The 72,089-nt window shown below is 44.2% G+C and overlaps 2 protein-coding genes across 8 annotated transcripts in view; one reads left to right on the plus strand and one right to left on the minus strand.

Annotated features, from left to right (window-relative positions):
- Nucleotides 1-30,747: 30,747 nt before the first annotated feature.
- LOC118944839 (1-acylglycerol-3-phosphate O-acyltransferase ABHD5-like) lies at nt 30,748-44,736 on the minus strand. Of its 4 annotated transcripts, none has more exons than XM_036966364.1 (10): nt 44,583-44,729; nt 41,294-41,392; nt 40,851-40,948; nt 40,592-40,761; nt 39,838-40,040; nt 33,392-33,546; nt 33,125-33,236; nt 32,552-32,738; nt 32,277-32,345; nt 30,748-32,101 (listed from the first exon to the last, which is right to left on the minus strand). In XM_036966364.1, the coding sequence occupies exons 1-10, from the start codon at nt 44,612-44,614 to the stop codon at nt 32,003-32,005; spliced, it is 1,224 nt and encodes a 407-aa protein (XP_036822259.1). In that variant the 5' UTR covers nt 44,615-44,729; the 3' UTR covers nt 30,748-32,002. The 4 variants fall into 4 exon arrangements, with proteins under 4 accessions (XP_036822259.1, XP_036822266.1, XP_036822268.1 ...); XM_036966371.1 differs by having other exon boundaries at nt 41,294-41,374; nt 44,583-44,646; XM_036966373.1 differs by lacking the exon at nt 44,583-44,729 and adding an exon at nt 43,848-43,867.
- Nucleotides 44,737-46,989: 2,253 nt separating this feature from the next.
- Nucleotides 46,990-72,089, plus strand: part of ano10a (anoctamin 10a) — a 45,856-nt gene continuing 20,756 nt past the window's right edge. The window contains exons 1-13 of one of the 4 annotated variants that reach the window (XM_036966385.1): nt 46,999-47,134; nt 48,002-48,223; nt 49,345-49,504; nt 50,141-50,338; nt 50,635-50,769; nt 52,365-52,484; nt 52,702-53,271; nt 53,515-53,570; nt 53,674-53,748; nt 58,901-59,083; nt 59,519-59,710; nt 59,935-60,063; nt 72,083-72,089. The exon at nt 72,083-72,089 is cut by the window's right edge and continues 110 nt beyond it. In XM_036966385.1, coding sequence (XP_036822280.1) covers nt 49,366-49,504; nt 50,141-50,338; nt 50,635-50,769; nt 52,365-52,484; nt 52,702-53,271; nt 53,515-53,570; nt 53,674-53,748; nt 58,901-59,083; nt 59,519-59,710; nt 59,935-60,063; nt 72,083-72,089 — 1,804 coding nt within the window. In that variant the 5' untranslated portion in view covers nt 46,999-47,134; nt 48,002-48,223; nt 49,345-49,365. Of the gene's footprint in view, nt 47,135-48,001; nt 48,224-48,448; nt 48,713-49,344; nt 49,505-50,140; nt 50,339-50,634; nt 50,770-52,364; nt 52,485-52,701; nt 53,272-53,514; nt 53,571-53,673; nt 53,749-58,900; nt 59,084-59,518; nt 59,711-59,934; nt 60,064-72,082 lie in introns of those variants that run through there. The other 3 variants (XM_036966399.1, XM_036966393.1, XM_036966388.1) reach the window with 3 other exon arrangements.

Consider the following 72,089-nt stretch of genomic DNA (forward strand, 5'->3'; position numbering starts at 1 on the left):
GGGTGATTGTTTTCTGTTGTGTGTCTGCACCAGCCAGAACTGTTTCGGTCGTTCTCTTTGTTATTCCCGTGTTCATTTATGGACACATACCACGCTGCACCTTGGTCCTCTCCTTCCAACAGCCGTTACAGAGCCATATAACCAAGAACAAAGAGCCAAGGACAAAGACAATATTCCTTTTCAAATAAAATAAAATTGTATTAGTCACAAGTGCCGAATACAAAAGTTGTAGACCTTACAGTGAAATGCTTACTTACGAACCCCTAACCAACAATGCAGTTAAAGAGATACGGATAAGAACAAGAAATAAAGGAACAAGTCATTAAAGAACAGCACTAAATACAGGGGGGTACCGGTACAGAGTCAATGTGCAGGGGCACCGGTTAGTTGAGGTAATATGTACATGTAGGTAGAGTTAAGTGACTACGCATAGATAATAACAACAGCGAGTAGCAGTGTTGTAAAAGAGGGGGGGGGGGTCCTAAACTTGGCGCTCCGGTACTGCTTTCCGTGTGGTAGAAAGAACAGTCTATGACTAGGGTGGCTGGAGTCTGACAATTATTAGGGCCTTCCTCTGACATCGCCTGGTATAGAGGTCCTGGGTGGCAGGAAGCTTGGCCCCAGGGATGTACTGGGCCGTTCGCACTACCCTCTGTAGTGCCTTGCGGTCGGAGGCCGAGCAGTTACCATATCAGGCAGTGATGCAACTAGCTGCTCTCGATGGTGCAGCTGTAGAACCTTTTGATGATCTGAGGACCATTGCCAAATCTTTTGTCTCCTGAGGGGGAATAGGCTTTGCCATGCCCTCTTCACGACTGTCTTGGTGTGCTTGGACCATGTTAGTTTGTTGGTGACGTGGACACCAAGGAACTTGAATCTCTCAACCTGCTCCACTGCAGCCCTGTCGATGAGAATGGGCCCCCCTAGGTCCTCTTTTTCCTGTAGTCCACAATCATCTCCATTGTCTTGATCATGTTGAGTGAGAGGATGTTGTCCTGGCACCACTTGGCCAGGTCTCTGACCTCCTCCCTACAGCCTATAGGCTGTCTCATCGTTGTCGTTGTTGTTACCACTGTTGTGTCATCGGCTAACTTAATGATGGTTTGGAGTTGTGCCTGGCCGTGCAGTCATGAGTGAACAGGGAGTACAGGAGGGAACTGAGCACGCACCCCTGAGGTGCCCCCGTGTTGAGGATCAGCGTGGCGGATGTGTTGTTACCTACCCTTACCACCTGGGGGCGGTCAGTCAGGAAGTCCGGGATCCAGTTGCAGAGGGAGGTGTTTAGTCCCAGGGTCCTTAGCTTATTGATGAGCTTTGAGGGCATTATGGTGTTGAATGCTGAGCTGTAGTCAATGAACAGCATTCTCACGTAGGTGTTCCTTTTGTCCAGGTTGGAAAGTGCAGTGTAGAGTGCAATAGAGATTTGATCTGTGGATCTGTTGGGGCGGTATGCAAATTGGGTGGGTCTAGGGTTTCTGGGATAATGGTGTTGATGTGATTAATGACCAGCCTTTCAAAGCACTTCATGGCTACAGACGTGAGTGCTCCGGGTCGGTAGTCATTTAGGCAGGTTACCTTTGTGTTCTTGGGCACAGGCACTATGGTGGTCTGCTTAAACATGTTTGTATTACAGACTTGGAGAGGGAGAGGTTGAAAATGTCAGTGAAGACACTTGCCAGTTGGTCAGCGAATGCTCACAGTACACATCCTGGTAATCCGTCTGGCCCTGCGGCCTTGTGAATGTTGACCTGTTTAAAGGTCTTACTCACATCGGCTGTAGAGAGAGTGATCACACAGTCTTCTGGATTAGTTGATGCTCTCATGCATGTTTCAGTGTTATTTGCCTCGAAGTGAGCATAGAAGTAGTTTAGCTCGTCTGGTAGGCTCGTGTCACTGGGCAGCTCTCGGCTGTGCTTCCCTTTGTAGTCTGTAATGGTTTGCAAGCCCTGCCACATCAGACACATCAGACGAGACAGTGTTTTAGATACACTACGTTTTACTATGTTGTGTTGCAAAGCATCAAACAATTATGTTGCTTTCAAGTTTAAACTTCAAAATAAACAACCTGTCAATCAAAGATGCACTGTTGGTTTGAATTATTGGAAGTCTACTTAATTAGTCAGACATTTTAAATGGATATGGACTCAGTGACCTGATTTGGTTTAGCGAATGAGAAATCTTGTTAAGTGCGGGCCAAATGCGTGAACTCTGGTTTAGCTGTTACACAGGGACACTTTGAGGACACTCTGAGGACACTCTGCTCAAGAGTCATTGGGTTGAAAAGAGACACTATCTGTTGTTGGGCATCTACATCTGTTGCCTATTCTTACTTACCTGTTACCTGTCTAGAGAAAGTCTAGTTGAACACCTATTGAACTGCCTACTGAGTGGCGCAGTGGTCTAAGGCACTGCATCACAGTGCTAGCTGTGCCACTAGAGATTCTGGGTTTGACCCATGGGGCGGAGCACAATTCGCCCAGCGTTGTCTGTCCGGGTTTGGCCGGCAGGGATGTCCTTGTCCCATCGCGCACTAGCGACTCCTGTGGCGGGCCGGGTGCAGTGCACACTGACACAGTCGCCAGGTGTACGGTGTTTCCTCCAACACATTGGTTTAGTGGGCATTGTGTCAAGAAGCAGTGCGGCTTGGTTGGGTTGTGTTTCGGAGGACACACGGCTCTCGACCGTCGAGTCTCCCGAGTCCGTACGGGATTTGCAGCGATGAGACAAGACTGTAACTACCAATTGGATATCACGAAATTGGGGAGAAAAAGGGTCTAAATTCTCTATATTTTTAAATAAACATCTAATGAACTTACCTGAATTCGCCTGCTATGTGGAGGATCAGCCATCGTCGATTCAACAAGCGTTAGCCTGGCGTCGTTTGATCTTGAGCTGGGGAGGACGGCTGTTCTTAGTGAGCTGTGGACTTCAAGCAGGGCATTTTCTGCCAAGGATAAAAAATAGGCATCGGTCTTGGAATGATTGTTTCAGGGAGTTTGGTCCAGTACCATGAGCATCATTGGGTTTCAATGAATTTCGCTGTATCATTCACCTTCAATGAGCTCCAATGACCGCCAACTTTAGCTTACAAGCTTGTTAGTTGAACAGTGTCAGTGAGTTTTATAAGAGTACAATGTAATACCCAGGATTATATTTTTACTTCTCTACACTATAATACCCAGGATTATATTTTTACTTCTCTACACTGTAATACCCAGGATTATATTTTTACTTCTCTACACTGTAATGACCAGGATTATATTTTTACTTCTCTATACTGTAATACCCAGGATTATATTTTTACTTCTCTATTCTGTAATACCCAGGATTATATTTTTACTTCTCTATGCTGTAATACCCAGGATTATATTTTTACTTCTCTATTCTGTAATACCCAGGATTATATTTTTACTTCTCCACACTGTATTGATTACAGTGCAGCTGATCATTTTTGTTTAGCTAATATATTCAAGTCAAATTGCTTTCCCTGTGTGGTTGTATTTTCAATGAGTCATACTGCAGTTATTCTTGTTGCATGATGGGAGAACATTCTGTAAACAGTAATCTAAGCCTTTATAAATCTCTTAGTAATATCCCTAGCCTCTTGTTTTTCTCCTAGTGAGTCATTGTCAGGTCATTTACTGTCCTTTCACCATTATTCCCATGCTGGCCAATCTGAGTCTTGTGATGAGATGGTTACATGAGGAGTACGGTAAGAGGAGGTAGTTACAGTACATAAAGGTTTGGATGGCTATATATGTCCTATGCTAGATATAGCCATTCTATTGACCTTCATCAACATGTTGTTGAGGGCCTTGCACTCTTGCAGCCAATATAATATAACCAGTCCACTTCCTGTAGGCTACCATACCACCCCAGCCAATATAATATAACCAGTCCACTTCCTGTAGGCTACCACACCACCCCAGCCAATATAATATAACTAGTCCACTTCCTGTAGGCTACCACACCACCCCAGCCAATATAATATAACCAGTCCACTTCCTGTAGGCTACCACACCACCCCAGCCAATATAATATAACCAGTCCACTTCCTGTAGGCTACCACACCACCCCAGCCAATATAATATAATCAGTCCACTTCCTGTAGGCTACCAAACCACCCCAGCCAATATAATATAACCAGTCCACTTCCTGTAGCCTTGTCCTCTTCCTGTTGCCAGTCCACTTGTCATCTCAAATCCCCATGCGCCAGCACCTCCACTGACCCTAGTTCTGCTCCCTCCCTCAATCCTTCCCTACCTCTCCCTTCCTCAATCCCTCCCTCTCCCTTCCTCAATCCCTCCCTATCTACATCCCTCGCTCTTATACATCCCTGTCTCTGTCCGCCCCCCCTCCATCAATCCATCCGTTCCTTCTATCCATCCCTCAGACTCTCCTCCCTCCATCCTTCCCTCTCCAGACACGCTCATCCGTTCCCGGACAGAGACAGATCAAACCAGGTCCTTAGAGGTGCAATGAGGCAACAGCAGCCTGACACATAGCTGCCTGTCATTATACACTAGTCACCATTATACAGTAGTCACCTCACCTCTACTGGCAACACGAATCAATATCATACATCATCAATGACTAAGAGCCACTGTGTCACGACTGCTACATCTCTGCTGCCCTGTTTCCATTAGAATCTGTGTCTGCTATGAGAAAGCCAGGTTCTAGGTTTAGGGTCAATTAAATGGCACATGACTGTTTCAATCCAAACGTTAACACAGACTAATGCACTATTGTATCATTTATAAAGGCTTAGCAAATATTTGATCTTGACAAGCAATTACTTCAATGTGGCTTTACCCAGTGACAACTGTTATGTGTCTTAACAATGTAAATTAAGTCTTGAATTAAACACACTGGAACTGATATGTATAATGTGAATTAGAAAACCCCAAAATGAACTTTCATTATATGTCTGCTATGAGAAAGAGAGGTACCAGGATTATGGTAAATTGTCAAATAGCTGTTTCACTCCAGACTGAGATGAACACTACTGTAATGGTTGAGCAAATATTTAAGCTGGACAAGCAATTCATTCACTCATCGTGGCTTTACCCAGTGGCTAGTACTATTAAATGCCTTGACTGATTGTCTGAATAATCAGCCTATGAAGCCATGCACTAAACACACACACACACACACACACACACTTAAATGTGTGAATTACAAACAAATTCCAAAAATGTGGTTGCAACAACAATGGGGTTGAAATATTGGAAAACCGTACAACAGGAAAATGCTGTGGGGATGTAACCAGAAGGAGTGTTGTCTAATTGTCTTTCATCTGAAAGGCAGAACGTCTGTGAGCCTCCAGTGTCTTTGTGTTGTGTGGAGCGAGCCGGGCAGCCGAGCACATTGCTGCACTGTGGGGATGGCACTGAGAAAAGACTGAATCACCCGAGCCTGTCGCGGTGCCTAGGAAGCACGTGGCTGACTGGCAGAGACCAGAACACTCAGCTTTACTAGAACAGAGAGACCAGAACACTCAGCTTTACTAGAACACAGAGACCAGAACACTCAGTTTTACTAGAACACAGAGACCAGAACACTCAGCTTTACTAGAACATAGAGACCAGAACACTCAGTTTTACTAGAACACAGAGACCAGAACACAGAGACCAGAACACTCAGCTTTACTAGAACACAGAGACCAGAACACTCAGCTTTACTAGAACACAGAGACCAGAACACTCAGCTTTACTAGAACAGAGAGACCAGAACACTCAGCTTTACTAGAACACAGAGACCAGAACACTCAGCTTTACTAGAACACAGAGACCAGAACACAGAGACCAGAACACTCAGTTTTACTAGAACACAGAGACCAGAACACAGAGACCAGAACACTCAGCTTTACTAGAACACAGAGACCAGAACACTCAGCTTTACTAGAACACAGAGACCAGAACACTCAGCTTTACTAGAACACAGAGACCAGAACACTCAGCTTTACTAGAACATAGAGACCAGAACACTCAGCTTTACTAGAACACAGAGACCAGAACACTCAGCTTTACTAGAACACAGAGACCAGAACACAGAGACCAGAACACAGAGACCAGAACACTCAGCTTTACTAGAACACAGAGACCAGAACACTCAGCTTTACTAGAACACAGAGACCAGAACACAGAGACCAGAACACTCAGCTTTACTAGAACACAGAGACCAGAACACTCAGCTTTACTAGAACACAGAGACCAGAACACTCAGTTTTACTAGAACACAGAGACCAGAACACTCAGCTTTACTAGAACACAGAGACCAGAACACTCAGCTTTACTAGAACACAGAGACCAGAACACAGAGACCAGAACACTCAGTTTTACTAGAACACAGAGACCAGAACACAGAGACCAGAACACTCAGTTTTACTAGAACACAGAGACCAGAACACTCAGCTTTACTAGAACACAGAGACCAGAACACTCAGCTTTACTAGAACAGAGAGACTAGAACACAGAGACCAGAACACAGAGACCAGAACACTCAGCTTTACTAAAAAACAGATAGGAAACACAACAGAGGAGAGAGTGGACCCAGCTATCTGATTTAATATAGGATTTAGTGAGCTAAGAAATTCCAAAAACCACATACGCAGACACGCATGCACGAGGATGCATGCACACACACACGTATGTACACACAGGCACACATGCATGAGGATTCATGTACGCACGCTTGCACACAAACACACACACACACACACACACACACACAGAGTGGATTTCCTCTAATTCGTTAATGTTTTCAATTGCTCAGAATTTGCATTTAAGTAGTGTTTCATTATTCCACATGTTAATTTCAAAATAAGTGTTTTAAAATAACATCGGGTATGATAATCAAATGTGTGTTTAAATGGGCACAGTGCTACAATGATGGAAATGGAATCTGAGTATCCCCCCCAAAAAATATATTTTTAAGTTTAGTTTTTAGAATTTATTTCAATACACTGTTCTTTAGTTTTCATCTCCTGCAGGAGAATTCATTTCCTGTAATATTTATCCAGGAATGACAAGCTATTTTAAGCATGAATCTCATCACTGTCACAAAAATACAGAATTTATCAATACTATTTAGGCCCTTTAATGTCTGACAGAAACAACAACAAAACACAATTCATAGTTTAGATTTAGTAGTTAGAATGAAATGAAAGAAAGTAAGAAAAGCTAAATTAACAGCAATACTGTGATGATTTTAGAATATCAAGCGCAATATATATTTTTTATATTCATGTATATTTACACTTATGAAATGATACAAATACTTATTGTTTATGCTCTATGTCTAATCTCAGCACCCAGAACCAAGGCCATGTTCAGTTGCCAAACGTTATTGAACAATGCAGATAGAAATGCCATGAATAGAGTTGATAGGATTCCTTATTCTACATGTCAGAGAGTCATGTTTGTTCTACCTATTTCTAACTGAACGCTCCAAATCAATGTGTCGTGCTGAGCACGCCCCAAATCAGCTATGTTCAAGCTGACACAAGAGACCAACAAAATGTTGCCCTTTCCCCCAATTTTAGATTCATCAAATTGGATAATTAATTGTGATTCATGTAAAAAGCAAGTTAACAATGGAATTAATCCAGATCTGTATAATTTATGGAAATCAAAACAATACTAATTTGGTTAACATGACACCAAAGAACTTGAATCTCTCAACCTGCTCTACTGCAGCACCGTCGTTGAGAATGGGGGCGTGCTCGGTCCTCCTTTTCCTGTTGTCCACAATCATCTCCTTTGTCTTGATCACGTTGAGGGAGAGGTTGTTGTCCTGGCACGGCCAGGTCTCTTCTGTTAGGGTAGTCAACATGCTGTTAGTCTCTTCTGTTAGGGTGGTCAACATGTTGTTAGTCTTCTCCTCCCTGGCCCCTGTAGATGGATTAATAGCCTGACAGCTTGGAACTCCCTCTGACACTCCCAGTGTCCTTAGTAAGAGGGCCGCTGCTGTTACAGAACAAAGCATCCACCACCCATACCACACCCAGTACTGCACCACCTGTACTGCACACACTATATCACACACTATACCACACCCTGTACTGCACCACCTGTACTGCACACACTATATCACACACTATACCACACCCAGTACTGCACCACCTGTACTGCACACACTATATCGCACACTATACCACACCCTGTACTGCACCACCTGTACTGCACACACTATATCACACACTATACCACACCCAGTACTGCACCACCTGTACTGCACACACTATATCACACACTATACCACACCCAGTACTGCACCACCTGTACTGCACACACTATATCACACACTATACCACACCCTGTACTGCACCACCTGTACTGCACACACTATATCACACACTATACCACACCCAGTACTGCACCACCTGTACTGCACACACTATACCACAACCAGTACTGCACCACCTGTACTGCACACACTATATCACACACTATACCACACCCAGTACTGCACCACCTGTACTGCACACACTATACCACACACAGTACCACACACCTTACCGCAGCATGCTATCTCTGTTCGGTTCTGAAAGAACTGACCAGAAGAAAAGAGAGAGAATTTTAAGCAATTGAGATAGAGCCTCTCTCTCTCCTCAGGTTCCCTCCTCACCACCCATGCTGGGTTAAACGACCCCATCCTCAACACAACAAAGACAGAAACAACCTCCATCCTCAACACAACAAAGACAGAAACAACCTCCATCCTCAACACAACAAAGACAGAAACAACCTCCATCCTCAACACAACAAAGACAGAAACAGCATGTTAAACAACCTCCATCCTCAACACAACAAAGACAGAAACAGCATGTTAAACAACCTCCATCCTCAACACAACAAAGACAGAAACAACCTCCATCCTCATCACAACAAAGACAGAAACAGCCTCCATCCTCATCACAACAAAGACAGAAACAGCATGTTAAACAACCCCATCCTCAACACAACAAAGACAGAAACAGCCTCCATCCTCAACACAACAAAGACAGAAACAGCCTCCATCCTCATCACAACAAAGACAGAAATAGCCTCCATCCTCATCACAACAAAGACAGAAACAGCCTCCATCCTCATCACAACAAAGACAGAAACAGCATGTTAAACAACCCCATCCTCAACACAACAAAGACAGAAACAGCCTCCATCCTTAACACAACAAAGGCAGAAACAGCATGTGAAACAACCTCCATCCTCAACACAACAAAGACAGAAACAGCATGTTAAACAACCCCATCCTCAACACAACAAAGACAAAAACAGCATGTTAAACAACCTCCATCCTCAGCACAACAAAGACAGAAACAGCATGTTAAACAACCTCCATCCTCAACACAACAAAGACAGAAACAGCATGTTAAACAACCTCCATCCTCAACACAACAAAGACAGAAACAACCTCCATCCTCAACACAACAAAGACAGAAACAGCATGTTAAACAACCCCATCCTCATCACAACAAAGACAGAAACAACCTCCATCCTCAACACAACAAAGACAGAAACAACCTTCATCCTCAACACAACAAAGACAGAAACAGCATGTTAAACAACCCCATCCTCAACACAACAAAGACCGAAACAGCCTCCATCCTCATCACAACAAAGACAGAAACAGCATGTAAAACAACCTCCATCCTCAACACAACAAAGACAGAAACATCATGTTAAACAACCTCCATCCTCAACACAACAAAGACAGAAACAGCATGTTAAACAACCTCCATCCTCAACACAACAAAGACAGAAACAGCCTCCATCCTCATCACAACAAAGACAGAAACAGCCTCCATCCTCAACACAACAAAGACAGAAACAGCATGTTAAACAACCTCATCCTCAACACAACAAAGACCGAAACAGCCTCCATCCTCATCACAACAAAGACAGAAACAGCATGTGAAACAACCTCCATCCTCAACACAACAAAGACCGAAACAGCATGTTAAACAACCTCCATCCTCAACACAACAAAGAAAGAAACAACCTCCATCCTCAACACAACAAAGACAGAAACAACCTCCATCCTCAACACAACAAAGACAGAAACAGCATGTTAAACAACCTCCATCCTCAGCACAACAAAGACAGAAACAACCTCCATCCTCAACACAACGAAGACAGAAACAACCTCCATCCTCAACACAACAAAGACAGAAACAACCTCCATCCTCAACACAACAAAGACCGAAACAGCATGTTAAACAACCTCCATCCTCAACACAACAAAGACAGAAACAACCTCCATCCTCAACACAACAAAGACAGAAACAACCTCCATCCTCAACACAACAAAGACAGAAACAACCTCCATCCTCAACACAACAAAGACAGAAAGAACCTCCATCCTCAACAAAACAAAGACAGAAACAGCATGTTAAACAACCTCCATCCTCAACACAACAAAGACAGAAACAGCCTCCATCCTCATCACAACAAAGACAGAAACAGCCTCCATCCTCAACACAACAAAGACAGAAACAGCATGTTAAACAACCTCATCCTCAACACAACAAAGACCGAAACAGCCTCCATCCTCATCACAACAAAGACAGAAACAGCATGTGAAACAGCCTCCATCCTCATCACAACAAAGACAGAAACAGCATGTGAAACAACCTCCATCCTCAACACAACAAAGACCGAAACAGCATGTTAAACAACCTCCATCCTCAACACAACAAAGAAAGAAACAACCTCCATCCTCAACACAACAAAGACAGAAACAACCTCCATCCTCAACACAACAAAGACAGAAACAGCATGTTAAACAACCTCCATCCTCAGCACAACAAAGACAGAAACAACCTCCATCCTCAACACAACGAAGACAGAAACAACCTCCATCCTCAACACAACAAAGACAGAAACAACCTCCATCCTCAACACAACAAAGACCGAAACAGCATGTTAAACAACCTCCATCCTCAACACAACAAAGACAGAAACAACCTCCATCCTCAACACAACAAAGACAGAAACAACCTCCATCCTCAACACAACAAAGACAGAAACAACCTCCATCCTCAACACAACAAAGACAGAAAGAACCTCCATCCTCAACAAAACAAAGACAGAAACAGCATGTTAAACAACCTCCATCCTCAACACAACAAAGACAGAAACAGCCTCCATCCTCATCACAACAAAGACAGAAACAGCCTCCATCCTCAACACAACAAAGACAGAAACAGCATGTTAAACAACCTCATCCTCAACACAACAAAGACCGAAACAGCCTCCATCCTCATCACAACAAAGACAGAAACAGCATGTGAAACAGCCTCCATCCTCATCACAACAAAGACAGAAACAGCATGTGAAACAACCTCCATCCTCAACACAACAAAGACCGAAACAGCATGTTAAACAACCTCCATCCTCAACACAACAAAGAAAGAAACAACCTCCATCCTCAACACAACAAAGACAGAAACAACCTCCATCCTCAACACAACAAAGACAGAAACAGCATGTTAAACAACCTCCATCCTCAGCACAACAAAGACAGAAACAACCTCCATCCTCAACACAACGAAGACAGAAACAACCTCCATCCTCAACACAACAAAGACAGAAACAACCTCCATCCTCAACACAACAAAGACCGAAACAGCATGTTAAACAACCTCCATCCTCAACACAACAAAGACAGAAACAACCTCCATCCTCAACACAACAAAGACAGAAAGAACCTCCATCCTCAACAAAACAAAGACAGAAACAGCATGTCAAACAACCTCCATCCTCAACACAACAAAGACAGGAACAGCATGTTAAACAACCTCCATCCTCAACACAACAAAGACAGGAACAGCATGTTAAACAACCTCCATCCTCAACACAACAAAGACAGAAACAACCTCCATCCTCAACACAACAAAGATAGAAACAACCTAAATCCTCAACACAACAAAGACAGAAACAGCATGTTAAACAACCTCCATCCTCAACACAACAAAGACAGAAACAGCATGTTAAACAACCCCATCCTCAACACAACAAAGACAGAAACAGCCTCCATCCTCAACACAACAAAGACAGAAACAGCATGTGAAACAACCCCATCCTCAACACAACACAACAAAGACAGAAACAGCATGTTAAACAACCCCATCCTCAACACAACACAACAAAGACAGAAACAGCATGTTAAACAACCCCATCCTCAACACAACAAAGACAGAAACAGCCTCCATCCTCAACACAACAAAGACAGAAACAGCATGTGAAACAACCCCATCCTCAACACAACACAACAAAGACAGAAACAGCATGTTAAACAACCTCCATCCTCAACACAACAAAGACAGAAACAGCATGTTAAACAACCCCATCCTCAACACAACAAAGACAGAAACAGCCTCCATCCTCATCACAACAAAGACAGAAACAGCATGTGAAACAACCCCATCCTCAACACAAGACAGAAACAGCATGTTAAACAACCTCCATCCTCAACACAACAAAGACCGAAACAGCATGTTAAACAACCCCATCCTCAACACAACAAAGACAGAAACAGCATGTTAAACAACCTCCATCCTCAACACAACAAAGACAGAAACAGCATGTTAAACAACCCCATCCTCAACACAACAAAGACAGAAACAGCATGTTAAACAACCTCCATCCTCAAAACAAAAAAGACAGAAACAGCATGTTAAACAACCCCATCCTCAACACAACAAAGACAGAAACAGCCTCCATCCTCAACACAACAAAGACAGAAACAGCATGTTAAACAACCCCATCCTCAACACAACAAAGACAGAAACAGCCTCCATCCTCAACACAACAAAGACAGAAACAGCATGTGAAACAACCCCATCCTCAACACAACACAACAAAGACAGAAACAGCATGTTAAACAACCTCCATCCTCAACACAACAAAGACAGAAACAGCATGTTAAACAACCCCATCCTCAACACAACAAAGACAGAAACAGCCTCCATCCTCAACACAACAAAGACAGAAACAGCATGTTAAACAACCCCATCCTCAACACAACAAAGACAGAAACAGCCTCCATCCTCAACACAACAAAGACAAGCTAAGAGGATGCTGGCTAGTGATGCAGGCATCATAACTTGCACCACACCATAGCTGTCCTGTATCATCTGAAACGTAGTGATTGATGAGCTACTTTTGCTACATTGATTGTCAGAAATGCAAGTAACTGGGACATACAGTGCCTTGCGAAAGTATTTGGCCCCCTTGAACTTTGCGACCTTTTGCCACATTTCAGGCTTCAAACAAAGATATAAAACTGTATTTTTTTGTGAAGAATCAACAACAAGTGGGACACAATCATGAAGTGGAACAACATTTATTGGATATTTCGAACTTTTTTAACAAATCAAAAACTGAAAAATTGGGCGTGCAAAATTATTCAGCCCCCTTAAGTTAATACTTTGTAGCGTCACCTTTTGCTGCGATTACAGCTGTAAGTCGCTTGGGGTATGTCTCTATCAGTTTTGCACATCGAGAGACTGACATTTTTTCCCATTCCTCCTTGCAAAACAGCTCGAGCTCAGTGAGGTTGGATGGAGAGCATTTGTGAACAGCAGTTTTCAGTTCTTTCCACAGATTCTCGATTGGATTCAGGTCTGGACTTTGACCTGGCCATTCTAACACCTGGATATGTTTATTTTTGAACTATTCCATTGTAGATTTTGCTTTATGTTTTGGATCATTGTCTTGTTGGAAGACAAATCTCCGTCCCAGTCTCAGGTCTTTTGCAGAAACAGCATGTTAAACAACCCCATCCTCAACACAACAAAGACCGAAACAGCCTCCATCCTCATCACAACAGGTTTTCAGGTTTTCTTCCAGAATGGTCCTGTATTTGGCTCCATCCATCTTCCCATCAATTTTAACCATCTTCCCTGTCCCTGCTGAAGAAAAGCAGGCCCAAACCATGATGCTGCCACCACCATGTTTGACAGTGGGGATGGTGTGTTCAGGGTGATGAGCTGTGTTGCTTTTACGCCAAACATAACGTTTTGCATTGTTGCCAAAAAGTTCAATTTTGGTTTCATCTGACCAGAGCACCTTCTTCCACATGTTTGGTGTGTCTCCCAGGTGGCTTGTGGCAAACTTTAAACAACACTTTTTATGGATATCTTTAAGAAATGGCTTTCTTCTTGCCACTCTTCCATAAAGGCCAGATTTGTGCAATATACGACTGATTGTTGTCCTATGGACAGAGTCTCCCACCTCAGCTGTAGATCTCTGCAGTTCATCCAGAGTGATCATGGGCCTCTTGGCTGCATCTCTGATCAGTCTTCTCCTTGTATGAGCTGAAAGTTTAGAGGGACGGCCAGGTCTTGGTAGATTTGCAGTGGTCTGATACTCCTTCCATTTCAATATTATCGCTTGCACAGTGCTCCTTGGGATGTTTAAAGCTTGGGAAATCTTTTTGTATCCAAATCCGGCTTTAAACTTCTTCACAACAGTATCTCGGACCTGCCTGGTGTGTTCCTTGTTCTTCATGATGCTCTCTGCGCTTTTAACGGACCTCTGAGACTATCACAGTGCAGGTGCATTTATACGGAGACTTGATTACACACAGGTGGATTGTATTTATCATCATTAGTCATTTAGGTCAACATTGGATCATTCAGAGATCCTCACTGAACTTCTGGAGAGAGTTTGCTGCACTGAAAGTAAAGGGGCTGAATAATTTTGCACGCCCAATTTTTCAGTTTTTGATTTGTTAAAAAAGTTTGAAATATCCAATAAATGTCGTTCCACTTCATGATTGTGTCCCACTTGTTGTTGATTCTTCACAAAAAAATACAGTTTTATATCTTTATGTTTGAAGCCTGAAATGTGGCAAAAGGTCGCAAAGTTCAAGGGGGCCGAATACTTTCGCAAGGCACTGTATTAAGATATTATAGCCCTCGTTTTAAAGAGAAAATTCTTAATTGTACATGACGGCCAAATGACATACTGTGATATTTCACAGAATTTATTAATTTATTTATTACAAATCATGCACCTCCGCAATGCACTGCTCTGTATCACTTCAACATTATTTTGCTGACCCAGCAGAGAGTGTGAGAAGATAGAGAGTGTGTGTGAAAGACAACATGCTTAGCTGTGTGTGTGTGTGTGTGTGTGTGTGTGTGTGTGTGTGTCTATGTTCCTGCATGGCTGTGTGTATCTGTGTGTTCCAGAGAGAAAGAAGGGGAGAGAACCCCCTGCCATTGTAATGTGCTTTTTTGACACCTCATCATAACCTGAGCTAAACCCCAGCACCTGTATTGTATTCATTATCCCCTGGCTCCATCCTTAACAGCCCAGCCTCAGCCTTCCAGCCTTCAATCACACACTCATCGTGAGAGGAAAAAGCCCTTCTTAATGTTGCTTTTTCAGATTTCAATTCCTGCCTTTAGCACGTCTCTCCTGAGGGAGAGAGCTCATTGTAAAACAAACTGTCTGGCTGTCACCAGCTCTGTGTAGGTGTAAACGCTCACATAGAGCTTGGCTGAATACATGAATATTTCAATAGGTCATTTAACCCAGTGTACATTACTTTGGAATGCAAAAAGTCATGAGATGGGAGGCGGCTCTTACATTCTCAATACCTCCACAGAGTTGTTTGGGAACGATCAAAATGGACCCCTGCTCTGTCATGGGGAAAATTGGTTGAATTAGAGAGAAAAAAAATCCAACTGACATCTTTGGTAATGCAAATATTAATTTGCCCCCCCCCCCCCCCCCTGAAAGAACGCAATAATGGTCAACTGCAATGCGATGGTATTAAAGATTATAATCACCATCACTGTGGTGTCTGGGGACAATGTATTGAGGCTGGCTGTGCAGTGCGTAGGCTGGCTGTCTGCAAATTGCAGGTTTTCCTCAGAGAAAAAGCCAAACAGCTCAGAAACTGTCTGTGACAGCTGAGTCCCACAAGCTTGTCAGACAGTATGTAACAAACAAAATGTTGTATCACAGAGTAGGCTACATCTGTATGTTTGTCATTTACATACAGTATGTTCCATCTTTTTATCATGTGTGTGTCTATGTTTACACATCAGGACTGAGACAAAGTAAGGACAGTGAACATGAAAGTGAACATGAAGAGCTCTCTTTAGATATGAAGAGTACCACTATAGAGAGTAATGACACTCTGAAAAACTCCTCCTCTCTTTAGATATGAACAGTACCACTACAGAGAGTAATGACACTCTGAAAAACCCCTCTCTTTAGATATGAACCGTACCACTACAGAGAGTAATGACACTCTGAAAAACTCCTCCTCTCTTTAGATATGAACCGTACCACTACAGAGAGTAATGACACTCTGAAAAACTCCTCTCTTTAGATATGAACCGTACCACTACAGAGAGTAATGACACTCTGAAAAACTCCTCTCTTTAGATATGAACCGTACCACTACAGAGTAATGACACTCTGAAAAACTCCTCTCTTTAGATATGAACCGTACCACTACAGAGAGTAATGACACTCTGAAAAACCCCTCTCTTTAGATATGAACCGTACCACTACAGAGAGTAATGACACTCTGAAAAACTCCTCCTCTCTTTAGATATGAACCGTACCACTACAGAGAGTAATGACACTCTGAAAAACTCCTCTCTTTAGATATGAACCGTACCACTACAGAGAGTAATGACACTCTGAAAAACTCCTCTCTTTAGATATGAACCGTACCACTACAGAGTAATGACACTCTGAAAAACTCCTCTCTTTAGATATGAACCGTACCACTACAGAGAGTAATGACACTCTGAAAAACTCCTCTCTTTAGATATGAACCGTACCACCACAGAGAGTAATGACACTCTGAAAAACTCCTCTCTTTAGATATGAACCGTACCACTACAGAGAGTAATGACACTCTGAAAAACTCCTCCTCTCTTTAGATATGAACAGTACCACTACAGAGAGTAATGACACTCTGAAAAACTCCTCTCTTTAGATATGAACCGTACCACTACAGAGAGTAATGACACTCTGAAAAACTCCTCCTCTCTTTAGATATGAACCGTACCACTACAGAGAGTAATGACACTCTGAAAAACTCCTCTCTTTAGATATGAACAGTACCACTACAGAGAGTAATGACACTCTGAAAAACTCCTCTCTTTAGATATGAACCGTACCACTACAGAGAGTAATGACACTCTGAAAAACTCCTCTCTTTAGATATGAACCGTACCACTACAGAGAGTAATGACACTCTGAAAAACTCCTCTCTTTAGATATGAACCGTACCACCACAGAGAGTAATGACACTCTGAAAAACTCCTCTCTTTAGATATGAACCGTACCACCACAGAGAGTAATGACACTCTGAAAAACTCCTCCTCTCTTTAGATATGAACCGTACCACCACAGAGAGTAATGACACTCTGAAAAACTCCTCCTCTGCTCTAGCACTCTTCCATATAGAGCACACACACACACACACCACTGTGGCATTTATAGTTGTGATTTCCACCTGATGCATACCCAGTAGTGCACTATCTAGGGAATAGGGTGTCATTTGGGACACAATCTTTTCCTGCATGCATATGGATCCACTCTCTCACAACCCAACATAGCAGACTGGGTTGATGGGATTCTTCTTCAAGGCTTGTCATGTTAGCTCGTGACACAGTGGGGTTTTATTTAAACTCCTGCATAAGGCTTTTGATTCTGAACATACCAGGGTATTGGAGATGAACAAATACATGTCCTGTTCACACACTACCCAGGCCTTTATCAAACACACAATAGATACCTTTGTTGCAAACTAACAAATCTCCAGTACGTAGGCATCAAATAAAGCCTCATTTATTTTAAGGACCATTTTTACTCGCAGTTAGTCTATTGCTTCATTGCCTTGTCCTGTGTACTCAGTCAGATGCCTGCACTCCTGTGTACTCAGTCAGATGCCTGCACTCCTGTGTAGTCAGTCAGATTCCTGCACTCCTGTTTACTCAGTCAGATTCCTGCACTCCTGTGTACTCAGTCAGATTCCTGCACTCCTGTGTACTCAGTCAGATTCCTGCACTCTTCGCTTACTTCCCTCAGAATCCCATTGACACTTCGTAATAACTGATCTTGATAAAGATAAATTTAATATTTGTCTCGTCGTCAAGCTTAACAGACCAAGTTTTATGTCGGCTGCGGTGCCAGTGATTTGTTGCCATTTCACAACAACGGTAAGCCCAGTGATTTGTTGCCATTTCACAACAACGGTAAGCCCAGTGATTTGGGTGAAGTTATGAGGCTGTTGATGAAGAAACGGTGGAGTTGTACTGGATGCAGCTGAGCACAACAGCAGCAGTCTGCAGCCCTCGTGATGCCTCTCTGTCTCCTTCCCCCTCTCTCTCCCCATCCATCCATCCATCCACTCTCTCTCTCTCTCCCCATCCCTCCCTCCCCATCCACCCTCTCTCTCTCTCCATCCACTCTCTCTCTCTATCTCCCCATCCCTCTCTCTCACTCTCTCTCTCCCCATCCCCTCTCTCCCTCCCCATCCACCCTCTCTCTCTCTCCATCCACTCTCTCTCTCTCTCCCGATCCCTCTCTCTCACTCTCTCTCTCCCCATCCCCTCTCTCACTCTCTCTCCCCATCCCCTCTCTCTTCCCATCCCCTTTCCCCATCCCTCTCTCTCCCCATATCCCCATCTCTCTCACCCCATCCCCATCTCTCTCTCGATCCCTATCTCTCCCCCACCCCTCTCTCTCTTCATTATTTTAGTGCGTTAACTTCCATCTCCTCCCATCCTCCTCTCCTCTCTATTTTATTCCCAACCACTCTTATACAAATCTCCCTTTTTCTTGTCTCTTTATATGAAAAAGCCATTATGATTAATTTGGGCCTTAGGGCATCAGACCGCTCTCTCTCTCTCCTTCTTTCTTCCGCTCGCTCTTTAGCTCTCACGTACATACACACACACTCTTTCTCTCTCGCCCTCTCTCGCATATACACAATAATAATACTCTACATTTAGTGCAGACTTCCACAGAATGTAGGACAGCTTGCTTTAAAATCCAATAAATGTACTATAGCTAATGCAACAACATCAAAACACAATCTACATGGTTCACATTCCTGGGTAAATAAAAAATGGAATTACAAGTATCCATGATAAAACTTTGCATTACAGACAAATGCCAGTATGTTATTATGTGCTGTGGAGGTACTTAGGGCAGCGAGGTCGGGACCATCACACATTTTCCCTGAGTGTCCAATGACGAAACTCAATTGTCTGCATCCAGTCAGAATTGCATAAGGCCCAGCATACACAGCGAGACGAAGAACAGCTGACATAATTACCCCATTAAACACTAATGTTCCCACATCCTCTGAGTATGACTTTCCCTGGGGGTGTCCCAAATGGCACCCTATTTCCTGTACAGTGCACTACTATTGACCAGAGCCCTGTGTTTATAGTGCACAACTATTGACCAGAGCCCTGTGTTTATAGTGCACTACTATTGACCAGAGCCCTGTGTGTATAGTGCACTACTATTGAACAGAGCCCTGTGTGTATAGTGCACTACTATTGACCAGAGCCCTGTGTGTATAGTGCACTACTATTGAACAGAGCCCTGTGTGTATAGTGCACTACTATTGAACAGAGCCCTGTGTGTATAGTGCACTACTATTGACCAGAGCCCTGTGTTTATAGTGCACTACTATTGACCAGAGCCCTGTGTTTATAGTGCACTACTATTGAACAGAGCCCTGTGTGTATAGTGCACTACTATTGACAAGAGCCCTGTGTTTATAGTGCACTATAAAGGGAAAAAGGTGCCATTTGGGACACAGACACTATGTTGGTCACTGGGGCTACAAAACATTACTCTGTTCCTCTCCCTGAGACATCCATTCAGAGCTGCACCTTCTGGTGATATTACATATCATAGCCAGGGTTCCTTTCATTTCCTCACTTGAGCCGTTCCCTCCCGGCTAGTGCGCGGCTGGGGGAGGGCTGGAGCCCTACACCCACCCACTCAGCATAGGATCGGCCCGGTCCAGCCTGCCTCTCCCTCATTACTCCCAGTGTCTTCCTGAAAAAGCACTTTTAAGCGTCTTAATTGCATTTGGGAGATAACCCTGTGGGTCAGTGACTGGAAGCCGGCCCATATAGAGCAGCAGGCGGCAGGGCAGGGCCGGCCTCTTTGCTTTAAATCAATGGACCATCCAGGCCTAATGCAGCTCCGGGCAGCTCCTCAGGAACCATTAGGACTATTAGTGCAGAGCTGGCAGGATATTTATGGGCCACGGCTGCAGGGTGGTGGTGGTGGTGGTGTGCAGCATGTCTGCTAGCCCAGTGAGAGGAAGAAGTGGGGGCCAAGGCCTCCTCATGCTGTGGGGTCAGCACTCCAAGCAGGGGTGATACATACAGCAGGGTGGGCTAACGGGAGCTACGACGCTGGAAAAACAGCCGACTGCAGCCCCCCGTCCGCACAACTGATGGGCCAGCCTCTGGCAATTAACTCACGCCTGACAGGTTGTGGGAATTGAGTGTTTGTGTGTTTGACTGACTGACTGGCTGACTGACTAACTGACTGACTGTGAGATGAGTCAACCACAGGGTCAAGCTGTTTAGATGCATCAGTTCAACTTCTTCATGTAGACTTGAGATTCACTTATTATTATGGCTGTGTGCCCCTCCAGTCTAATGGCTGATTCCTCTTTCATTTCCCTGTGAAGGTGCAGCAGCCGAGTCAGCGTTTGGTAGCTGGGGGTTATGGCAGGCTATAGAAGAGAGGAGAAAGTAGCAATATGAAGTGTTGAATAGAGTTATTCAAGTCAGTAAAAACCACTTTTACCTGAGCTCCTTTCTCTATCTCTTTCCCTCTGCAGATACACTACATGGCCAAAAGTATGTGGACACGGCCTGTCAAACAACTCATTCCAAAATCATGGGCATTAATATGTAGATGGTCCCCCCGTTGCTGCTATAACAGTGTGTGTTAGGCTTCCCACAAGATGTTGAAACATTGCTGCAGGGACTTGCTTCCATTCAGCCACAAGAGCTTGAGGTCGGGCACTGATGTTGGACGATTAGGCCTGGCTCGCAGTTGGCGTTCCAATTCATCCCAAAAGGTGTTTGATGAGGTTGATCTCGACAAACCATTTCAGAATAGACCTCGCTTGGTGCATGGGGGCATTGTCATATGGAAACAGGAAAGGGCCTTCCCCAAACTGTTGCCACAAAGTTTGAAGCACAGAATTGTCTAAAATGTAATTTTATAATGTAGCCTTAAGATTTCCTGAACTATGAAAAACAGCCCCAGACCATTATTTCTTCTCCACCAAACTTTAGATTTGGGACTATGTACTGGGGCAGATAGTGTTCTCCTGGCATCTGCCAAACCCAGATTGGTCCGTCGGACTGCCAGATGGTGAAGCGTGATTCATTACTCCAGAAAATGCATTTCCACTGCTCCAGACTCCAATGGCGGCGAGCTTTACACCACTCCAGCTGACGCTTGGCATTACGCATGGTGATCTTAGGCTTGTGTGTGGCTGCTCGGCCATGGAAACCCATATCATTAAAGCTCCCGACAAACAGTTCTTGTGCTGACGTTGTTTCCAGAGACAGATTGGAACTTGGTAGTAAGTGCTGCAACCGAGGACAGACAATTTTTTACACACTACGTGCTTCAGCTTTCGGCAGTCCCGTTCTGTGAGCTTGTGTGGCCTACCACTTCACGGCTGAGCCGTTGTTGCTCCTAGACATTTACACTTCACAATAACAGGCCTTACAGTTGACCGACGCAGCTTTAGCAGGGAAGAGATTTGACGAACTGACTGACTTGTTGGATTTAAAAAATATATATTTTACCTTTATTTAACTAGGCAAGTCAGTTAAGAACAAATTCTTATTTTCAATGACAGCCTAAGAACAGTGGGTTAACTGCCTGTTCAGGGGCAGAACGACAGATTTGTTTTACCTTGTCAGCTCGGGGATTTGATCTTGCAACCTTTTGGCTACTAGTCCAACGCTCTAACCACTAGGCTACCTGCCGCCCCCAAAGGCGGAATCCTGTGACAGTGCCACTGTGCTCTTCAGCAATGCCATTCTACTGCCAATGTTTGTCTACGGAGATTGCATGGTGGTGTACTCAATTTTATACACCTGTCAGCAACGGGTATGGCTGAAATTGCCGAATCCACTAATTTGAAGGGGTGTCCACATACTTTTGTATATATAATGTTTCACAGCCAGGCTGTCAAGCTGTCTACTTCAGCTCACGTCTAGGGTTTTCATTGTCAATAATGACCACGTTAGCGCGCAGTCACCTCACCTGAACACTTCCACACCGCCAGCAGGTGTTCTGAGACACAGCGACACACAACTCCCAGCTCTGTCGCCACGGATACCAAGTGTGTTTTAAGTGTTATAAATGTCAACTTAATGCCCCGCGTGTGACACACACACTGTGAAGCGTGTGCACACACACACACATCTACTGTACCATCATGTTTTATGGATTTTTCACAGGCCTGTTTCTTTTGTTTTACGCTCCCCCACACATCGTCTCCAGTCGCTTGTATTTTTAGTCGTGCTTCCGGAAGAATCTGACACAACCAGCCCTGCACAGCGGATTGATTTCACTCACTCTCTCCCTCCATCTGTCATTCTCTTCTTGCTATCTCTCTCTATTTCTACATCTCTTTCTCTATATTCCTCCTTCTCTTTATCTATCCTTCTCTTGCGCTCTCTCTCGTCTTCCCTCCATTTTTTCCTCTATACACAGTATATTTTTGTATATCTCTCAATATTTCTGTCTGTCTCCCTCCGTCTCTCCATGTGGCCTGAAACAGAAGCAGAGCTGTGTGTGAGTCGTGATCTGTGTGGGAAGAGAGGAAGTCTCCCAGTGTGGAAGACAAGACAGGTAAAGAGAGGGAAGACATGGAGTCTCCCAGTGTGGAAGACAAGACAGGTAAAGAGAGGGAAGAGAGGAAGTCTCCCAGTGTGGAAGACAAGACATGTAAAGAGAGGGAAGACATGGAGTCTCCCAGTGTGGAAGACAAGACAGGTAAAGAGAGGGAAGACATGGAGTCTCCCAGTGTGGAAGACAAGACAGGTAAAGAGAGGGAAGACATGGAGTCTCCCAGTGTGGAAGACAAGACATGGAGTCTCCCAGTGTGGAAGACAAGACATGGAGTCTCCCAGTGTGGAAGACAAGACAGGTAAAGAGAGGGAAGAGAGGAAGTCTCCCAGTGTGGAAGACAAGACATGTAAAGAGAGGGAAGACATGGAGTCTCCCAGTGTGGAAGACAAGACATGGAGTCTCCCAGTGTGGAAGACATGACAGGTAAAGAGAGGGAAGACATGGAGTCTCCCAGTGTGGAAGACAAGACATGGAGTCTCCCAGTGTGGAAGACATGACTGGTAAAGAGAGGGAAGACATGGAGTCTCCCAGTGTGGAAGACAAGACATGGAGTCTCCCAGTGTGGAAGACAAGACATGGAGTCTCTCAGTGTGGAAGACAAGACAGGTAAAGAGAGGGAAGACATGGAGTCTCCCAGTGTGGAAGACAAGACAGGTAAAGAGAGGGAAGACATGGAGTCTCCCAGTGTGGAAGACAAGACATGGAGTCTCCCAGTGTGGAAGACAAGACAGGTAAAGAGAGGGAAGAGAGGAAGTCTCCCAGTGTGGAAGACAAGACATGTAAAGAGAGGGAAGACATGGAGTCTCCCAGTGTGGAAGACAAGACATGGAGTCTCCCAGTGTGGAAGACATGACAGGTAAAGAGAGGGAAGACATGGAGTCTCCCAGTGTGGAAGACAAGACATGGAGTCTCCCAGTGTGGAAGACAAGACATGGAGTCTCTCAGTGTGGAAGACAAGACAGGTAAAGAGAGGGAAGACATGGAGTCTCCCAGTGTGGAAGACAAGACAGGTAAAGAGAGGGAAGACATGGAGTCTCCCAGTGTGGAAGACAAGACAGGTAAAGAGAGGGAAGACATGGAGTCTCCCAGTGTGGAAGACAAGACATGGAGTCTCCCAGTGTGGAAGACAAGACAGGTAAAGAGAGGGAAGACATGGAGTCTCCCAGTGTGGAAGACAAGACATGGAGTCTCCCAGTGTGGAAGACAAGACATGGAGTCTCTCAGTGTGGAAGACAAGACAGGTAAAGAGAGGGAAGACATGGAGTCTCCCAGTGTGGAAGACAAGACATGGAGTCTCCCAGTGTGGAAGACATGACAGGTAAAGAGAGGGAAGACATGGAGTCTCCCAGTGTGGAAGACAAGACTTGGAGTCTCCCAGTGTGGAAGACAAGACATGGAGTCTCTCAGTGTGGAAGACAAGACAGGTAAAGAGAGGGAAGACATGGAGTCTCCCAGTGTGGAAGACAAGACATGGAGTCTCCCAGTGTGGAAGACATGGAGTCTCCCAGTGTGGAAGACAAGACAGGTAAAGAAAGGGAAGAGAGGAAGTCTCCCAGTGTGGAAGACAAGACAGGTAAAGAGAGGGAAGACATGGAGTCTCCCAGTGTGGAAGACATGACAGGTAAAGAGAGGGAAGAGAGGAAGTCTCCCAGTGTGGAAGACAAGACATGGAGTCTCCCAGTGTGGAAGACATGACATGGAGTCTCCCAGTGTGGAAGACAAGACAGGTAAAGAGAGGGAAGAGAGGAAGTCTCCCAGTGTGGAAGACAAGACATGGAGTCTCCCAGTGTGGAAAACATGACATGGAGTCTCCCAGTGTGGAAGACATGACAGGTAAAGAGAGGGAAGAGAGGAAGTCTCCCAGTGTGGAAGACAAGACAGGTAAAGAGAGGGAAGACATGGAGTCTCCCAGTGTGGAAGACAAGACAGGTAAAGAGAGGGAAGACATGGAGTCTCCCAGTGTGGAAGACAAGACAGGTAAAGAGAGGGGAGACATGGAGTCTCCCAGTGTGGAAGACAAGACGGGTAAAGAGAGGGAAGACATGGAGTCTCCCAGTGTGGAAGACAAGACATGGAGTCTCCCAGTGTGGAAGACATGACATGGAGTCTCCCAGTGTGGAAGACAAGACAGGTAAAGAGAGGGAAGACATGGAGTCTCCCAGTGTGGAAGACAAGACATGGAGTCTCCCAGTGTGGAAGACAAGACAGGTAAAGAGAGGGAAGACATGGAGTCTCCCAGTGTGGAAGACAAGACATGGAGTCTCCCAGTGTGGAAGACATGACATGGAGTCTCCCAGTGTGTAAGACAAGACATGGAGTCTCCCAGTGTGGAAGACAAGACATGGAGTCTCCCAGTGTGGAAGACATGACATGGAGTCTCCCAGTGTGGAAGACAAGACATGGAGTCTCCCAGTGTGGAAGACATGACAGGTAAAGAGAGGGAAGACATGGAGTCTCCCAGTGTGGAAGACAAGACATGTAAAGAGAGGGAAGACATGGAGTCTCCCAGTGTGGAAGACAAGACATGGAGTCTCCCAGTGTGGAAGACAAGACATGTAAAGAGAGGGAAGACATGGAGTCTCCCAGTGTGGAAGACAAGACATGTGGTCTCCCAGTGTGGAAGACAAGAGAAGACAGGCCTGCTGCGGCTGAGAGGCAGCATCTGCAGGGCTACAGACAGACAGTACTTTTCCACTGATACCTTTCATCTCCTTTTCACATTCATCCTTCAATGAAAAAACAAATAAGTTCTGGAAAGCAGTTTGTGTGGCAGGTGAACCAATTCATTAATCAGGATGTCAGTTTTCTGGAAAATCAGCAGGTCTAACAGTAGTAGGGGAATGACAATGAGAGAAGAGAAGAGCGAGAGGACAGAGGAAGAGGTGGTTGCTCTTCCTCCTTTACTGTTGACGCCCATTTAGCTTTATTCTCTCCCCCCGATCTCTAGACTTCTCTCTCTGAAACACACGTCTGCCAAGTCATGGTTAGTCACATTTTCCTCCATGGCCAAATAGTAGAGGACTTACTCTGAAAGAGGGCTTCTATAACCTCCTGACAGACAAACAGAGAGACGTCCCTACGGTACATCACTTCTCTTGAAGTCAGTGTTGAAATCAGGTCATCTTACAGATATAGGACAGTGACACTGAGCTTATTGTGTTGAGGTCATGGCTACTCCCTCGATGACGTGGCTACTCCCTCGATGACGTGGCTACTCCCTCGATGACGTGGCTACTCCCTCGATGACGTGGCTACTCCCTCGATGACGTGGCTACTCCCTCGATGACATGGCTACTCCCTCGATGACGTGGCTACTCCCTCGATGACATGGCTATTCCCTCGATGACGTGGCTACTCCCTCGGTGACGTGGCTACTCCCTCGATGACGTGGCTACTCCCTCGATGACGTGGCTACTCCCTCGATGACGTGGCTACTCCCTCGGTGACGTGGCTACTCCCTCGATGACGTGGCTACTCCCTCGATGACGTGGCTACTCCCTCGATGACATGGCTACTCCCTCGATGACGTGGCTACTCCCTCGATGACATGGCTATTCCCTCGATGACGTGGCTACTCCCTCGGTGACGTGGCTACTCCCTCGATGACGTGGCTACTCCCTCGATGACATGGCTATTCCCTCGATGACGTGGCTACTCCCTCGATGACATGGCTACTCCCTCGATGACATGGCTATTCCCTCGATGACATGGCTATTCCCTCGATGACATGGCTACTCCCTCGATGACATGGCTATTCCCTCGATGACATGGCTACTCCCTCGATGACACAAACAAGTGCATTTCCCAGGAGTCCACTAGTCTTCTCAGCAGTGGAATGCAGTGCTTCCTTAACTGCCTTGTAGTTGTATTCACACTGCCAGATAACATCCCTATAGCCCCCGCTGGGAGGGAGCTTTCAAAGCCTCTGCGTCAAATGGATGTGTCATGCTCAAACTGTTATCACCATGGCTTTTATTGAATGTGACCTGTCCTGAACTATGAAGAGTACAGCGACATCATCTCCATTCTGAACGAGGAGAGCAGAGGGGGAGAATGTGTCTAGATGTGGGTTCAATTTAGATATTCAACTGACTTCCTTTTGGTGTTTGTACTGGCTCAACAATTACATAAAGTTATAACGCTTTGTTTCTAACTAAGTGCTGGACATAAAATAAAATGAAACAAGATAGCTAATTAAAATCATACATTAAAATCATTTTTATAAATGTGAGAGGACATGAGATGAATATTGTACCAATCCTGTGATATCACCTGTCAAAACATATCGTGCTTGTATGCAGTGAATTGAAGGTTCCGTACACCTCGTACAGTACTTAACATATTGATGTAGAATGTCCATCTGCAAACAGAGCTATATGTCAGCAGCATTTTTATTTAACTACTATCACATCCTTCTGGTGAATGAATGGATACTGCTTCATGGATCGTCTTCGTTTAGAGACTAAACAAATCTTGACATTTAGAGAAAGTATGAGGCACTAACAGATGCAGGCGATAAGACTAGTGGTGCAGATTGGGAAGTCGTGTGATGCAACCTGGTGTCTAGACAGAGCGCAGATTTAAGCCCTGGAAGTCAGAGAAGGTCTTGCCTAAGGGTAGGACTCATGGTACCGTGTGTGTGAGAGATATGGGGGTGGCAGTGGAAACGCTAGCTGCTGCAGAGCCTTAGTGTACACTCTCTGTCTGGCAATGTAGTCTGAGAGGAAGGAGGGGGAGAGAGAGAGGGGGGGGAGGAGGGGGGGGGATGACGACTGGCAGAATATAATAAATTCGATCTAATATAGGCGCCACGCTGGTTTCCTAGCAACCGCGCCCGCACCCCGTCTGGCCTGTTTGCTCTGTAAGCGGCCTCCTCTAGCCCCATGTCAGGTTCATACATACTGCACTGTAGCTACACTACATAGTACTGCAGTTCTAGACCCTTTACTGTAAACCAGGTTCATACATACTGCACTGTAGCTACACTACATAGTACAGCAGTTCTAGACCCTTTACTGTAAACAAGGTTCATACATACTGCACTGTAACTACACTACATAGTACTGCAGTTCTAGACCCTTTACTGTAAACCAGGTTCATACATACTGCACTGTAGCTACACTACAAAGTACTGCAGTTATAGACCCTTTACTGTAAACCAGGTTCATACATACTGCACTGTAGCTACACTACATAGTACAGCAGTTCCAGACCTTTACTGTAAACCAGGTTCATACATACTGCACTGTAGCTACACTACATAGTACTGCAGTTCCAGACCTTTACTGTAAACCAGGTTCATACATACTGCACTGTAGCTACACTACATAGTACTGCAGTTCTAACCCCTTTACTGTAAACCAGGTTCATACATACTGCACTGTAGCTACACTACATAGTACTGCAGTTCTAGACCCTTTACTGTAAACCAGGTTCATACATACTGCACTGTAGCTACACTACATAGTACTGCAGTTCTAGACCCTTTACTGTAAACCAGGTTCATACATACTGCACTGTAACTACACTACATAGTACTGCAGTTCTAGACCCTTTACTGTAAACCAGGTTCATACATTGCATTCAGGAAAGTATTCAGACTCCTTGACTTTTCAAAATGTTGTTAAATATATATTTTTAAATGTCCATAAATCTACACACAATATCCCATAATGACAAAGTGAAAACAGGTTAAAAAAACATGTAAACAAATACCTTATTTCCATCCAGTACCAGTCAAAAGTTTGGACAAACCTACAATCTACTCATTCAATGTTCTTATTTTTACTATTGTCTACATTGTAGAATAATAGTGAAGACATCAAAACTATGAAATAACACATATGGAATCATGTAGTAACCAAAAAAAAGTGTTAAACAAATCAAAATATAGTTTATATTTGAGATTCTTCTAATAGCCACCCTTTACCTTGATGACAGCTTTGCACACTTGGCATTCTCTCAACCAGCTTCATGAGGTAGTTACTTGGAATGCATTTCGATTAACAGGTGTACCTTGTTAAAAGTTACTTTGTGGAATTTCTTTCCTTCTTAATGCGTTTGAGCCTATCAGTTGTGCTGTGACAAGGTAGGGGTGGTATACAGAAGATAGCCCTATTTGGTAAAAGACCAGGTCCATATTATGGCAAGAACAGCTCAAATAAGCAAAGAGAATGATTGTATTGTCACAGAGGTGCAGTGAAATGTGTTGATTTACAGGATCAGCCATAGTAGTACAATGCCCCTGGAGCAAATTAGGGTTAAGTGCCTTGCTCAAGGGCACATCAACTGATTTTTCACCTTATAAGCGCAGGCATTCGAACCAGCGACCTTTCGGTTACTGACCCAATGCTCTAACCGCTAGGCGTGCCGCCCTACACCCACCCTGTATACATTACTGTAAGTGCACACTGCACCAGTCTGCATCTTAGCTTTCACCTAAGGAAGTACAGTATCCTATACCATCGGCTCTTTCCTTAGAAGTCTGTACTATTTCCATACGAGTTTGCACATTTTCATACAGCATTCATGGACAATTGATCCGGGGCTGAACCAATAAGGATAGGATGTCGTTGATATAGATATCATTGTTAACATTGTAAACGTCTTTGTCCGGACACATTTTCAGCACCACATTCTACCCTCCCTCAGAGCTTCTGCCTCTCCCTTGTCCTAATTTACCCTCACAGTAAGCAGGTTAGCGTTGTCGTCATGAATCTTCTTCTGGAGGCAGCTCTGCTGTGAGTGGTCACTAGCTGGCACGGCCAGTCATAAAATCTCATTTTAAACCTAACGTTAAGCATACTACTAACCTGAAATGTAGCCCAGATAGCTCATTTTTGTTTTCATACATTTTAACAATATTGCCAATTTTGACTTTGCAGCTGGCTCAGAGGAAATCTTTCAGTTGGGCCTCCAGGACAAGACTCATCCCAATAAATGTCAACCTGCTCACTGTAAGGGAGCAAGTTAAAATGCAACGCTGCAGCCCTTTCTTCTTTAGCCTATGGCAGCCATATATAGACCCTAATGCAGAAAAATACTATTCTTCCTTTTACACAGCCTATTGATATTTTAAGTGGTCATAGGATGAGAAGCAGAACTGAATGATGTAACATTGACCTTGATGATTCGCTAACTGCACTTCAGCAAGGCAGGCTCCCTCCATCCCCATCCTGATCTGAGGGAGGTTTCCCTCTAGTGGTCATGTACTGAAAGACAAGGCCTGCCCTCATCACAGATACGAACCATTACTCTTAGTAACCGACAGTTGGCAGCTCTGACATGTCAACGGGGTTGGGGGAAATATTGATAAATGTTCACCTTTGCTTTGCTCCATTTTAGAGCACAATAACAAATAACCCAGACTGGTGTAACGTCTACCCCTGAACGTCATACTGATGTCCATGTTGCAGTTCTGTACTTTTATGGGTCCTAAAAAGCTCCCATGTTCTTCCTCTGGAGCTCTGACGACCACATTTCACACAGTGGGGTTCATCTCTCTCAAAGGAACAATTCATAGGAACGAAAGCGGTTGAGATTAGCTCTCCTCTTTGAACAGAAAACAGTGTGCATAAAAAAATGCTTGATAAAGTCACCGTGACAACAAGTTATTTTACTGCAGTAATTTTAAAGTGTAACTGCAGTTATACTGCACTCTGACTGCAGTACACTTCAGTTACTCCGCAATTACTGCAGTTACTCCACTTTTACTGCAGTTACTCCACTTTTACTGCAATCTTTTATTGTAAAGGTGGTTTTCAGACAGAATGCCCATGAGAGTTGTAGTTTTTAAGACTGAAATATTGTTGATCTTCACAACACAAGTCTAAATATACATGTGTCACAACAAAGGCCACGGAAATCATAATATAATCTTTATTATTTACAGGTATTTTACAATACATGAATAGAGAAGCACCATTTGTTCTTCCCCACGGTAATTGACTTGTGATTGGAGACTTACAATGATATACAGGACAACAATACAAAGGCATCCACATGTTCAGGAGTTAATCAAACCTTATCCTTGGGCTCAGCACATCTAGTAAACGGTGCACTGGGTAAAGTGGCTGTAAAAGTCTAAGTAACTCACCCAATCTGCAACTTCACACACAGAGATATTAGCTGCCACCTATATGAAATAAGAGGACAGGCTGCTATAGCTATGCTAACTGATCTTAGACCTAGATACTGTGCTTTTCCAGACACCCTGGACAGGTGCCTAATAATACTATCAAATACTGTTGCAATGAATGAATGGGATTTATTGAGGCCGAACCTTCTTTCCCCACAATGGCAGCTGAGAAGAATGGAGTAGTTATCTTCAATTACTAGATTCTGATGCTGCGTTTTCCTTCACCTGCACACGCTAGCTATTAATACGTGGATTATTTTAACACTAGACCACAACAAGAGCCAAAACACTATGAATGAGAACATAATTAGAACATCTTGAAGTGAAAACGACCACTTGCAAAAGGACCCATAAAAAGACAAGACCAAAAAGCAGCAGCAATGACTGTAGTCCCTGGTCACATACTAGGTCATTAAAAAGGCACTTCGGTTGTCATGGGGACATCTTTTTATATTTGGGATTTATTTAACCTTAACTACGCAAGTCAGTTAAGAAGAAATTCTTATTTGCAATGACGGCCTACCCCGGCCAAACCCTAACGACGCTGGGCCAATGGTGCGCCTCCCTACGGGACTGCCAATCACGGCCGGTTGTGATACAGCCTGGAACTGAGATGAAGCACTGAGATGAAGTGCCTTAGACCACTGTGCCACTCAGGAGCCCATCAGCAAAACCAGAGGTCTAGAAGTTCCACAATCATGTGTTTTTAAATGAAAACTCTATGGTCCGTGGTCATATCTACATGAGCTGTTATGACGCAAATGACACATTTCTAAATAATCTCACAAAGGATCTTTGACAGAATGAGAATAATCCACAAGTGGTCAAATTGTAGTCTGTATCGTTCTGAGAATCACATTTCTTAAAACAGCAGATTAAAAGCTGACACACTCATCACAAAATGACCAAAATCACAACAAGCAGTAACAACTATGAGCCATTCTCTTTTGTCAGTAGAATGAATAAAAAAGTGTCAAACCAAACAATCCAGGAGAATCATCTTTTCAACACGGGGTCCTTCCCTAGTTAGCAGGTCTGCTGTGCTGGTGGTGGTAGGTCTACTACTGAGGACCTAAAGTGAGGATGATCGAGGTAAAATATAGCCCTATTGAGCTGTATACCCAGTCCTCTCTATCCTCACAGATCACATGCACACTGAGAGGACAAGCTCTGGGCATGACAGGTGTAACACGTCACTCTCCGCAGGTTAACTAGTGCCCCCCCCCTCAGCCCAGCGCGTCACACACCTGAAGCACTCTGTGGTTGAAGTCCTCTGGCTGGTCAGCATAGACGTAGTGGCCCGCTCCTCTGATAGCCTGGGAGAGAGGAGGAATAGAAATATGAGATCAGATACACATTCTGGAAAATCATATTCATCTAGGATTTAACACTTCAATTGACTTTTTTTCCTGCCACCTGCTGAATAAATCTGAATATAAGAGCTGAGCCAGCTGTCTCACGCATTAGACAACCACACACAGACAGCATCTTAAGTGTTCAGCTTAAAGGAATTGAAACGTACTATGATCTCCACATGAGAGTTTGGCCTCATTTCTTTGATAGCGTTGCCCGAGTTACCGTCGATGCTGGAGCGTGACCCATATATCACCGTAATAGGGATGTCAGCATGGAGCAGGCCAATCCTCTGCAGCATAGGCCTCTTGGCCCACCCGTATGGGATGGTCATGTTCTTGAAGGCTGTCTCACCACTGCAACAGAGTAAACAAACATGATTATTACTAAAGAGGGAGAAGTACAGCAGTAAGGTATACGATAATCTGATCTTCTCAGAATAATCCTTAATAAGCAGCTACTTTGAACTCACCACTACAACAGAGTAAAACTAACATTATCACTGAAATAAGGGTGTGAGACAAATGAAAATCACAGCCTATATTACAAAAGCATTTCAGAATTGAAGTCGTATTAATCTTAATCATAACATCTTCTTCATTATGGTCTAAGAGGAAAAGATTGGAAGTGAACTGTATTGAAACTCACTCAGACTGAGACTGTAAATACAGGCCCAGAGTAAGTGGAGATAAAAAGCCTGTGAACTCAAACAGGAACTAAATAGAGAGAGAGAGGGACTAACCTGGGAGTCTGGACATTCAGGTGATAGATATACTCTGTGACCGTATCGTCGTTGAACATGGACAAGTATTTCTTCTTGAAGTCTGGTCTTAGAGCTGAAACAAGTGTGGGACCTTGAAGAACAAAGGAGGTGGGTTTGAATGCTGGTAAAAACTCCATCCCATAAACAATGCAGTCATCCAGTCAGACAGGTATGTAACTGAAATGTAATTTACAGTAGTATTTCTATGTCTGTCATCCATCTAGTCAGACAGGCTGCCAGTCTTACCCAGTGGCCCCACCAGTCGTAGCCCTGCCAGGGGGTTGAACGGGCTCAACATGGCTCCCAGGGCTTTGATCCACACGGGGGTGGGCCTGTCCTGGTCTTCTGTGTCTGGACGCTCAGGTAAGCCCCACGGCTCAACCAGCACCATGTGCTTTACCCTACAGGACAGTGAAGAGGAAAGGTCAGACCCACGGCTCAACCAGCACCATGTGTTGCACCCTACAGGACAGTGAAGAGGAAAGACCATACACCATCAACACCAATCTGAAATAACTGAAACGCCTCTATGGTTGTGAACAAAATAAGTTGATGTCGTATTGAAAGGTCTGGAAAGGAAATAATCTAAACCACTAGGGCACAGTTTATTAAGTGATCTGTCCATCGGTGAACTGAACAGGGGAAATAAAGGCGGCATTTAGACAGGCAGACCAATTCTGATATTTTTTTCCCTAATTGGTCTTTTGACCAATCAGATCAGCTCTGAAAAAAATCTGATGTTGGTCAAAAGACCAATTAGTTGAAAATAATAACAGAATTGGGCTGCCTGTCTAAACATAGCCAAAGTGCCCCAGTCAGAGTAAGAGCATTTTGTCCTTAATTCAGAGCCAATTAGGATAATCAGGATGTGGCTGGCTGGCTGCTTTAATACTAGAGAAGGACAGGATGTGGCTGGCGGGCTGCTTTAATACTAGAAGGACAGGATGTGGCTGGCTGGCTGCTTTAATACTAGAGAAGGACAGGATGTGGCTGGCTGGCTGCTTTAATACTAGAGAAGGACAGGATGTGGCTGGCGGGCTGCTTTAATACTAGAAGGACAGGATGTGGCTGGCTGGCTGCTTTAATACTAGAGAAGGACAGGATGTAGCTGGCTGGCTGCTTTAATACTAGAGAAGGACAGGATGTGGCTGGCTGGCTGCTTTAATACTAGAGAAGGACAGGATGTGGCTGGCTGGCTGCTTTAATACTAGAGAAGAACAGGATGTGGCTGGCTGGCTGCTTTAATACTAGAGAAGGACAGGATGTGGCTGGCTGGCTGCTTTAATACTAGAGAAGGACAGGATGTGGCTGGCTGGCTGCTTTAATACTAGAGAAGGACAGGATGTGGCTGGCTGGCTGCTTTAATACTAGAGAAGGACAGGATGTGGCTGGCGGGCTGCTTTAATAATAGAGAAGGACAGGATGTGGCTGGCTGCTTTAATACTAGAGAAGGACAGGATGTGGCTGGCTGCTTTAATACTAGAGAAGGACAGGATGTGGCTGGCTGGCTGCTTTAATACTAGAGAAGGACAGGATGTGGTTGGCTGCTTTAATACTAGAAGCCCGGATGTGGCTGGCTGGCTGCTTTAATACTAGAAGGACAGGATGTGGCTGGCTGGCTGCTTTAATACTAGAAGGACAGGATGTGGCTGGCTGGCTGCTTTAATACTAGAGAAGGACAGGATGTGGCTGGCTGGCTGCTTTAATACTAGAGAAGGACAGGATGTGGCTGGCTGGCTGCTTTAATACTAGAAGGACAGGATGTGGCTGGCTGGCTGCTTTAATACTAGAAGGACAGGATGTGGCTGGCTGGCTGCTTGAATACTAGAAGGACAGGATGTGGCTGGCTGGCTGCTTTAATACTAGAAGGACAGGATGTGGCTGGCTGGCTGCTTTAATACTAGAGAAGGACAGGATGTGGCTGGCTGGCTGCTTTAATACTAGAGAAGGACAGGATGTGGCTGGCTGGCTGCTTTAATACTAGAAGGACAGGATGTGGCTGGCTGGCTGCTTTAATACTAGAAGGACAGGATGTGGCTGGCTGGCTGCTTTAATACTAGAGAAGGACAGGATGTGGCTGGCTGGCTGCTTTAATACTAGAGAAGGACAGGATGTGGCTGGCTGGCTGCTTTAATACTAGAGAAGGACAGGATGTGGCTGGCTGCTTTAATACTAGAGAAGGACAGGATGTGGCTGGCTGCTTTAATACTAGAGAAGGACATGATGTGGCTGGCTGCTTTAATGCTAGAGAAGGACAGGATGTGGCTGGCTGCTTGAATACTAGAGAAGGACAGGATGTGGCTGGCTGCTTTAATACTAGAGAAGGACAGGATGTGGCTGGCTGCTTGAATACTAGAGAAGGACAGGATGTGGCTGGCTGCTTGAATACTAGAAGGACAGGATGTGGTTGGCTGCTTTAATACTAGAGAAGGACAGGATGTGGCTGGCTGCTTGAATACTAGAGAAGGACAGGATGTGGCTGGCTGCTTGAATACTAGAAGGACAGGATGTGGCTGGCTGCTTGAATACTAGAGAAGGACAGGATGTGGCTGGCTGGCTGCTTTAATACTAGAGAAGGACAGGATGTGGCTGGCTGGCTGCTTTAATACTAGAGAAGGACAGGATGTGGCTGGCTGCTTTAATACTAGAGAAGGACAGGATGTGGCTGGCTGCTTGAATACTAGAAGGACAGGATGTGGTTGGCTGCTTTAATACTAGAGAAGGACAGGATGTGGCTGGCTGCTTGAATACTAGAAGGGCAGGATGTGGTTGGCTGCTTAAATACTAGAAGGACAGGATGTGGCCGGCTGCTTGAATACTAGAGAAGGACAGGATGTGGCTGGCTGCTTGAATACTAGAAGGACAGGATGTGGCCGGCTGCTTGAATACTAGAGAAGGACAGGATGTGGCTGGCTGGCTGCTTTAATACTAGAGAAGTACAGGATGTGGCTGGCTGGCTGCTTTAATACTAGAGAAGGACAGGGTGTGGCTGGCTGGCTGCTTTAATACTAGAGAAGGACAGGATGTGGCTGGCTGCTTGAATACTAGAAGTACAGGATGTGGTTGGCTGCTTTAATACTAGAGAAGGACAGGATGTGGCTGGCTGCTTTAATACTAGAGAAGGACAGGATGTGGCTGGCTGGCTGCTTTAATACTAGAGAAGGACAGGATGTGGCTGGTTGCTTGAATACTAGAGAAGGACAGGATGTGGCTGGCTGCTTGAATACTAGAGAAGGACAGGATGTGGCTGGCTGCTTGAATACTAGAGAAGGACAGGATGTGGCTGGCTGCTTGAATACTAGAGAAGGACAGGATGTGGCTGGCTGCTTGAATACTAGAAGGACAGGATGTGGCTGGCTGCTTGAATACTAGAGAAGGACAGGATGTGGTTGGCTGCTTGAATACTAGAGAAGGACAGGATGTGGCTGGCTGCTTTAATACTAGAGAAGGACAGGATGTGGCTGGCTGCTTGAATACTAGAGAAGGACAGGATGTGGCTGGCTGCTTTAATACTAGAGAAGGACAGGATGTGGCTGGCTGCTTTAATACTAGAGAAGGACAGGATGTGGCTGGCTGCTTTAATACTAGAGAAGGACATGATGTGGCTGGCTGCTTGAATACTAGAGAAGGACAGGATGTGGCTGGCTGCTTGAATACTAGAGAAGGACAGGATGTGGCTGGCTGCTTGAATACTAGAAGGACAGGATGTGGCTGGCTGCTTTAATACTAGAGAAGGACAGGATGTGGCTGGCTGCTTTAATACTAGAGAAGGACAGGATGTGGCTGGCTGCTTGAATACTAGAGAAGGACAGGATGTGGCTGGCTGCTTGAATACTAGAGAAGGACAGGATGTGGCTGTCTGCTTTAATACTAGAGAAGGACAGGGTGTGGCTGGCTGCTTTAATACTAGAGAAGGACATGATGTGGCTGGCTGCTTTAATACTAGAGAAGGACAGGATGTGGCTGGCTGCTTGAATACTAGAGAAGGACAGGATGTGGCTGGCTGCTTGAATACTAGAGAAGGACAGGATGTGGCTGGCTGCTTGAATACTAGAAGGACAGGATGTGGTTGGCTGCTTTAATACTAGAGAAGGACAGGATGTGGCTGGCTGCTTTAATACTAGAGAAGGACAGGATGTGGCTGGCTGCTTGAATACTAGAGAAGGACAGGATGTGGCTGGCTGCTTGAATACTAGAAGGACAGGATGTGGCTGGCTGCTTGAATACTAGAGAAGGACAGGATGTGGCTGGCTGGCTGCTTTAATACTAGAGAAGGACAGGATGTGGCTGGCTGGCTGCTTTAATACTAGAGAAGGACAGGATGTGGCTGGCTGCTTTAATACTAGAGAAGGACAGGATGTGGCTGGCTGCTTGAATACTAGAAGGACAGGATGTGGTTGGCTGCTTTAATACTAGAGAAGGACAGGATGTGGCTGGCTGCTTGAATACTAGAAGGGCAGGATGTGGTTGGCTGCTTAAATACTAGAGAAGGACAGGATGTGGCTGGCTGCTTTAATAATAAAGAAGGACAGGATGTGGCTGGCTGCTTTAATACTAGAGAAGGACAGGATGTGGCTGGCTGCTTGAATACTAGAAGGACAGGATGTGGCCGGCTGCTTGAATACTAGAGAAGGACAGGATGTGGCTGGCTGCTTTAATACTAGAGAAGGACATGATGTGGCTGGCTGCTTTAATACTAGAGAAGGACAGGATGTGGCTGGCTGCTTGAATACTAGAGAAGGACAGGATGTGGCTGGCTGCTTGAATACTAGAGAAGGACAGGATGTGGCTGGCTGCTTGAATACTAGAAGGACAGGATGTGGTTGGCTGCTTTAATACTAGAGAAGGACAGGATGTGGCTGGCTGCTTGAATACTAGAGAAGGACAGGATGTGGCTGGCTGCTTGAATACTAGAAGGACAGGATGTGGCTGGCTGCTTGAATACTAGAGAAGGACAGGATGTGGCTGGCTGGCTGCTTTAATACTAGAGAAGGACAGGATGTGGCTGGCTGGCTGCTTTAATACTAGAGAAGGACAGGATGTGGCTGGCTGCTTTAATACTAGAGAAGGACAGGATGTGGCTGGCTGCTTGAATACTAGAAGGACAGGATGTGGTTGGCTGCTTTAATACTAGAGAAGGACAGGATGTGGCTGGCTGCTTGAATACTAGAAGGGCAGGATGTGGTTGGCTGCTTAAATACTAGAGAAGGACAGGATGTGGCTGGCTGCTTTAATAATAAAGAAGGACAGGATGTGGCTGGCTGCTTTAATACTAGAGAAGGACAGGATGTGGCTGGCTGCTTGAATACTAGAAGGACAGGATGTGGCCGGCTGCTTGAATACTAGAGAAGGACAGGATGTGGCTGGCTGGCTGCTTTAATACTAGAGAAGGACAGGATGTGGCTGGCTGGCTGCTTTAATACTAGAGAAGGACAGGGTGTGGCTGGCTGGCTGCTTTAATACTAGAGAAGGACAGGATATGGCTGGCTGCTTGAATACTAGAGAAGGACAGGATGTGGCTGGCTGCTTTAATACTAGAGAAGGACAGGATGTGGCTGGCTGGCTGCTTTAATACTAGAGAAGGACAGGATGTGGCTGGCTGCTTGAATACTAGAGAAGGACAGGATGTGGCTGGCTGCTTGAATACTAGAGAAGGACAGGATGTGGCTGGCTGCTTGAATACTAGAAGGACAGGATGTGGCTGGCTGCTTGAATACTAGAGAAGGACAGGATGTGGTTGGCTGCTTGAATACTAGAGAAGGACAGGATGTGGCTGGCTGCTTGAATACTAGAGAAGGACAGGATGTGGCTGGCTGCTTGAATACTAGAGAAGGACAGGATGTGTCTGGCTGGCTGCTTGAATACTAGAGAAGGACAGGATGTGGCTGGCTGGCTGCTTGAATACTAGAGAAGGACAGGATGTGGCTGGCTGGCTGCTTGATTACTAGAATGACAGGATGTGGCTGGCTGGCTGCTTGAATACTAGAAGGACAGGATGTGGCTGGCTGGCTGGCTGCTTGAATACTAGAAGGACAGGATGTGGTTGGCTGCTTTAATACTAGAAGGACAGGATGTGGCTGGCTGGCTGGCTGCTTGAATACTAGAAGGACAGGATGTGGCTGGCTGGCTGCTTGAATACTAGAAGGACAGGACGTGGCTGGCTGGCTGCTTTAATACTAGAAGGACAGGATGTGGCTGGCTGGCTGCTTGAATACTAGAAGGACAGGATGTGGCTGGCTGGCTGCTTTAATACTAGAAGGACAGGATGTGGCTGGCTGGCTGCTTTAATACTAGAAGAACAGGATGTGGCTGGCTGGCTGCTTTAAGCTGTTCTGATCTGAGTGTGATGAGGTTTTGGAGACATTTATAATGAGTTAGGTTCCTGCTGAAATCTTAGCAACACAGTGAGAGAAGATGATTCAGTTGAGATACAGCACAGAGGGGACACTTTTTAAGGACATTCATGTTGTTATCAGAGGTTAGCACCTGCATACCAACATCCCGTGAGGTCTGGGGTGTACAGTATTAGTCAAGCATAGGAGGGTGAACCAAGGACTGGCTAAACACATGTAGTATTCTATCTTTAACCAAGGAGGTGGCTAAATACTAAGGAATAAAACAGCCATTCATATTGAAACTTGTCTATGGTTCTGAACTGGGGAAAGTGTTGGGTGGTGTCAGGTGATACTTGCCTGGTGGGATACTTGAGCGAATAAGCAGCTGCCAAATAACCTCCAAAGTTATGTCCCAGCATGACCATGGCTTCCAGGCCGACTTTAGCCCTCCACTGCTCGATGGAGTCCACAAACTGGGCCTCAGCCTCCTTGGCGTCGGAGCTGAAGTAGGGCCTGCTGCTCTGGCCGAAGCCCAGCAGGTCAAAGGCATAGACGGGCCTCTATTATTAACAATAATAATAATGAAAAGTCATTTTATTTGTAAAGGCACTACACAACATGATAAAACTTACTAAAAATAGAAGTCAGTGTTAAAAAGAAAGCATACACAAAATATATAGCAGTCAGACAACAATTAGAGCTAGTTATATATAGCAGGTGTGGTTGACCAGTTGACCTATTGGTAGTTTCCTGTGACCATCCTCCAAATCTCTTTTGGAAGTCTGGAGAAATTCAGTATGTGATTGGCTGTGAGTAGAAATGAAGTTTCCCCTCCGAAGAGGCATTTCCTTGTTTCTTTTCCTACCTTGTAGTAGCCTATACACCGTTAGTTACGTACCTTATTCATCCTTACATAAACATCAGAAATATGATTATAACAACCTGTTCAGAGCCGCAACCATGCAAAATACTGCAGTGGTTTGATATATGGCAATGTGCACTAGTTTCTATCTAGACTCTGTCGTACCACACCCCTTTACATGGTCTCTCTGAGGAGAACTTCCTCAGGCTTTCCAACGCTACAAGAGAAGCCTGTGCTTCAGAGACGAACCTGTTGGGCCAGGGCGTCTAGGTTGAGGGCCCACAGGCCCACCCCTCCACCGAAGCCATGCAGCAGCACCAGGGGAGTCTGGTTCTTCATGTTTCCATTCAATGTGAGGGTCCACAGCATGTTACCATCCGAGATTGGGACATACTGCTGGGACACCTTGCCTGTGATGCCTGGGGATGAAACGGATCCACACAAAAGAATCCACAAATTGGCCATGGCTGGAAATACAGTTTGATGGCAAAAGAGAGGAATTCCTTACATTGCAGCATCTTCTCCTCTGCAGTCTTGAGCTGGTTCTGGGAGGTGGGGCACCAGGAGGGCAGCCAGCTGGTGATCCATGCCGTGGAAGTCCAGGACCTGCATAGACACAGACACAACTCATCAACCAGCCTAGGCTATAGCCTATACGGTCTGGGATTACATTGGTAGTCAGGAGTCATGTTGCTGACGGTTGTAATATTTCACAGCAAAAAGGAGACGAGACATTAAATGTAAAAAAACAACAACTTGTAAACATGCTTCGGGGATAGGTGAAAATAAAATGACATGCAGGGTTTGTTAACTGATTGAACTGCCAGGGATGTTACTTCCTGCCTCAAGCACTGCATGCAGCAGGGAGTTAGAGTTGCACTAGCAGCATATGAGTGGGGTGCGGCCGGGGAGGTGGAGTTAGTCTGACAATCACACCGGTAGGTAGGTTACCTCAACGTTCTGTCCAGGACACTCAACAAATTGTAGAAAAGACTATGAATACCAAGAAACATCAGTATTCGCTGAGCCAGTCTGCAGCCAAAAAACAAACTAAAAAACAGAGTGGAAAAAGGGATGTTATATGCCAGGGACGACATGCAATAGCCTTATTAATCACATGTGCTTGTGTTCATTGAATGGGGAAATGCAGTTAGTGTTGGGGATGGGATTCGCTGCATTGGACTTAGTTACATCCTAAATTATAAAACAGATAAGGTATTGGATAATTGGTTCTTGAAATTGGGTTGCAGTAGTGGAGAAGGTTGTAGTGTACTGGCCTATAGGCTTACAAAAACACTTGAACAAAGCTTTCAAGCCTTCCTAAAACATTTTACTTTAGGCATTGTCAATATGGCATTTCCACAGTAGCTGAATTACGCTGTATGCCAATCAAAAAAAATATTGATTTAGAAGTTTAACAAACCAACTCTATGCACAATGACTACTTTGAACAATTTACTGGAAAAACTGTGCAGATGCTAAATTTGGTAACAAAATTACGGTAAAATCTCCCTGGGTTTTATTTTTTTATTATTATTATTTTTTCACCTTTATTTAACCAGGTTGGCTAGTTGAGAACACCTTTATTTAACCAGGTTGGCTAGTTGAGAACACCTTTATTTAACCAGGTTGGCTAGTTGAGAACACCTTTATTTAACCAGGTTGGCAAGTTGAGAACAAGTTCTCATTTACAATTGCGACCTGGTCAAGATAAAGCAAAGCAGTTCGACACATACAACAACAGAGTTACACATGGAGTAAAACAAACACAGTCAATAACACAGTAGAAACAAGCCTATATACGATGTGAGCAAATGAGGTGAGATAAGGGGGGTAAAGGCAAAAAAAGGCCATGGTGGCAAAGTAAATACAATATAGCAAGTAAAACACTGGAATGGTAGATTTGCAGTGGAAGAATGTGCAAAGTAGAAATAAAAATAATGGGGTGCAAAGGAGCTAAATAAATAAATAAATAAATAAAATAAAATAAATTCAGTAGGGAAAGAGGTAGTTGTTTGGGCTAAATTATAGGTGGGCTATGTACAGGTGCAGTAATTTGTGAGCTGCTCTGACAGCTGGTGCTTAAAGCTAGTGAGGGAGATAAGTGTTTCCAGTTTCAGAGATTTTTGTAGTTCGTTCCAGTCATTGCAGCAGAGAACTGGAAGGAGAGGCGGCCAAAGGAAGAATTGGTTTTGGGGGTGACCAGAGAGATATACCTGCTGGAGCGAGTGCTACAGGTGGGTGATGCTATGGTGACCAGCGAGCTGAGATAAGGGGGACTTTACCTAGCAGGGTCTTGTAGATGACATGGAGCCAGTGGGTTTGGCGACGAGTATGACGCGAGGGCCAGCCAACGAGAGCGATTATTCTGATATTCTGTTACCAAACTTTATATCTGCACAGTTCTTACTGTATATTTTGTGTGGAAATGGTTAAGTCCTTTTGCATAGAGTTAGTTATATGGTTGGTTAAACTTTGAAATCAATGTTTTTTTGTTTGGTATACATTTTAAAGTGAAAATTCTGAGTCTGGGCATAATTCCATGACCATAGAATTTCTCAGGATAATTCCATCACCGTGGAATTGTCCTAAATTAAGATCAGAAAATAGAAACATGGACATTTAAAATATAAGTAGTCTAAGTAGTCTATGAGTAGTCTATGTACATGTAAACAACACCTAAAACATCTTGAGATATGACACTGTCAAAGACACCCTCCACTCTGCCCCCCAAAACCCTCACTAACACCATTAAAATGTATCTGTATCATGCTGAAACACTTCACCCTTAGGATTGTTCAACATATCAACAACCATTTCAACAGTAACATCTGTTACCCCCAATATCTCTTTTGCCGTCTCCACAATAACCTTCTGCTTTTCACAACCCGAGTCGCATTAATAACCTTACCAATAAAAGCGATACGATACATCACGACTGATCCTATATCTCCGAGACTCTCTGTACTTGGCATCCACCAAATGCTACAGTGTTCCCCCCCACAATTACTGCACTTAACCTTCACATTGCTCCCACATTCACCATAACCATGTGTCCCTACTCACTTGGCACATCTTTTCTTTCCTTTACACTGAGCCGCTACATTCTTTGGCGTTTAAAACATTGCAGTGCGTATGGGACACATTCTCTAACACTGAAACTAAGGAATCGGAGCTGTACTTTTCTCAGCAAGACTTTATCAAACCTCACCACCACTGATAATCTTTCACTTGTTTGACACTCTTTCCTACCAATCAACCTTTTGGCCTCAATTACTCTGCCTCCCGTCACATTTTCTTTAACATCATCTATGGACATAGATATTGGGACCACAGTGATGACTTCCCCCAATCTAGCATAAGAACCAGGGACATGGCTTTTAATCTTCTTCCCATTTACGTTAAGCTTTTCCATTTTCAGAATAGTCTCTTGCTGAGCCTGGCTACCACACTATATTAACAATCTACCATTTCCAATGAATGGAGCTAATTTCACTTCACCTACCTTTTTCTCTACGGCATGAGTTAGTCAGATAGGGTGTAAGTGAGGCCCCGTGGTCTCATCAAACACTATCACCGCTTTCCACTCCAACACATCACTACTACCCTTGCTTCATACCTAGGCCCTCTTCATGCTTTCTTCACTAGACGCTTCACTGCTTTCTGTATCATGATCTCTCTTCTTCTTATGTATTTCCACTTCCGACCATTCCCGTCATCCTCCCGCACCATACATTCAGAACTGACACTCATATTGTTCGCATTCCAACACAGCTGTTAATTTCAAGCTTTAAACCGCTCCGTCGGTTTCATGACTTTTTAACCCGGACCAATGCCGCTTTCACGTGCTAGTCGGAACTAGGAACATCGGAAATGTCAGACTTTCTAACTTGTTGTTGTCAATCACCTACCGCGTTCAACTAATTAGCAAGTCGAAAAGTCCGAGTTTCCTAGCTCCGACATGCACCGGAACCCGGCATAAACTATAAACAAGGCGACTTACACGTCAAGTCCTGAAATGGCAACATTGTTGCCACGAGTGTGTTAAGTCAATTGAAAATTAACTTCAGTCTACAGGTGCTTGACGACAAACAAGAACAATCAACGTGCTAGGACTAGCTAATAACAAGACACAAGGGAAACATATTGTATCATGATTAACTTTTTGTGGGTCGCTTTTATCAATATTGTTATATTTAAAAGAGCGGTTCTAAGTTTGTTTATAAAAAAACACACTCACCCTCTCTCAGTAGTCACCGCTTGGTCAGCCATTCTTCACACAGCCAAATCACATGATCCACAAAACATGACATCACCTGGCGTGTATTCATTAGGAGGTTTCCGTTGCAAAACTTTTGCAACGGAAAACCTTTACCATACTTAAGGATCTAAACGGAAGCAAACTAAAGAGTGTCTATTGTATTGATAAGATAACAATCAAAACACATGTCCTCAAATATGCTCTGACAATCAAAACACATGTCCTCAAATATGCTCTGACAATCAAAACACATGTTCTCAAATACGGAAGGCAGGCAGGAGGTGAGATCAGGTGGGACCATTTAAAAAAAAAAAACGTTATTTAACTAGGCAAGTCAGTTAAGAACAGATTCTTATTTACAATGACGGCCTCCCCCGGCCCATCCCTAACCCGGCCGGACGATGCTGAGCCAATTCTGTGCCGCCCTATGGGACTCCCAATCGCGGCCGGTTGTGATACAGCCTGGAAACAAACCAGGGTCTGTAGTGACGCTTCTAGCACTGAGATGCAGTACCTTAGACCGCTGTGCCTCTCAGGAGCCCATTCTAGCCAATGAGAGGGCAGATACACGTGTGAACAACAGGCCATAGAGATGGAGGACTCATCTTTGTATCTGTGCCATTATAACGTCTGTGACAGTGTGGGCAGTCCCATTAAAGCTATCTCCATTTTAAAGTAGTCAATTGTTTTCTTCATTGGCTGATTGCTACCAACTCATAGGAATCCCCATCCAGTTGAAAACGTATAAATGGTGAAAGCCCTCAATGGCAATGTCCATGACAAATTGGATAATATCCATGATGAGTCCTCTATCAATTTCAATTCAAATGGCTTTATTGGCATGGGAAACATATGTTTACATTGCCAAAGCAAGTGAAATAGATAACAAACAAAAGTTAAATAAACAATCAGAAATTAAAAGTAAACATTACACTGACAACATATTATGGCTAGAGACCATGTTCTAATGATGTGTAAATAGTTGATGTACAAAAGGGAAAATAAATAAACATAAATATGGGTTGTATTTACAATGGTGTTTGTTCTTCACTGTTTGCCTTTTTCTTATGGCAACAGGTCACATCTTGCTGCTGTGATGGTACACTGTGGTATTTCACCTAATAGATATGGGAGTTTATCAAAATGTGACTTGTTTTTAAATTCGTTGTGGGTCTGTGTAATCTGAGGGAAATATGTTTATCTAACATTATCATACATTTGGCAGGAGGGTAGGAAGTGCAGCTCAATTTCCACCTAATTTAATGGGCAGTATGCACCTAGCCTATCTTCTCTTGAGAGCTAGGTCTGCCTACAGCAGCCTTTCTCAATAGCAAGGCTATGCTCACTGAGTCTGCACATAGTCAAAGCTTTCCTTAATTTTGGGTCAGTCATGGTATCCAGGTATTCTGCCACTGTGTACTCTCTGTTTAGGGCCAAATAGCATTCCAGTTTGCTCTATTTTTTAGTTAATTATTTCCAAATTTGTCAAGAAATTACCTTTTTGTATTCTCGTGATTTGGTTAGGTCTTATTGTGGTTTTGGAATCAATTCCTTTTAGGTTGTTGTAGAATTTAACGTCTGTTTTCTGGATTTTGATCATTAGCGGGTATCATCCGAATTTTGCTCTGCGTGCAGTATTTGGTGTTTGACGTTGTACACAGGGGATGTTTTTTCAGAATTCTGCATGCAGAGTCTCAATTTTGTTTTTCCTCATTTAGTGAATTCTTGGTTTGTGAGCGCACCCCAGACCTCAACCATAAAGGCCAATTGGTTCTATAACTGATTCAAGTATTTTTTTTAGCCAGATCCTAATTGGGATGTCAAATTGTATGTTCCTTTTGATGGCACTCACCCCCCTTTTGACCTTCCTCCTTTTTCCGCAGCAACCAGTAATCCGGGTCAACAGCATCAATGTAACAGTATAATTTTAAACCGTCCCCTCGCCCATACCCATACACATCAACAACTGACGCCTACGAAGCGTCGTTACCCATCGCTCCACAAAAGCCGCGGCCCTTGCAGAGCAAGGGGAACTACTACTTCAAGGTCTCAGAGCAAGTGACGTCACTGATTGAAACGCTATTTAGCGCCCACGCTAACTAAGCTAGCCGTTTCACATCTGTTACACACACATAACACCTAAGATTTGCGAAACGTCCAATTAAATAAAATAAGCGTCAAGTAGCAAATGAGAAATGACCATTTTTGTTTTCTAAATTCGACACTCATTGACCTCCATACAAAAATGATTCACTTAGTTGGTTTATTTTCGTGGCCAGATCTTGGGACGATTAAAACTTCTCACTTCGTCTCTTCCTCTGAGCGAACGAGACGGGGAGGGACCTACCTACATAAACTCCCAAATTTTGATAAACTTGACCAATAAAGTCTCGTTTTCGTTGCAAAACGTTTTCCGTTTGAAGTAAACGGTTTCAGTAATACACCCCTGAAGAAGAACGCGACTTTTTTTTACTGACGCTGTGGGACGTGATATTGCGGAAGATACACACACACGCCACAAATGAACTCTGGTATGGTAAAATACAATTATTTACACAAAAATTGGTAGTCGTATTCGATAGGCTCTTATCAGAGACAATGCTATGGATTCTGTGTTTTATATGACAACCTCAATAGTAATAATAAACTAGCCAAACCAAACTAACAAGAACCAATACTTGTATCCTGGGAGCAAGACCATAATCATAATAACCCTCACCTCATTGTCTGGTGAGGTTTAGTCTAACCACAAGGCAGGTAACCACTAGAGCGTTGGACCAGTAACCGAAAGGTTGCTGGGTCGAATCCCTGAGCGGACTAGGTAAACATCTGTATTTCTGCCCCTGAACAAGGCAGTTCCCCGGTAGGCCGTCATTGTAAATAAGAGTTTGTTCTTTATTGACATTCCTAGTTAAATAAAAGGTTAAAATAATATTGTCAACATTATAACTACTGTATTTTTTTTCATAATAAAGACATATGCCGTATGCCTGTCCTGCTAGAAAAACGTGTTAGAATCCTATTCAAATGAGGAAGCCCCATTTAAAGTGTTCTTGTCGTGATTTACTTGCCTCCGTTCCATAGAGATAGATACAGGACTCTAGTGCCCCAAAACCGGTCTAAGCATGGGCAGCGCATTTGAAGACTTTCACTATTTTGAAGTATTCATTGGGGTGGGACTTCTTATGGGTTAAGGAATGAACACATAATTCCATCTAGATCATCAGGAGGGATCAGCCAATTAATTATATTGTGAGCAAACATTCCATAAATTCAATCACCAGCCTTCTCATAGAAGTAGCAGAAGAACAAAAGTGACTACACTGCCCATGCTCTCACAGACGCCATAATAGGACAGATACAATGTTGCGTCCTCTAACTATCTCTATGCTATGTAGGCCTACACACACAGCAAAGCACGTTGGTGGGTGTGATAACTGCGGGCTGAGGTCTACAGCGGCGCTTGCCTGTCAGTGCCAGTGACGTGGAGAGGCAGAAGTCAAGCAACTCTTCTGATTTCTCAAGACAATAGAAGATTCGAAATAGGTATTTATTGTCGACTTGGCATTGCGGGCAACCTTTAAAAGTGGACCTTATTGCGCCAGCGAACGAAGCACGTGGTGAGTAGCCTTGTTTATAGAGATTTGTTGATGTAAAAGGCCTACCGGTATCTACTTTTCCGATTTGCGTCAAATGTTTCCCCAGTTGTACGTGACAATGTTACGTCAAAGCTCAACACATTTCTTCAGAGTAAAGCAATCATGAGTATACCCTGTAACAGTGTTTATAGCCACCCATCGATACTGCAACGAACGTGCGGTTCATGCCCCGCCCTCTCTCACACCAAAACACTCAGCTGTCACTGTCACTAGCCAGCTTTAGCTGATATTCAGAATCAGATTTTGGATCAAATTACATTTTAACCTCTTAACATGGAAAATCTGTTTTTAAGCCGTTGTGATTCAACGTCTAAAGTAAACAGTCGAATGACATCAATCAGTTGGGCTGAACCCAAGCCATAAGAATGACTTGAAGAGAAGGCGTTTTAGAATATGAAGGCAACTTCAGAAGTTAACGACTTCAGACTGTAAAAAGCTAGCCTGGGAAAGGTAAAGGGGGATACCTAGTTAGTTAGTTAGTTGTGCAACTGAATCCAGTCAACTGAAATTTGTCTTCTGCATTTAACCCAACCCGTCTGAATCAGACCAGTCTCTTTAGCCCAAAAAACCTACAAAACTTCATTCGTTTTCCCATAAGCTATGGCGGAGTTAGTGCATACAAAAAGACGCCATTACTATTTCTCTCTATTGAACGTTGAGATTGCTGAAAGGCCAGCTTTTTTGGCAATGACAAGGAGTGGCAAGGAGTGGAATGTTAGCTAAAGAGACTGGTACTCAGACTAGTAAAACGCCTCAAGGCTGAACCCCTGAACATACCACACCTTGTTAGGTAATATAAGATTGTTTTAGGCCAGGTGAAGGTGCTGCAACTCACATTTGCAAGAGGAGCAATAAGTAATTTGGTTACCTAGAGCAACATTTGTATGTGCAACAACTGATATTTTATTTTATAGATTTAAATAGCCAATGGTGTTTATGTATTTAGGCTATGCAAAACATATTTTCACTGTACACTGATACTCGGATGTTCAAAACTGAAGAATGCTATTCTGGCCTTGTCATTTTGGTCCTTGTAGGCAGTCATGTTTAATTCATTTGTTTCCTATCTTGTCTCTCCCCAGGCTTCACAGGGAGAGGGGAAAATGCAAAAAAGCTTGTCAGTGTATGACAGTGATGGCTCAACATTTGCACCTCTGGTGGTCATCGAGTTGGTTTCGGAAACCAAAGAGGAAGCCATCGCATGGTTACTAAACAGGGTCAGAGACAAGCAGCAAGATGGAGGTACAGTACATTGAGCTTAGCTTACCTACTGTATATTGGGAACAGAGATTTGAAGCTTCCCAACAGTTTAAACATTCTTCTCTCCATCGCTTTTCAAATTGCCTCTGCTTCCTCTCTTTTGGCTTTCACTCTATCGTGCTCTCTGAAAGTGAGCGAAACTGATCCGATAACATATCTGGGCCCGTTTCCACAAAGCGTCTCAGAGTAGGAGTGCTGATCTAGGATCTGTTTATAAAATATTATTATGATCTAAATAGCAAAACTGACCCTAGATCAGCACTCCCTTTATGAATACGGGCCCTGATGCCACCTGCGATAAGCTATGTGAAAACAAAGCAGGCTGACCTTATCACTTATATCGTGAAATACTCACTGAAAAGAGCACGGTTCGGTACAATAGTGTGAAAGTCCCTTTTAGTTACTGTATCTATTAACCAGTCAGTCTGGCTCTGTTGATACAATATGGTTGTCCTAGGCTACGTCCCAAAATGGCACCCTATTCCCTACATAGTGCACTACTTTTGACCTGAGCCCTGGTCAAAAGTAGTGCACTATAAAGGGAATAGGGTGTAATTTGGGATGAACACCTAGTCTATTGATGCCTTCATACCTGTCCTGATTCCTCTGCTGTGTTAGGGGCTGAGCTGCTGGTGGAGCAGCTGACTCCAGGGGCTCAGGGCACGGAGAAGGACAACCCCAATGTGTATGTGGTGGGGGCCTCCTGGCAAAGGCTCCTATACGGAGCTGAGGACGTGGGCCTCTTCAAGGAGTTCAACGACGGCTCCATGAGAGGCTTCACATATGCCAACAAGCACAACTTCAAAGAGTTCCAAGGTAATCTAGGGTACAGTACGTCACAAATGGCGCCCTATTCCTTATCGCATAGGGTGCCATTAGTGATGCATACATAGTAAACTGTGAATGTACTGTAGATGATGAATAGTATTTTAAATGTTCTGTATTATATTATTACAACTATATTACTATACAATTACAATACAACACAATAATTAGATTATGTAAATACAGCGTGTTGTTTAAATAAACATCATTACTACACTAGTGTAAGAGCACGTTATTGTATTGTAAAGTGACTAAATGTGTTAATTGTCTGTGTCTCTATACTACAGGTGATGGGGATGGTTTTCTGAGCATGGCAGAGTGTCAATACATCATAAAACATGAACTGGACAACCTGAGGGCCAAGGATGAGGCCCACGTGCCTGGATATCCGAAGATGAAACTGTATCCAGGGAAGTCAGTCAGTAAGTACACCACTGACCCTATGACCTCAGCCACACTGAAACACTGGGTGCACAGTCATCAAACCTGGGTTCAAATAGTATACATTTTCTTTCAAATACTCTGAGCCTGCTGCCTGGATTGGAATGCCAGATGGGCAGGGTTTGGACTTTTGTGACTATTCCATTGGTTCTATTGTGCTAGGGAAGCTCAGAGCCATTAACACTGTGGGAAGTTTATTAGGTACACCACTCCGTTCACCAAAATAGTGCGCTCCTACAGACAGTGAGTCATGTGGCCGTGGCTTGCTATATAAAGTAGGCAGACAGGCAGCGAGGCATTCAGTTACTGATCGATTGAACATTAGAATGGGCAAAGCGACTGAGCGTGGTATGATGGTCGGTGCCAGGCGTGCCGGTTCCAGTATATTTTCATGCATGACAGTGTCAAGGGTTTACCGAGAATGGTACGACAAACAAAAAATATCCTGTGGGCAGAAACGGCTCGTTGATGAGAGGTCGAAGGAGAATAGCAAAAATCGTACAAGCTAACAGGCGGACCACAAACAGGCAAATAACGGCACAGAACGTCATCTCGGAACGCACAACTCGTCGGTCCTTGTCACGGATAGGCTATTGCAGCAGACAACCACACTGGTTTCCACTCCTATCAGCTAAAGACAAGAAGCAGCCCCAGTGGGGATGCAATCACCAATACTGGACAATTGAGAAGTGTAAAAACATCACCTGGCCCAATGAATCCCCGTTCCTTTTCCATCATGCTGATGTCAGTCAGGTGTATAGATCTTCTGTATGTCTCAGTCAAGTTCAGCACACATGAAAACCAATACTATTTGAACCCAGGTCTGAAGCCAATTCCATATTTGAAACATAACATACATAATCCTCACATTGTCTCCCCATCAGAGTCAGCAATAAGGACAATAAATATGCAAATGTCAGTGGATTATTCAAATACGAGATAAGGAGTCAATGCTCTTGCTGAGCAGATAGACTGCTATTCAGCTTAACCAATTGTTTAGAAAAATAATGCAACGTTTTGGAAATAATTTTGTCAAGAAATGACATGAAATTAAAGCTTTTTATTTTTATACAAATATACTAGTATATATGTGGGTCTGTATGCTATTGTTTTAGAAAACTAAGCTTTCTCTCATTATGAGGAAAGTTAACAGTTTAAACTCAACTGTTTTCATTGCTCTCAAGTAGCCAATGTTCTCAGTCATTTTTAGCACTTCAGCAACTTAACAAGGTAATTATCTCTCACCAAAAGAGCATAGGCCTTTGAAAACCCTGGTCCTCCAGTACCCCCAACAGTACACATTTGTTATTGTAGTCCCAGACAAACACACCTGATTCAACTCCTCAACTAATCATCAAGCCCTCAATGAGTTGAACCAGGTGAGTTTGTCTGAGGCTGTAACAACATGTTCTGTTGGAGGTACTGGAGTTGGGGAAACACTGGCGTGGGCCACTAGTTCAAGTTTCGTTATGTTTATCTAATAAAGATGGCTAGAATCACATGACAAATAGCGTCAGGAGACTGGGGGTGGGGGGGTGTGAATGGACTGACTCTTCTGTTTTTAATGTAATCTCAGTACGCAGAATGCAATCAAAGGGGATCCTTGTCCAAGTTTTCCCTCTGCATGAGAAGGAGGAACTCAAAAGGCTTTCCTTTTCCTGGTTCAAAAAGATCAAGTTGTCCTTCCAGCCTCTTGGTAAGTTACAGTTGCCATGGCTTGATCATTTTGCCCTTTGAATCCTAAGGCTACACAGTATTATCTTAGTGTTATCCATCTCTTTCAATATGAACTTCACTGGAGTATATACAATGATTAGGCTATCACCATGTACAAGACATGGAACATTCTAAGAACCTTCTAAGAAGCTTGTTTGTGACTAAATCCTCCCCATGATTCCCCATGGTCCATCCAGATGACATCAGGCACTACTTTGGTGAGGGTATGGCACTCTACTTTGGTTTCCTGGAGTATTTCACCTTGGCCCTGATCCCCATGGCCCTCATAGGGATACCATACTACCTCTTCGACTGGGAGGACTACGACAAGTTCACGGTGTTCGCCGGCTTCAACCTGGTGTGGTGCACGGTGATCCTGGAGTTATGGAAGCGCCTCAGCGCTTCGCTGGCGTACGGCTGGGGCACCCTGAGCAGGAAGAAAGCCTTCGAGGAGCCGAGGCCGGGCTTCCACGGCGTCTTGGGCGTCAATCCCGTCACGGGGCGGGCGGAGCCACTCTACTCAAACGCCAAGCGTCAGCTGAGGATCTACCTGGTGTCTGTTCCCTTTGTGCTGCTGTGCCTCTACCTGTCTCTGTACGTCATGATGATCTACTTTGACATGGAGGGCTGGGCCTTGATGATCCATGATGAGGAGCCTACCTTCTGGACAGGACTGCTACTTTTTATCCCTAGTATTATCTACGCTGTGGTTATAGAGATCATGAACCTCATATACCGCTATGCTGCAGAGTTCCTCACTGGCTGGGGTGAGTGGGATTGGATGGGTGGGTGGATGAATGCATTTTAGCTCATATTTTATAATACATACAATGTTGTTTTAACAATGCAGAAAACAACAGAACACACAAATCATTGAGGCTAAAAATACATTGTCTTAATGCTACAGTGGTGTTTCCTGTGTTCCTCTTGTTCTTTTGCTGACTGTAGGGAGAGTTGTTGACTTGATAGAAGACACACTGTTTATGAAGTCAATGTTATTTTTGCTTTAGAAAACCACAGGCTTGAGTCAACATTTCAAAATCACCTTGTCCTTAAAGTACTGGTGGTGAGTCATACATGAAATTGGTTTGTTTCCATGATCATTTCAAGTTACCATTGATTTTGAAAATCCTTTTGTTAACAGTTTACTTGTCATCTTCTCTCCCCAGTTCAACTTCTTCAACTGTTTTGCCTCCCTATTCTACATTGCCTTTGTGATGCAGGATATGGTGCTTCTCAGACAGGTGGGTCACTACCAATGATGTGTATATATATACCCTGGATGACTAACAGGGGGCGCTGTATTGAAGCCACCGTGCAGCCATCTTGGTAACCCTCCTTCATTGTAAACAAGATTTTGGAAGCTATAGAAATGCATGTGTTAATGTCTACATTTGTTTTTGACATGTATATTCTATTACGGACACAAATGCATCATTTTATATTCAATGTTAGCAAAACATAAAACAAAACAAAGATATAAAAAAAATCTTAGTGTATATATATATATAGTTCTATTGTTACTGTCTCTACTACTACTACTACTACTACAACAACAAAACATCTTAAATACATGTAATTCTGTCCTATTGAATTTCAATACTGTAGAATTCCATTAATTCCTATAGAGGACTGCTCCCACTGGGGAGAGCCATAGCATAGCATCAGCAATCCAGAGTTTATACACATCATTGGTCACTACTAGCCTTTGGCCTTAGATGTTCCGATTCAAGTGATCCATCATTCCAGACATGGATGGCTAGAGGCACTAGCAGCAGAGACAGCGATAGATATATAAGGCTCTCACTACTAGCAATATCCCCAATGCTGTTATTGTGTTTCATTTTCTGTCTAAATAGCACCCTATTCCCTATATAGTGCACTACTTTTAACCACAGCCCTAGAGCCCTGGTGTAAAGTAGTGCATTGTAAATGGAAAAGTGTACCATTTGGGATGCAACCAGAGTTGTTTACTGCTGCTGCTACTACTGCTGCTTCTTCTGTTGCTGGTGCTGCTACTTCTGTTGCTGCTGCTGCTGCTTCTTCTGCTATCAATCAATCAAATGTATTTATAAAGCCCTTCTTACATCAGCTGATGTCACAAAGTGCTGTACAGAAACCCAGCCTAAAAGCCTAAAACCCCGAACAGCAAGCAATGCAGGTGTAGAAGCACAGTGGCTAGGAAAAACTCCCTAGAAAGGCCAAAACCTAGGAAGAAACCTAGAGAGGATCTAGGCTATGAGGGGTGGCCAGTCCTCTTCTGGCTGTGCCGGGTGGAGATTATAACAGAACATGGCCAAGATGTTCAAATGTTCATATATGACCAGCAGGGTCAATAATTACAGTGGTTTTCGAGGGTGCAACAGGTCAGCACTTCAGGAGTAAATGTCAGTTGGCTTTTCATAGCCGATCCTTCAGAGTATCTCTACTGCTCCTGCTGTCTCTAGAGAGTTGAAAACAGCAGGTCTGGGACAGGTAGCACATCTGGTGAACAGGTCAGGGTTCCATAGCCACAGGAGCAGGTGGTCTGGGGACAGCAAGGAGTCATCATGCCAGGTAGTCCTGAGGCATGGTCCTGGGCTCAAGAGAAAGAAACTACTACTGCTGCTACTATTTCTGCTGTTGCTGTTACTTATCCTGCTGCTACTGCTGCTGCTACTTATCCTGCTGTTGCTGCTACTATTTCTGCTGTTGCTGCTACTTATCCTGCTGCTGCTGCTACTTATCCTGCTGTTGCTGCTACTTATCCTGCTGTTGCTGCTACTTATCCTGCTGTTGCTGCTACTTATCCTGCTGTTGCCGCTACTTATCCTGCTGTTGCTGCTACTTATCCTGCTGTTGCTGCTACTTATCCTGCTGTTGCTGCTACTTATCCTGCTGTTGCTGCTACTTATCCTGCTGTTGCTGCTACTTATCCTGCTGTTGCTGCTACTTATCCTGCTGTTGCTGCTACTTATCCTGCTGTTGCTGCTACTTATCCTGCTGTTGCTGCTACTTATCCTGCTGCTGCTGCTACTTATCCTGCTGTTGCTGCTACTTATCCTGCTGCTGCTGTTACTTATCCTGCTGCTGCTGCTACTTATCCTGCTGTTGCTGCTACTTATCCTGCTGCTGCTGCTACTTATCCTGCTGTTGCTGCTACTTATCCTGCTGTTGCTGCTACTTATCCTGCTGTTGCTTCTACTTATCCTGCTGTTGCTGCTACTTATCCTGCTGCTGCTGTTACTTATCCTGCTGTTGCTGCTACTTATCCTGCTGTTGCTGCTACTTATCCTGCTGTTGCTGCTACTTATCCTGCTGTTGCTGCTACTTATCCTGCTGTTGCTGCTACTTATCCTGCTGTTGCTGCTACTTATCCTGCTGCTGCTGCTACTTATCCTGCTACAACTGCTGCTGCTGCTGCTACTACTACTTATCCTGCTGCTGCAACTACTACTTATCCTGCTGCTGCTGTTACTTATCCTGCTGCTGCTGCTACTACTACTTATCCTGCTGCTGCTGTTACTTATCCTGCTACAACTGCTGCTGCTACTACTACTTATCCTGCTGCTGCAACTACTACTACTTATCCTGCTGCTGCTGTTACTTATCCTGCTACAACTGCTGCTGCTGCTGCTACTACTACTTATCCTGCTGCTGCAACTACTACTATTGGTGCTACTGCTGCTACTACTACTTATCCTGCTGCTGCTGTTACTTATCCTGCTGCTGCTGCTACTACTACTTATCCTGCTGCTGCAACTACTACTACTTATCCTGCTGCTGCTGCTACTACTACTTATCCTGCTGCTGCTTCTACTTATCCTGCTACAACTGCTGCTGCTACTACTACTTATCCTGCTGCTACAACTACTACTATTGGTGCTACTGCTGCTACTATTTCTGCTGTTGCTGCTACTTATCCTGCTACAACTGCTGCTGCTACTACTACTTATCCTGCTGCTGCAACTACTGCTATTGGTGCTACTGCTGCTACTATTTCTGCTGTTGCTGCTACTTATCCTGCTGCTGCAACTACTACTATTGGTGCTACTGCTGCTACTACTACTCATCCTGCTGCTGCTACTGCAACTACTGCTATTGGTGCTACTGCTGCTACTACTACTTATCCTGCTGCTGCTGCTACTACTACTACTACTACTACTACTACTTATCCTGCTACTGCTGCTACTACTACTTATCCTGCTACAACTGCTGCTGCTACTACTACTTATCCTGCTGCTGCAACTACTGCTATTGGTGCTACTGCTACTAATGCTGCTACTAATGCTGCTGCTACTACTTATCCTGCTACTGCAACTACTGCTATTGGTGTTACTGCTACTAATGCTGCTACTACTGCTGCTGCTACTACTTATCCTGCTACTGCTGCTACTACTACTACTACTACTGGTGCTACTACTACTACTACTGCTGCTGCTACTACTACTACTACTGGTGCTACTGCTACTGCTGCTACTACTACTACTACTGCTGCTGCTACTACTTATCCTGCTGCTGCTACTACTGCTGCTGCTGCTACTACTACTACTACTACTACTACTACTGGTGCTACTGCTGCTACTACTTATCCTGCTGCTACTATTGGTGCTACTGCTGCTGCTACTAATACTGCAGCTGCTACTAATGCTGCTGCTGCTACTACAGATACTACTACTGCTGCTACTCCTCATACTGCCGCTGCTCCTCATACTGCTGCTGCTCCTCATACTGCTGCTGCTATTACAGCTGCTGCTGCTATTACAGCTGCTGCTGCTGCTACTACTCATACTACTACTGCTGCTACTCATACTGCTGCTGCTACCAATGCTGCTGCTACATCTACTGCTAATGCTACTCATACTACTGCTGCTCCTCATACTGCTGCTGCTCCTCATACTGCTGCTGCTACTCATGCTGCTGCTGCTGCTACTACAGCTGCTGCTGCTGTTACTACTCATACTACTACTGCTGCTCCTCATACTACTACCTGCTACTCATACTGCTGCTGCTACCAATGCTGCTACTACATCTACTACTAATACTGCTGCTGCTACTACATCTACTACTAATGCTGCTGCTACTACTGCTGCTACTACAGATACTACTACTGCTGCTATTAATACTGCTGCTGAAACTACTGCTACTACAGCTACTACTGCTGCTACTCATACTACTGCTACTACTACTGCTACTACTACTTACTGTTACTACTGCTGCTACTCATATTACTGCTGCTACTCATCCTACTGCTGCTACTCATACTACTGCTGCTACTCATACTACTGCTGCTACTCATACTACTGCTACTACTACTACTACTACTGTTACTACAGCTGCCACTCATACTACAGCTGCCACTCATACTACTGCTGCTACTCATACTACTGCTACTACTCATACTACTGCTGCTACTACTGCTGCTACTCATACTGCTGCTACTCATACTACTGCTACTACTACTACTACTGTTACTACTGCTGCCACTCATACTACAGCTGCCACTCATACTACTGCTGCTACTGCTGCTACTACTGCTGCTACTCATACTACAGCTGCCACTCATACTACAGCTGCCACTCATACTACAGCTGCCACTCATACTGCTGCTGCTACTCATACTGCTGCTGCTACTCATACTACTGCTACTACTATTGTTACTACTGCTACTACTATTGTTACTACTGCTACTACTCATACTACTGCTGCTACTACTATTACTACTGCTACTACTCATACTACTGCTACTACTATTGTTACTACTGCTACTACTATTGTTACTACTGCTACTACTGTTACTACTGCTGCTACTACTGTTACAACTGCTACTACTCATACTACTGTTACTAATGCTGCTACTCATACTACTGCTGCTATTACTGTTACTACTGCTACTACTCATACTACTGCTACTACTACTGTTACTACTGCTACTACTCATACTACTGCTGCTACTACTCATACTACTGCTACTACTACTATTACTACTGCTACTACTCATACTACTGCTACTACTACTATTACTACTGCTACTACTCATACTACTGCTGCTACTACTATTACTACTGCTACTACTACTATTACTACTGCTACTACTCATACTACTGCTACTACTACTGTTACTACTGCTACTACTCATACTACTGCTGCTACTACTATTACTACTGCTACTACTACTATTACTACTGCTACTACTCATACTACTGCTGCTACTACTGTTACTACTGCTACTACTCATACTACTGCTGCTACTACTGTTACTACTGCTGCTACTACTGTTACAACTGCTACTACTCATACTACTGTTACTAATGCTGCTACTCATACTACTGCTGCTATTACTGTTACTACTGCTACTACTCATACTACTGCTGCTACTACTATCTACTATCAATATCCTCTTTTATTTCCTTTCAGAGTCTGGCCACGCTGCTGATAACGTCTCAGATCCTGAACCAGATCATGGAGGCCTTCCTGCCCTACTGGCTCCAGAGGAGGAGGAACAAGAAGGCCCATAAGAGGATGATAAAAACCATGGAAGACAAGGAGCTGCCCCTCTCTGAGCAGGTCAAGCTGGAGGCAGACATGAGCACCTACCTGGTGAGTTGCTGGACTCAAGTTACGGGGGAATGAATGTGTAACTAGGAAGGTTGTGATGAATGTGAATGATACCTTCATGTGCATTGCAGTATCTTTACAATACGTTTGAGTCATTTAGCAGACGCTCTCATCCAGAGCGACTTACAGGAGCAATTAGGGTTCATTCCTTGCTCAAGGGCACATCGACAGATTTTTCACCTAGTCGGATTGGGGATTCGAACCAGCAACCTTTCGGTTTCTGGCCCAACGCTCTTAACCACTGTCTTGATTGGTTATGCTGTTATGCTTGCCTTATGCACAGAATACCCCCATCAAGTGAAATGTTACTGCAGTGTTTAGACAGACATCAATGAAGAGTCCAGTGGCTGAAGTGGGTATTGTAATGCTCTCGTCTAACCTCATGAATCTGTATAAACTCTGTTGTGTTCTATTAAGGGAACATTTGATGACTACCTGGAGCTGTTCCTGCTGTTTGGCTATGTCAGTCTGTTCTCCTGTGTCTACCCTCTGGCCGCGGTGCTGGTGGTGCTCAACAACGTCACAGAGGTCTACTCGGATGCCTTCAAGATGTGCAAGGTGTTCAAAAGACCCTTCTCTGAGCCTGCAGCCAATATAGGGGTGTGGCAGGTAAGGCTGACCTAATAGCTCTTTCTACTCTGTTTAGTTCTCTATAGAACATTTAGTGTGGTTGGTTGGTTTGATGGACTTTATTTGATAATTAAAGGAGATAACGTTTTCAAGGATAAAAAGGTTTCATGTCTAACTGTGATGATTGTTTTGAACTGTGGTGGATAGGAAGGAAAGGGAGACCAGTCAGAGGGGGAAAGTTCCTGTGTTTTCTTTTCTTCCAGCTTGCCTTTGAGGCCATGAGTGTGATCGCCGTGGTGACCAACTGTGCCTTGATTGGCATGTCCCCCCAAGTCAAGTCCTATTTCCCGGAGTCAGAGACACAGCTCATAATGTGGGTGGTGGGCTTCGAGGTACTGTACCATCTTCACACCTCTCACTCTTCACACACAATCTGACTAGACATGTATGCAATCATTTCCTACTCATTTAAAAATCAAATTAAACTTCTTATTTCCAAGATTGTGTCTGTTTTGGTGCTTCTTGCGCCTAAATGGAGTTGAAGCAGGCTGGCCAGCAGAATGGAGTTGAAGCAGGCTGGCCAGCAGAATAGAGTTGAAGCAGGCTGGCCAGCAGAATAGAGTTGAAGCAGGCTGGCCAGCAGAATAGAGTTGAAGCAGGCTGGCCAGCAGAATAGAGTTGAAGCAGGCTGGCCAGCAGAATAGAGTTGAAGCAGGCTGGCCAGCAGAATAGAGTTGAAGCAGGCTGGCCAGCAGATGGTGCCAGAGAGTCATAGAATAAGAGCTCCATCCTTGCTGCTTTGGTAGCGTGTGTAAAGATGATGATGACAGGGTGTTTATGCCCTGGCTGTACTGTAGGTCTCGTCTCCTCCACTGTGTCTTTGAGTGCAGCTGTAAGCAGGTAAGAGTACAGAGGGTAGGCCAATAGATAGGACGTGTTAGTGGGGGAGATATGTGTGGAATATGCACTGTTAGAGCTTCTAGACCCAGAATAACTCCAGTCAGTCCACGTTTGTTAGGATCACAATTGGGGGAGCTCGTTGTGCAACATCCTCCGCATGCACCTCCAGCCCTCGAGAGAAAATGCTTAAAATAGCTAAGACAAAAAAGAGCATAGGGGGGGCCTGAAGCAGAGGAGAGGTAGTTCATTAGAATAGAATACACTTATTTTATTAGTCCTTAGAGGCCATTCTAGTGTGTTTTATCTATATGCTAAACAACATTGTATTTTTATGGATTTGAAACGAGGTCATGGGTGAATGTTTGGTTGAAAATAGTTTTTGCATTTGTCTACAGAACTGCTGCAGAGCAAGTAAACCAGTTATCTTAATACTAACTGTGTATGACAATCCCTTTACTGCAGTTCAAACACTTCAGATTTGTGCATTTATTGATTTCCTGTCTTTGCACCAGCTAATACAGACCAGCAGCAATACAGACAGAATCATGGCCATCCAGATAGGCAGCAGTAAATACAACACACCTCCTCCTGCACATACTGTATGTCTCCAGCGCCCAGGGAGTTGCCCTGACCACCCTGTGAGAATGAAGAGCGTGTGTGGCCTGTATACTCTGTGCCTGGGCTCTGTGCTCGGCTGCTCAGGCCTTGATGCTGTGTGGTAATATAATGCCGTGACCTCTAACCTCAGTAGCTCAGGCTGAAGTTGGCACGGAGGTGAGCTGCTGCAGAGAGCAGGGTGGATCAGGGTTTATTTTCTTTCTCTCTCTCTCGCTCTGTCTCTGCAATCCACCTCACTCTGTAGAACATGTGATGTCACACAAATCTACAGCACGGGGGTTATCACACTGAATTACTGTTTGGTTGTCTGCGCATGAAAAAGAGAGAGGGATCGTGAGGGAGGGATAAAGAAAACAAGAGAAAGAAATAGGAGAGAGCACAAGGTTGCGAGAGAAGGAGAAATGAGGGTAGTAGCTGAGAGAGATGAACCTACCTCACTAGCTTATTGTACATCCAGGCACGTTTCACACTGCTGCCAAGCAGCACATTTCCTGTAGATCTGTGGGTTGGCGTCTCCCTGCCAGATGATTCAGTCCATTACAGACTGGAGCAGCAGAACCAGCCCTGCTATTCAGCATGCAGGGACAGGGTACACACACACTGATCCTTTTCTGGATGCATTGTTTGTTTATGTATTCATTGAACGTTGTCAATACATAATCACCGCAAAATATCTGCCAGAAACGATTTGAGAAATATTCATCAATCACTGATCCACATGATACACTGTGGCAGAGGCTATAAATATCTAGATTCTATTCTATGAATATCTAGATTATATTCTATGAATATCTAGATTCTATTCTATGAGTAGTGCTACAGAGGCAGTCAATGTTGCGCACATATAGCCTGCATCCCAAATGGCACCCTATTCCATATACTCCCCTATGGGCCATGGTAAAATGTAGTGCACTATAGGGAAATAGTGTACCATTTAGAATGCTGACATAATAACCAAGCCAGTTACAGGAAGCAGAGCAGGATATGGCTATTAGGGCCTCTAGTGCCTTCTGTCAGGGATGTCAGTCCAGCTCTGAGATACAGAGAACAGGTCATTCTGAGTCAATCCAGCTCTACGACACAGAGTGATATGTTGCTGCTGTACAATACCTCATTTCACCTTTGAGGTGCAGACAGTACTATAGTGCAGTGACTTATGTTGTGGGACCAGACCACCGGATCATATAGGAGGAGAGTGGGGAAAATACTGACGCCCCCCCCCCCCCCCATTTAAAAAAAACATCTGTAGCATCAAATGAAAAAAATGTATCTTGTGGAATTTGATTTCTTCACCACCATATAATGGCGCATTGATAGATCACATGTATGGAAGTTAGCCTATCTTGCATAAGTTTGTGTTTTAAAGGCCATGGACTCAGTCTAGTCAGTGGAAAATGTTACGAGGGCCCTTCGGCTCTCTCTCGCTCTGCTGGCTAGCTGTTATTCCTCTCTCCTGTCTGTGATTGGCTGGGACAGGGCTCATTGTTAAGCAGGTGATACCTGGGTAATTACTGTACAGCATGGCATACTTCACAGAGCAGTAACCAGGCAACAGGGTAGCCGAGCCACGGACACAGAGACGGTCGGAAGGAGGGGAGAGAGAAGAGAAGGCTAAGGATCAGGAGTAATTGAAACACTTGATGATGCCTTGGCAGTCAGGGCATCCAGGCCAGGCATTCTCTCCAACCTCTGTCTCTGATGCACTGATCCCAGTCTAAGCGGTCACTAGACATTGGATTGATGGAACATTCCTAGATGTAATGATTAGCCTACATGCAAAGATTATTATTATTATTATTATTATTATTATTATACCAAGTTTGCACACACTAAAATGCTGTTGTCATTGTCAAGTTGAATGTGTTTGTACATTTGCACAGATTATGTAATAGAGTTATAGTTCATGTTAACCTACCCTTTCATGCATTATCCGTAGACCAAAGCACAGACTGACTATACTTATTAAAAATGAGATGGAATAAACATTCAACGGAAAAAGGAGAAATCGGGAGGAAGTATTTATATTTTACCTTCCATCCTATTCCCAGATATAGCCTATACTGTTTATGCTAGTAAAACACATCAGTAGTCTTTGTTGTCACTTTCTCCATGAGGGTTAAAAAGGCAGGGAGTCAGAGAGCCAATCCCATTTTACGGTGTTTTTCAGATAATCAGATTAGAATCCAGCAGCAGGTTTGCCATGCCCCAGACCCTGGGCACTGACAGTTGGCATTCCCTGTACCAACCAATCAAATCCCTATATACAGTAGCTAGTGCACTAGGTTTGGCAAGCGCTCATAGTGCTCTGGTCAAAAAGTAGTGCACTATGTAGGGAATAGGGTAACATTTGGGATGTGTCCTGTGTACCAACTTAATCCCTGAACACTGCATCTAGTGTGGCTTTTACTTTGCTGTTTGATTTAAATATGTAAATGTATTTATCGCTATCAAACAGTGACACATTTTTAGAAAATGTTACCTAAGCTCTCTCTCTGTGTGTGTGTCAGGGTTTCCGTTGTGAAAATGTGGTGCCAGACATTTGACCCATAGCATTTTCATTTAATTAACAGACATTTGAGGAATGTACTGGTCCAATATGATTAGGGTGTCTGCCCACGGTGCTCAGAATGACAGAAATCACATTTTAGATGATGGTAATTCATTTTAACAGAACATGCAGGTGGAGGATGCAATGACGTGTGTCCTTACCACTTTGAATATGTTAGAATAACTGTCCACATTTAACTTTTTCTCAGCCAACAAGACGACTGACCAACAGCAAAATCACTAGTATATAGTTTCAAGTTCTTAAATAATAAGCTGAGCTCCTCAGTCATGTTTTCTTCACCTCACATTGTCAACGAAGTCTGTTTGTTTTTTTAACATCCATTGTGAAAGATAGTTCCTCAGAATTTGAAAAATCTTTCCAACACTCCCGGCCTCGATAATCACCAAGCGTTGGTGTGAAAAAGAGAAATATCATGATCTGATGATCCCATATAGCTAGTGGAAACGTCATTAAAAACACAGCTGTCTGTCCGGAGTTCACTGGCACAGAAACTTCAAGGGGCTGGAATAGGCTAGTTGATACAGTGTTGCAAGTTCCCTATCAACAGCGTTTGGCCAGACCCAGTTGATGATTTGATACAATGTTGCACTTCACTAGCAATAGCCTAAGTCAAGACAGACAGAAAGAGAGGCAGACAGGCGGAGTAGAGATTCATGTGATTGAAAGAACCAACATTTTAATCAGGATATTTTCTACTGTTTTTATTTGTCAGCTTTAGGCCTATGTAATGTACTTAGTTGATGATGGAAGATATAGCCTATAGGCCAATGCAGCAGTAGGCCTATCTCTGAGTTCAATGCAGCAGTAGGCCTATCTCTGAGTTCAATGCAGCAGTAGGCCTATCTCTGAGTTCAATGCGCTCTTCTTTAGCCACCAATGGATCACAGTGTGTCCATGTGGCGGAGGCTGGCACTCTCACCTTTACATATTTATGGATCACAGTGTGTCCATGTGGCCGAGGCTGGCACTCTCACCTTTACATATTTATGGATCACAGTGTGTCCATGTGGCCGAGGCTGGCACTCTCACCTTTACATATTTATGGATCACAGTGTGTCCGTGTGGCGGAGGCTGGCACTCTCACCTTTACATATTTATGGATCACAGTGTGTCCATGTGGCCGAGGCTGGCACTCTCACCTTTACATATTTATGGATCACAGTGTGTCCATGTGGCGGAGGCTGGCACTCTCACCTTTACATATTTATGGATCACAGTGTGTCCATGTGGCGGAGGCTGGCACTCTCACCTTTACATATTTATGGATCACAGTGTGTCCATGTGGCGGAGGCTGGCACTCTCACCTTTACATATTTATGGATCACAGTGTGTCCATGTGGCCGAGGCTGGCACTCTCACCTTTACATATTTATGGATCACAGTGTGTCCATGTGGCCGAGGCTGGCACTCTCACCTTTACATACTTATGGATCACAGTGTGTCCATGTGGCGGAGGCTGGCACTCTCACCTTTACATATTTATGGATCACAGTGTGTCCGTGTGGCCGAGGCTGGCACTCTCACCTTTACATATTTATGGATCACAGTGTGTCCATGTGGCGGAGGCTGGCACTCTCACCTTTACATATTTATGGATCACAGTGTGTCCATGTGGCGGAGGCTGGCACTCTCACCTTTACATATTTATGGATCACAGTGTGTCCATGTGGCGGAGGCTGGCACTCTCACCTTTACATATTTATGGATCACAGTGTGTCCATGTGGCCGAGGCTGGCACTCTCACCTTTACATACTTATGGATCACAGTGTGTCCATGTGGCGGAGGCTGGCACTCTCACCTTTACATATTTATGGATCACAGTGTGTCCATGTGACGGAGGCTGGCACTCTCACCTTTACATATTTATGGATCACAGTGTGTCCATGTGACGGAGGCTGGCACTCTCACCTTTACATATTTATGGATCACAGTGTGTCCATGTGGCCGAGGCTGGCACGCTCACCTTTACATATTTAGCCTTTTACTTCAGATTTCTATGATTAACCACGTGACAATGATTTTGAGAAATGACAATTGTATTATTGAGATGAAACAGTTCCATGAAAATGTGCATATAAAATAATCCTAACTGTCACGCAGGTCGGTAGAAATGGTAGGATAGATTGTAAACTTCCCCAAACTGGAAACTCAGGAGCTGCCTGTGTGCTTTACTATAACACACATATTTGTGAACGAGCGCGTGCAGACATAGGAGGTCCCGTGCCCGCGTATGTCTATCAAAGGCCATCCAACTGATTCGTTTTGGCGCCGGTGTTGTGCCGAAAATCTCCCCCTGCCAGAACACCCCCCCCTTCACGTGAACGCGCACACACTCGATTCTTCATTGCTGCGACTTGCTTGCTAGTTGAGATTTCTGATCAGTTAGGCTGCGTTTCATTAGATTTTTTATGTCGGTTTGATCGCACTAGTAATATCTACAGTTTTCGGTTTGGCTATTTGTTTCAAGTGTATTTTCTGGCCGAAATACCCCACCCCCCTTTCTAATTTCCTTAATTTTGTGGCTATAGTCAAATACTTTCTGTGGTTCACAACAGTCAAATACCTTCTATAGAACAAACAGGATAGGCAACCAAAATTAATAATTCATGTGTGTGTTATATTACAGACAAGGGAGTAAAATGTAGTCAAGCAATAAACATTTCAGAACAACTACTAGTCGAATAAGACATGGGAGAGATGACGAATTTTGGCAAAGAGATTTATTTATAGACTAATACTCTTGAAACAAATAGCCAAACTGAAAACTGCAGACATTACTCAACTAAAAGACAGATTTGAGTATTTTCATTGTCTTCTCTTTACAGCAATAGCCATTTGCTTTCCAAACAATGTTTCCCCGCAATTGAATTTATAATTATTGCGATACGGCTTGCTGGTCTTCTACTTTTCCTTGACAGTTGTACCTCCGACAATCATCTATTTGATATTTGCAACGTGCACAGCCTAAATTGCGCGAGCTGCCTTTCCTTCCGACTTGTAGTCAATGAGATTTAAAACAACTAGACTAGGGGAAGCTAATGGTCCTATGTGGCTAAATCATGATTTAGTTGCCTATTTTGAATGATTTTATTTCTGTATTGTAGGCTAATTAGGCGATATCATTTTGGCAATTTATTTCAATTTACTTAGGGAAAGCTTAGCTTCCCCTAGCATTATGGGCTCGCCACCTATGTCAATCTACTATCCCCCATAGTAAAAAGAATTGACCTATTCTATTGGTCAGCTTGTCGAGAAACAAAATAGCCCAAACAGACCCTGGGACAGTTTTGGGACAATAGAAAAAAATGTTAAAAAGCAATGAATCTTATGCAACAGACCAGAACATTTGGCTGAAAAATGTAAAATCGGCCTTTCCAATTTTATTTGTTGGCTTTTCAAATGTTTTTATCCCGAAAGCCGGCTATTACCTGCTAACGTGTGTGTGTGTGTGTGTGTGTGTATGTGTGTGTGTGTGGACAGAAACAGAACATCCAGTGACAACTCTAACAGAGGTTTGTCCTGTAATTCACAACCCAGGATGAAATACTAATGACCTGTCTGGGGGATGCATAGAGGATGTCTGGGAGAGGAGAGGACGGTCAGTCAGTCACTCGGTTTGCTCTGTCTGTCCTGGTGATTTATCTCAAATAAAGGTTGACACAGAGGAGAGAGGAAGGGGAGTTGTGATGTATGGTGGAGTAGTAAGTACCTCTGTCTGGACACAGAAGCTGGGCTGGCACACCGCTACTGCAGAGGTGAAGTGAAGATGTCCGTTTAGCCTGCTGACGATCAAGGACGCAGGTGGAGACGACTTCTTAAGATGGGACATAATGGGAGTGTATGCAGCCCAACTATACTGCAGACTGTGTATGGTCTTATTAACCACTCTTACTGTGTCATTGGTGTAACAGCCAGAATAGTAGGAGGGTGTCACAGATCCATAACACTAGTGTGCTGACGATATCTGAATTGTGCCTCTGAAATCGTGCCGCAAAACCCCGTATGGTTGGTATTTCACAACATGAGTGACAATGAACGGGGGCATGTATCTACTGTAGGTATGGGAAGTGGGAGAGGGGCTATTCTTTTCATGGGGATGAACTGAAATTGAACTCGCACTGTAAATAAAGTGGGCTGCAGTGTTAAGGACCGTCCCTTAAACCACCCTTAAAGATGGTTATTAGGAAGTGTTTAGTACTATGACAGAGTCAAGAGATGTCAGAATGTATAGGGAGGTAACCGAAAGGTTGCTGGTTCGAATCCCCTAGCCAACTAGGTGAAAAATCTGTCGGTGCCCTTGAGCAAGGCACTTAACCCAAATTGCTCCCGTAAGTCGCTCTGGATAAGAGCATCTGCTAAATGACAACAACAAAATAGACCGTTCCTTAGCCGTCCCTTCTTGTCTTGGTCCTTTATAATGCAAAAATATGAAAACACTGCCTGGTATAATGCAGCTGGCTTTATTTGTTTGGCTCCTAACAACGCTGTCTATCTTTCTCCCTCACGGTTTGCTTTGCCAAAGGGAAATCAGCTATTGTCCTCTGAAGCCACTGTGATGTAGTCTGTGGTGTGTGTTGTTGAAGTCCAGAACCCTTTGTACCCAGTAACTGAATGTCTGATTCTGTCACCATGGTTGTGGTCTCCTTTTCTGTTCTGTAGAGCACGATCAGCCTAGTGCTAGCTCTAGTCATATCTGTGCATTGACTCAGATACTGTGCCCTGAATCCCACCATATTCCCTATTTAGTGCACTACTTTTGACCAGGGCCCATAGGTCACAGGTCAAAAGTAGTACACTATATATGGAATAGGGTGCCATTTGGGACTGAACCTGTGTATTAATGTAGTGTGCATCAGCTCTATGTGAAGCTGTGCCCCCCTGCTGACTGGCAACTCTATTTCCAGCCCTTTGTAGTCCTGTTCAATGCTATTCCTCTACTATATGACTCCAGTCTAGTCTTATTGAAGCTACCTGCCTGCTGTACTGAATAATCTCTGCAGGCCTGGAGACCTCTCCACAACCCACCCTGTCTCCTCTGCCCATCAATGCCTTGGGTGCAATCCCAAATAGCACCATGTTCCCTATATAGAGCATTACTTTTGACCAGGGCCCAGAGGAACAGGTCTCACACCGACCTCGCGGTACATCGAGGAACAGTAGAGGAAACAGTACCTGCCTCGAGAAATCAATAAACGGAAATTGGATCGAGCTGAAGTAACTTGGTATGAATCATCTTGATGTAATCATTCATTCTCATGTGGGAGACGTGCCACCTCTTTCTGCATTAGTCTCATATCCTTATAGAACACACAGTCTGCTGCCAGACTCTGGCCTGTCACATTGTGTGACTGCACGGTGCTCCATGAGGCTCATTGTCACTCTGCAGTTGGCTGTCCCAAGGGTTACTGCAGAACCATGCATGTCTCCGCAACATGTCGAAGTGTTTATGGCAAGCCACCAATGGCCGCCTTTCAGACGAGATCTATTCACAAACCCCCCACGTGAAAAGTTAGATTAAGAAATTCTGTTCGTGCCGCTTCACAGAATAAATTGTAAAAAATGACTCCCGATCAGTTGGAATCAAGGTGGATTGAAATGCTAATTTGCTAAATGAACAAGGCAGTGCAGTTCTGGCCCCAGCTACATGGGGTGAATACTGAGCAGAGGGGATTGTGGTACAAAAGGCCACAGATTGCCATGCTAGCACTTACAGGTACTGTCTCAATTCACACTTCTGCACTGTTTAGAGCATCATAGAGAAGTAGTTTGATATTGAGTCAGGGCCTCAAGATGAAATGTACCTCTTTCAACTAACATTTGCATTTGTTAGTGTTCTTTGGTTTTCCAACGTGTGCCAAGCCAACCCTATCTCTCTAAATGCCCATAAACTCCTATTGTCAAGTACCAATCAGCTAAAAGGCTGTGGTGTTTTTAATGTTGCATTTCAATCAGTGTAACAACCTCAGTCAGCGTTGAGGCCAGACAGACCGGACTCCCTTCGCCCTTTTACATTCGCTATACTGTAAATTCTACTACTTAGCTCACATTTTCTGCATCCCAAATGGCCCCCTTTTCCCTACATTGTGCACTACCCCTGAGAGGCCCTGGTCAGAAGTAGTGTACTATAAAGGTATTATGTTGCCAATTGGGATACACAATTGTCTGTAATAAAGTAGTGTACGGCTGAAGGACTGAGAGAGAGGGAGCGCCACACACACCTCCCCATCCTTCTAGCCCAAACCACCTATCTGAAGAACACTTTCCATAGGAGAAAACAGCCTGTAATAACAGTGTTTGGAAGTTTTCAGTCGACAACATTTGTCAGGCCTAACATGTATGAAGCCTTTTACTGCGATGAAAGCGGTGGCTGAATCCGATGGAATTTCGGCTGGCACATACTGATGAGGTACAGCGTGTTGTGGCAGCTGGCAATTCTCCAGCAATGACAGACCTGCTTTGCATAGCGGTGTGTTGGCATCGATTCAGAGTAATAAAGCTGCTTTCTGGTCATGCAGTTCGAAGTACACTTCCCTCGGCCGTAAAAAATGTATTGAGAAAAAAATGATGTATGTGTTGGAAATTGGTCAGGTTGCTACCTCTCTCTCACACCTTATCTTACCTCACCTCACCTCAGAGGGGCTGTGAAGATAACAGGTGTGCTCTTTGCCACAAGAGTCGTCCTCCTCACCCCACTTCCCCTTTGTCTGCTGTTCATCTGTCTCCTCCAATCACCTCAGAGGGAGGAGGGTGGGCCAGTGTTGTACTGGGGGGCCTCTTTCTGTATTCACAGCACTCTCTTCTCTCTTCCTTTTGAGAGATTGGGATTGTATTTTCAGCAAAGCCCTCTTGCCTGTCTTTACCATTACAGTTTAATATTGAGCTCCAGTGAACTGCTTAGGGGCTGATTTAAAGAGTTAGGGTCCAGAAGGGTCTTCAGCTTCTTAACTCTCACACAGAATAATCAGCAGGGTCTTACTGCATGTTTGTCAGCCTGTAGTCTCCTGTTTTGCTTACAGTATTTCAAGACATTCTTTGATTATCTGGTCTTTAGTTAAGAGGCGTGATCTCTTAAATGGTAACCCTTTCAGCATTATATCCGGTAAAATAACGGATAAATAAAAAATAAAATCAAAATAATTATTCTATGGTTTGGCGTGTTTATGGTTGTACGGGTTCGTTCGTACTTTTACCTGACGCAGGCTTCATGTGAAAACACGAGTCAATGGATTGGCTCATACATGATCTGCAGGTTTCACGTGAAAACACGAGTCAATGGATTGGCTCATACATTGTCCTGATCTGCAGGTTTCACGTGAAAACACGAGTCAATGGATTGGCTCATACATTGACCTGATCTGCAGGTTTCACGTGAAAACACGAGTCAATGGATTGGCTCATACATTGACCTGATCTGCAGGTTTCATGTGAAAACACGAGTCAATGGATTGGCTCATACATTGACCTGATCTGCAGGTTTCACGTGAAAACACGAGTCAATGGATTGGCTCATACATTGACCTGATCTGCAGGTTTCATGTGAAAACACGAGTCAATGGATTGGCTCATACATTGACCTGATCTGCAGGTTTCACGTGAAAACACGAGTCAATGGATTGGCTCATACATTGACCTGATCTGCAGGTTTCACGTGAAAACACGAGTCAATGGATTGGCTCATACATTGACCTGATCTGCAGGTTTCATGTGACAACAGGACTGTTTTCAGACTGTGTGGGTCAGGTCAGCTGCTTGTTGTTAGCCTCGCTCTGAAAAGGAATGGAGCTAGTTCTGAAAGAACAGGGAATGTTCTGGTTAACTTGACTGACGTTGTTGTCCCATTGGGGAAATGTTGTTGCAGTATCATGTACATGTTTAAATTACAGTAGACTACAAATCACAATACAAAATTCACAAGTTCCATCCAGCATATACAGATGAAAGAAGACCAGCTGGTAGATAGGAACATTAACCAGCTGTTTAGAGGGATATCACACCTGACACCAATGATTGTCTAGTTTTGTAATGTCAATGATTGGACACCGGTCGGTGATGGTGTTTGTTTGTCTCCAGTTTAGATTGTGTTGTGATGTTTCACTTCAGCAGCGTATCACATTGCATCTGTTCAGTCAGTTTAAAACTATTCATTATATCAACTATATCAACTATATATCAACTATATATGTTTCTGAATTCTAGGATAATAGAGAAATATAGTTTCTCAGTACAATATAACATCATCATACATGTCTACTTTTCCTGTTACATGTCCTAAAGTCTCCCCATTACTTCCCTGTTGTTCCTCTGTCTGCTGTTGTGGTTGCAGCACTTCC

The sequence above is a fragment of the Oncorhynchus mykiss genome, chromosome 3, assembly GCF_013265735.2.
Source record: "Oncorhynchus mykiss isolate Arlee chromosome 3, USDA_OmykA_1.1, whole genome shotgun sequence".
In the NCBI taxonomy this organism is placed as follows: domain Eukaryota; kingdom Metazoa; phylum Chordata; class Actinopteri; order Salmoniformes; family Salmonidae; genus Oncorhynchus; species Oncorhynchus mykiss.

Excerpts from the sequence above, each read along its gene's own strand:
- LOC118944839 (XM_036966364.1), bottom strand. The coding sequence starts at position 44,614 with ATGGCTGACCAAGCGGTGACTACTGAGAGAGG. Across the intron at positions 41,393-44,582 it reads GCGGTGACTACTGAGAGAGG|TTTGTTTTTTGGCTGCAGAC; the intron begins GTGAGTGTGTTT and ends TCTGTTTTTTAG. Across the intron at positions 32,102-32,276 it reads TCAACCACAGAGTGCTTCAG|GTCCTCAGTAGTAGACCTAC; the intron begins GTGTGTGACGCG and ends TCCTCACTTTAG.